Source organism: Onychomys torridus, chromosome 11 (genome assembly GCF_903995425.1).
Source record: "Onychomys torridus chromosome 11, mOncTor1.1, whole genome shotgun sequence".
Taxonomy (NCBI): Eukaryota; Metazoa; Chordata; class Mammalia; order Rodentia; family Cricetidae; genus Onychomys; species Onychomys torridus.
The window spans coordinates 31,666,635-31,730,907 of NC_050453.1; the positions used below are offsets into that span (position 1 = coordinate 31,666,635).

The 64,273-nt window shown below is 42.5% G+C and overlaps 2 protein-coding genes across 3 annotated transcripts; both read left to right on the forward strand.

Moving 5' to 3' along the window:
* The first annotated feature begins 578 nt into the window (after positions 1 to 578).
* Positions 579 to 31,278, forward strand: Fmo1 (flavin containing dimethylaniline monoxygenase 1). Of its 2 annotated transcripts, XM_036201833.1 has the most exons (9): positions 579 to 714; positions 7,809 to 7,944; positions 18,323 to 18,511; positions 19,654 to 19,816; positions 22,949 to 23,091; positions 24,653 to 24,852; positions 27,506 to 27,861; positions 28,352 to 28,424; positions 30,544 to 31,278. In XM_036201833.1, exons 2-9 carry the CDS (start codon positions 7,813 to 7,815, stop codon positions 30,884 to 30,886), a joined length of 1,599 nt encoding a protein of 532 aa, XP_036057726.1. In that variant the 5' UTR covers positions 579 to 714; positions 7,809 to 7,812; the 3' UTR covers positions 30,887 to 31,278. The 2 variants fall into 2 exon arrangements, with proteins under 2 accessions (XP_036057726.1, XP_036057727.1); XM_036201834.1 differs by lacking the exon at positions 579 to 714 and having other exon boundaries at positions 7,447 to 7,944.
* An 11,017-nt stretch (positions 31,279 to 42,295) lies between these two features.
* On the forward strand, positions 42,296 to 63,100 carry LOC118592735 (dimethylaniline monooxygenase [N-oxide-forming] 4-like). Its single transcript, XM_036201764.1, has 9 exons — positions 42,296 to 42,500; positions 46,907 to 47,098; positions 48,535 to 48,723; positions 49,808 to 49,970; positions 52,517 to 52,659; positions 54,369 to 54,556; positions 57,291 to 57,643; positions 61,693 to 61,762; positions 62,406 to 63,100. Exons 2-9 carry the CDS (start codon positions 46,967 to 46,969, stop codon positions 62,839 to 62,841), a joined length of 1,674 nt encoding a protein of 557 aa, XP_036057657.1. The 5' UTR covers positions 42,296 to 42,500; positions 46,907 to 46,966; the 3' UTR covers positions 62,842 to 63,100.
* Positions 63,101 to 64,273: the final 1,173 nt, after the last annotated feature.

The window sequence follows — 64,273 nt, forward strand, 5'->3', positions numbered from 1 at the left end:
AAACAAAAGGATGAGGTGTTTTGTTTTGTTGTTGTTGGGAGTTTTTTGCTGGGTTTTTTTTTTGGGGGGGGTTGTTTTGTTTAGTTTTGTTTTTGTTTTTTGAGACAGGGTTTCTCTGTGTATTGGAGCCTTTCCTGGATCTCACTCTGTAGCCCAGGCTGGCCTCGAACTCACAGAGATCCGCCTGGCTCTGTCTCCCGAGTGCTGGGATTAAAAGCATGCACCACCACTGCCTGGCCCTGGATGAGTTTTAAGTACATATCACCAGGCAGGCATACCACTGTTGCAATTAATCAATTTAAAATACAAACAACAACTAACCTTGGGCTCCAATTTTTTTCGTAACACTCTTTATCTCTTAGACCAGGCTCATCCTGTATGCCAGGAACTCCCAAACACTGGCTCCCATAGACCATTTTGATTTTTACCGGCTCTGGAATCCTGATTGTGTCTGTGCCATTGGAATGAGCAATCACAGCTACTTAAAGTCACCTGATAAAAATCTCCGATTCCTCCTCTGGATGCAGTAGGTGGAGCCGGGGCCTTCCTGTTTTGTTATTGCACATCAGAGAAGAACCGTCTCAGCAGAACACAGCTCCCCTGGCCAGTGACCCTGGAGGAACTGTGCCGCCATCCCTGGCTCCACAGTAAAGAATAGAGCTTGAGTCCTTGTCCCGGAGCGTAAAGTCGATCACTAAACTTCTGTGTTCACTGGTAAGTTCTCTGCAGAATGAATTATTGAGTGTTTCCCTCAGCAGCCTCTAGCGTGTCGTGAGTTAGTGGCTTAGAAGGTTTGTGTACCCAGTGTGGGTATTTTGGGCAAACTTAAACAAGAAGCGAGCCATTCTGGAAATTTGACTAACTTAGGGTTTGCATGTCATCAATTTTCTGTTGCTGTGTTTCCTGCTTTATTCTGGGCATGGGATTAAAATTTCTTCATTTTCACACTATTTCTAGATCTTTTCTGCTAATCCAAAATGTGCATGTATTAACATCAAGAGTTTGAGAGTCACTTCTATGCAGTTTAATTCCATATGTTTTACAGTTAGAAAAACTGAGTGTCAGTGTCTGATTTTTTTTCTTAGTGTCTGCTCTCTTATGAAAATCGATATAACTTGTAAGAGGCAGAATTTGCATCGTGTGGTAGTTGGGTCAGGATTAGGCATAAGGAAGTGAGTGGCTACTGGTAAGGGGATACAAATCCCAAAACATACTCTTGTTCCAACCCAGGTCTCAGCAGCTTCTGCTCTGGGTCACGCTCTCTGCTAGGCTCTGGGGACTATGTCTGCTCTAAGTTAGGCTTTGGGTGCCTTGACCCACCCCTAATCATCCATCTGAGTCTACTACAACTGACAACACTTGAAAGGACACATCCCATTTAGGGATATGCTCTTATTGGAAAGCCTGTGCCTGTCAGTATTCTGAGAAACTTGAACACACTAAAGAGGAATGCGTGAGTATCTACCTGCGTGGATAAAGATAACAACTGCTGAGCATAAGTGAGTCATGCTGGTTAGCTCATCCAGTGCTGAGATTAGTTACGGGATAATTTCCTGAAACAATCGATAAGGTTTCCGAGTCAATCTGAAAGGTACTCAAAAGGTAAGACTTTGCCTGGAGGTCCCCAGACTTCCTAGTTGAAGGTATGATTCCTGCAGAAGCAATTTCCTCACAGCGCCCCCAGGCCAAAGTCCCTCTCATTAAGTCCCTCTTATCAAGCCCAAATGACTCAGTACTTATGTTCTAACCACTGAAGTTGGTAAATAATAAAGAAATTAAAAGAAAATGGCATTTTTATTTCACTTCTTTATTAATTAAATTTACTCATTTATTTTACATCCCAACCACAGTTCCCCCTCCCTCCTCTCCTCCCATCCTCCCCCACTACATCCCCCCCAATCCACTCTTCTGTTTCTATTCAGAAAGGGGCACTCTTAATCATGCTCAGTAATGGATTTATGGGGCTGCTGGATGCTGTGTAAATTCTCAAAGCTTAGAGTCGGCTGAGACCTTACCTCCTCCTATGTAGTTCCACCTCTACTTTGCCATCTTTTATCATAGAAGCTACTGAACATCTGTTTTGCAAAACTACATGAGGTTTTATTGAATGGATCACAGCCCTGTCTCATGTTAAAACTGTGTGACATGCCCTGGACTCTGGGAGATTGCCAGAAGCTCAAGGCCACCCTGGAATGCACTGTGAGTCCCTTGCCAGTCAAAGCTATAGTCATGAAACCCTGTCTCAAAGAAAAAGAAAATACAATCTACCCACACCTGAGACAACTTAAATAAGATTCAAACACTGAGTATCACTGCACTCTCTGTGACATTCTTAAATACCTCAAGGCCCATCTGTATTTTGGAATGAGCCCCCAACACCGAATGTTATCTCAGTAATGGAGGTGCACACTCAGTCTGTCCTCATTTAATTCATTATTTGTGTTTTCCTTCCTTGAAGTAGAGGACATAGTACAAACTCCCTAGGAAAACCAGCAGCTTCTGACCTTGCTGTTAAACATTAGTGACTTTTGTGCAACCAACAGTGATTTCCCAACTCACGCAGAAATCTGATGAGGCTTGTTTTGTTATATTTGTTAAATTCCTATTCCCTCAGTAACACCAGCTTAGCAAGTTCACTATGAACCCCTAATTTATGTGACTTATTTCTTCCATAGCCAGTTAACCCTGATAATATTTTCTTCGTTATAATGCTTCTTTTAAAACTTGCAACTAATAGTTGGTTTACTGAATATCCTAAAGAATAATAATACTTTAAATGCTATTTTTGCATCAAAATGTAAAATAGCACTCAATAACTAGCAACATTAGTGTGCTAGTTCCATAATAAAATGTCTTACTGCGTTCTTAGTCACCCTACCAGTGCTGGAATTACAGGCATGTGGCAACATACATATTTGACACCAGTCACTTTCTCTCAGGGCCTGGTACACCCCAAGAGCTTCTCTAAGTTCTGCTTGTACATTGACTGAGTGATTGGTACAGTACCTGAGGCCAGGTATATCTCTAGCTTCATATTAGAGATGAGGAAATGGAAACACAGAAACATTAAATTATCTGCCTCTACTGATAAGTATCCAGCACTAATTCAAACCCAGGTCTCCAATTTGCAACCCTCCCCAAACAAAGTCACCCAGAGATTGTGCTGCTCAGATGTGGCTGAGTAAGTCTGCCTCGCGCTGGGTTACAGTGACAAACTAGTAGAGGGAGGTGTTCCACACACTGCATAATTGATTAAAACAAAACAAAACAAAACAAAAGGTGGTTTTATAAGCCGTCAATCTCTGACTCAGGATATTAACTTCCAATAAATATTTGCTCTGTTATATTTTTTTTAATCAAAGAGCATGCAAAATAATGAATTCATTCATTCTACTTAGTAAGAAATCAAGCCATTGCCAAATATTTATTCAACAACTATTATAGTGCAAGCATTATTCTGGGACCTGGGACATACCCATGAAAGAAAATACCCTACTTTGGGGAAGCATAGCCTCGTGCAGAAAGAAGAGCCACCGATGTGATCAACTAATCAATGATGAAATGTAGTGTGCTCTTGTGGGTGCATATTGTAGTTTCCCTAGGAATAAAGAGAGAGTTGAGTTTAGCATGTAGTCAGAAAGCCACACACACCTCATGGGACCATTGCCATCCCTGAGCTGCTCCCTGACTCTGGATCCCCTTGCCTCATCTCCTCTGACTGCTGAAGGCCTTCCTAGTCATCCCTCCAACCCTAAGCAACTACCATTGCCCTCTGTCACATTCCTGCCACTGCAAGGTCAGTGGAGCATCTCCTCTTTCCTGCTCTCACTACACTTTAAAGATAAAACATCTTGGTGCTTTACAAAGTATTGAAATTCTTGCTTTCCACGTTTGACTTTCCCACTAAACCAATCACTACTCTAGACAGAGCTTTGATGAAAACCTAAAATACCAGTGTTACCAATGAAGAAGCCACTCCGTGGGTGTTTGATGCCTGAATTAGTCAAAGAATGAACTCCAGAATCTAGGCTAGGATCCCTGAAGGCATCTGATCCCATCCTCTACATGAACTATTCGTCTCCTGCTTAGACTGTCTCCAAACCTTTGTCATCTAGACTTCACTTTGGTAAAGCCAGTCTCAGAGCTTGAAATACTGGTAAGTGTTTATATTGAACTAGTTATATTTTCTGTGGCATCCCTAGTCATGATTCTAATCCTTTTCTCTGTGAGGTAAGAGCAAATGTTTACATTGTTGTGTCAATAGTTGTTGTTAATAGTCACTATATGCCGGGTGGTGGTGGTGCTCACCGTTTTAATCCCAGCACTCAGGAGGCAGAGGCAGGCAGAGGCAGGCAGATCTTTGAGAGTTCAAGGCCAGCCTGGTCTACAGAGAGAGTTCCAAGACAGCCAGGGCTACACAAAGAAACCCTGTCTGGAAAAACAAAAATAAAAAAACAAGAGTCACTATGCATGTGCTCTTTTGCAAAGTGAAGCTGGGACAGTTCAGTTCCTTGTCTGAAGACTGCATTAGCTCACAGCATAGCCGGTCCTTGGCTTCTTCCCTCTAGCTCTATTAACAATAGAACAGATGTGTTCCTACTTCCTTCCATCAGCAAGGCTATACCTAAAACAACAACACACTAGGCAAGGAAATAGACCAGCTGGTCTCTGCATCTGAGTGCACTTTCTGGGTACTGAGGATGGGAGAGCCCTACTAACTGGCCTTTCTTCTTTCTCCAAGGCAGCCCACACACACTCCCCTTGCTGAACTCCTCTCTAAGTTTCAATGAAGCCATAGGGAAATTACCTCCCCTCTTTCTTAACCTGGCTCTTATAAAGGGCCCCTCGACTTCCCAGAGCGTAAAACACAGCCAGCATTGCTTCTGGCCACCCTGCTCACGCTCTTCCTAGAGTCAATATACTTCTGCACACGGCTTTCAATGTCAACGTTTGTATGCAACTCCCTCTTTTTTTCCCCCCCTAGAGTCATTGTTTTTTATAAAAGTAGTTACTTTTCATTGGATGACTATTAAGTCCCACGAAAAAAAATAAACATTATACCATGTGTCACAATGAGGAAACTGGAAGCCAGAGGTAGCAGTTTTCCCGTGTCACCAACCTGATTCCTAATAGAACAGGGACCCAAAACACCTTGACGCAGCCTCTAAGCTCCATCTCCCTCTCTAACTGTAGGGTCACAGCACCCCTCTGGCATCCAAGAAGATGGAAAACATAAAATCGCCACTCTGCAGTATCCATCGTGGTCTAAAGCTTGCCTCTTCTAGATGATTCTTCTAGCACTTGCTAGAGAAAGTAACCAGCCCTACAGTAGGAACACCTTTACAGACATGTGAAGGGGGGGGTGGCTTTTGATTCAAGAGACAATTCTGTATCCATTACACCATATCCTCAGCACTTCCCTAGAAAGAGCACACAGGAGAAAATAAAACTGCCTCAGCCTCAGTGGCTGAGCTGCTTCTCTTGGGTTTCCAGTCCTAAAACACAAATGGTGCATACCCAAGTCTGTGGACAGTTCACATGGAAAACAAAAAAATAGAAAATGTTCAGGAAAACTTCGTCACTCGGGACTTCTTTGAGCTTGAGGGGTATGATTCCAGCTCATATGACAGAATGAACTTCTGGTATGCACGAAGCCAAGGACCACAAAAACAGGATATGGTGGCATGCTCCCAGTGCCCAGGAGTGAAGGCAGGAAAATGAGGTGTTCAAAGTCACCCTTGGCTACATAATGAGTTTGAGGCAAACCTGGCTTTATGAGACCCTGTTTCAATAAACATATATATTTGAGATAAAATTACATCAGAAACATATTAAGAAATGATGTCTAATATTTGATTTAGTGTATGCTGAATGTACATGCTATTGATCAGAAATTCAGAGAAATTACAGAAAAGAAGAAGCCAACTTTGGAAACAGGTTACATTATTGAGCATTTACTATGTGCCAGGACCTATTCCAGACACTTGTTAAGTCATTTGATCCTTAGAAAACACTGCAAAGAAGCTACAAGATTTTTCTCTGTTTACATGATGCCCAGAGAAATTAAATGATTCAGATCACACAGTTTTAACTGACAGAGCTTATTGCTTACCCAATGTGCTATATTGCCAGTGTTGTTATTATTATTATTATTATTAAGAATTTTTTATTCATTTTTATACCAATCACAGACCCCCTCTCCTCCCTTCTCCCACCTCCCACTCTTCCCCCACATTCCCACCTCCTCCAAGGCAAGGCCTCCCATGGGGAGTCAGCAGAGCCTGATACACTCAGTTGAGGCAGGTCCAAGCACCTCCCACTGCACCAAGGCTGTGTAAGATGTCCCACCATAAGCAGTGGTCTCCAAAAAGCCCATTCACACCCTAGGAATGGGTCCTGACCCCACTGCCAGGGGCCCCCTTAAGCAGATCAAGCTATATAACTGTCTCACCTATGCGGAGAGCCTAGTCCAGTCTCATGGAGGCTCCACAGCTATTGGTCCACACAGTTCATGAGTTCCCACTAGTTTGGTTTGGTTGTCTCTGTAGGTTTCCCCATCATGATCTTGATGCCCCTTGCTCATAGAATCCCTCTTCTCTCTCTTCAACTGGCCTCTTGGAGCTTGGCCTGGTGCTTGGCTGTGGATCTCTGCATCTGCTTCCATCAGTTACTGGATGGAGGCTCTATGATGACAGAGCATTCACTGATCTGATAACCGGAGTAGGCTAGTTCAGGCACCCTCTCCACTATTGCTAGTAGTCTAAGGTGGGGTCATCCTTGTGGATTCCTGGGAACTCCCCTAGCACCCGGTTTCTCCCTTTTCCCATGATGCCTCCCTCTATAATGGTATCTCTTGCACTCTGTCCCTGTTCCAACTCGACCATCCTGTTCCCTTATGTTCTCATCCCCTACCCCCCACCTTCCATTGTCCCCGCTCTACCCAGTCTACCCATGGAGATCTCATCCATTTCCCCTTCCCAGGGTGATCCATGCATCCCTCTTGGAGTTCTCCTTGTTAGCTAGCCTCTCTGGAGCTGCCCTCATAGTGTTCTTACAAGTCCATGCTATTAATACACGGCCAGAAAATTCTCAAACCTGCACCAAGGCTGACTGTGCCGTGGGCTCCACAAAGGTGAATCCTACCCTACCCTTCCACTCCGGTTCCTCCCTGCAGCCACCTCCTCTCTTCCACTGGTGACTAGTGATGCATATACTCCAGCAGCACTGTTGTGGCCTTGGCAGAATGCCAGGAGAGGAGAGCCAAGCCGGGCAGTGCTGTGGCACCTGTGGTGGCCACAAGTGTCTTGGATTCTAGACCCAACCCCACCCTACCAGCTGCTGCTCAGTTTTCTGTGATATCCCCAAACCAGTCAGAGTGTCAACGTTAATGTGATTTTTAAAAAAGAGTGGGTTTTACAAGCCACCCTGTCCTGTCTGCTGCTCCAGCCTGCTCTGGGGTTGGAGCTCGGTGGATGGAGGCAAGCCAGTTCAGAATGCAAGACTCTGCCCACCAAAAGGGTCTGGTTTCAGCCACTCTGCCAGAAGCTGCAATTGCTTTCAAGACCACGAGCAAGTGAACTGAGCGCCAGCTCTGGCCAAGGGGTGGGGACATAATCCAGCACAGGAGTTAACCCAATGACCTGTACATTTTCTTTCTCACATTCACACACCACAGATAGCCTACAGAGGACTCAAACTGAGAAAAATCTCTTAATCTTCCAAATTCTTTTCCTGGTTTGTTGAGTAGCCAAGGTTTGGGTGGGGCTTTTGTGAATAAAAACGCTCTCCTTCGTTTTCCCTCCACCGAGGAACATGGTGAAGCGAGTTGCCATTGTGGGAGCTGGGGTCAGTGGCCTGGCCTCCATCAAGTGCTGCCAGGAGGAGGGGCTGGAGCCCACCTGCTTCGAGCGGAGCGATGACCTGGGAGGACTTTGGAGATTCACCGTAAGTAGGGGATTCGCGTGCTTTTATCTGCCTGTTGGAGAGCGGCTTGAAAGACTGGAAATGTCTACCGAATGGAGACCATTCAGGAGGGACCCTGCAATAGTGAATGGTAAAAAGAGATACGGGCAGAGCTCTACACTCTGGAGTCTTGAGGGAGGTGCCGCCACCTTATAACTGTCTAGGGTGAAGAGGAAGAAAGGCCCCCAGAGAAGCCCACAACGTGGAGAGGACAAAGTAATGCCTGAGTCTGAGCAGGAAAGCATAAGGCGGGAATGCGAGACCAGGATGGGGGAGGGGTGAGTTGGGGGAGGTTGGGATGGGGGGGGGGGGTTCTGCACAGAACAGAGTCTGCAGAGAAACTGAGCTGCCTCTAGTCACATAGTTTCTGGGTCCCACTTCAGCTGTGACACAGTGACACAGGGTTCAGTGAAGCAGGAGTTCCATTAACCAAGACCCCGTTGCCTGGACAAAGGTCGTCCACACCACGAACAAGCAGTAGAGAATGTGAGTCTGGGCAAAAGAGATGTTTGCTTCTGGAATCTCAGTGGGGTCAATGGTCGGGGAAGCCCACCCTTGGCTGGCCTGGAGCCCTAGGGGGTTCACAACAGTCCTGCTTTGGGCCAATGAAACCCCAAAGCCAAAGAGAAAGTGTCCTTTGGGCTCCAGCATTCAGCCAGGGAAGCAGTTGGTTTATTTAAATCTCTCTGCAGCTTCAAGGCGAAAACATTTCCCATGAAATTTAGGCAAGCTGTCAAGAGCTGGGGAAAGGAGTGAGTGTCAGATAGCCTGGCCGGGGATCCCCTGAGAAACATTCCCCATTGTAGAAGCCAGGAACTTGGAACTGAAATAAAGCAATTCTTTTCTAAATCAGAGAGCAAAAACCGCCAGAGAAGCCAGTGTTGCCTGTTTACACATAGTGGGCAGGCGTGGCTCACATAAAAACACATCTGTCTTAAGGTGTGCCTGGCTACCAGACATGATCTTTGATGTATAGAAATTTTCCAAAGGGGTCACACAAAGGAGCTCTCCCAACCTCATGATTTAAACTATATGTTCTGACAGGTTAACAAACCCTCACGTGTTAAACTCCTCTTCCAATTCATTGTAGGCATTACTGATCAAACAGTTGACATTTCCATGATGACTATCAGTATGCCAGATGAGTATCTCTTGATCAGTAAATGTTGAAAACTGCCAGGTGGTGGTGGCACACAGCTTTGATCCCAGCACTGGGGAGGCAGAGCCAGGTGGATCTTTGTGAATTGGAGGCCAGCCTGGTCTACAGAGCGAGATCCAGGAAAGGCGCAAAGCTACACAGAGAAACCCTGTCTCGAAAAAACAAAACAAAACAAAACAAAACAAAAATGTTGAGAACTGACTTGAAAAAAAATGAAACTGTTCCATTAAATTTAGAGTTATTTGGCTAAGGTAAATCTCAGTCAAAAAAAAAAAAAAAAAAAGCAAGTCCAAAGATCAAAAGCTGTACTTAGCCCTTGAGACACTAGACAAAAATGCTCAGGGAGGTCATGTAACTACTAACCCTAAAATTCATCTTCCTGAGAAACAGGAGATAGTAGTCTCAATCCAGTTGTGCCCAACTGATGTAAGCAGATCAAACATCTACTCAAAGAGCCCAGTATGGGGATGCCAAAAGGAGAAGGGTTGCCCCTGTTCTGGAGAACTGTTAGCAGAAGAAAGAAGGCAAGCACTCTTGGAAGTCATAAACAGTGCTGTAGGCGTTTAAATGAGTGCACGATCACAGCCACTGCTGGGAAACCAGAAAAGTTACAGAGAATGGACAGCCCGTGACGGTGTCTGAGGAGTCCAGTAAATGGAAGACAGCATGCTCAGAAAATAATAAGATTATTTATTGGTGCATGCAGTACACATAAGAGGAGTAATAGAAGGGAAATGAGTGGATGAATGTCTGGGCAACTTCCATGGCAATGCAGGCGAGCAGAATATAGGAAATTCTTTGCTGCTGCAACTGCTGCTGCTGTTATTGTTATATTTGAATATATGCATGACAGAAAGGCTCAAAGATGACTAGCTGAAGACTGGATGTCTCTAGATGACAGGAAGTGATTCAATATGCAAGTCCAAACTGAGACACCATCCTGACAGAAAAAGAAGGGAGTGGGATTATAGGCACAAGAAAGGGGGTTAGTCCAGGAAAGACAGAGAGGTAAGGTGTACTTTTTCCCAAAGACTGGGGGAAGGGAGAGGGAGCACTGGGGAGAGGGAGCAAAAGGAAGGGAGAGGGAGCACAGGGGAGGGAAAGGGAGCACAGGTGAGGGAGTACAGAAGAGAGAGCACAGTCAGCCACGCTGATGCAGAGAGGTGAGAAGATAAAGGTACACTAGTATCAGAGGCCTCAGTTCTTATTGGAAAATACAGCAGTTTTGTGGGGTGAAGAGGGTGTAGGGGTGGGAAAGGGAATTAGAAAATGAAGACAGTCATTTTAAAAAAGAATTACATGGGAGAGGGTTGGGGCGAGCTCAGAGGATAAAGTGCTTGCTGCACAACCATGAAAACCTGAGTTTAGGTTTCCAGCACCCATGGGGAAAGCTGGGTGTGGTGGCTCAAGCCTGCAATCCCAGGGAGGGGAGACAGAGACAGGAGCGTCTTGATGGCTTGGTGGTCAGCCAGCCTGGCCAATCAGTGAGCTCTATGTTCAGTGAGAGGCCCTGTCTCAAAAAAAAAAAAAAAAAAGATAGGGGAAGATACTGAACATCAAGCTATGTCTTCCACAGGCATAACACACACACACACACACACACACACACACACACACACACACACACACAGGAAATGTGATAAGCCACTAAAAAAAAAGAAAGAAAGAAAGAAAGAAAGACTAACAGGATTATCTAGCAGCTGCCAAGTTAAAATGGCACCCAGATACCAAGACATTTCATCTCTATGACTTCATTTATAAGATGAAACCAAGTTTGACAAATGGATTAATGCTAAATGGATTTCCAAGGGTTGGGATTAGGGAAATCTTCCCCGTCATCATCCAGCATCTCTCTGTACATACAGCAGCCTGGAGGCACCGCTGCGATTCCTTGAAAGTCCCTGCACTAGGCAACCTTGAAGGTGTCTTCCAGCTCCAATGCGCTATGAGTCCCCTGAAATATTCAGTCCCCCTCTTTCCCCAACACATACACACCACCCACTACCACCACCAACAGCAAAGATCAGCTCAAAAACATCTTGGGATTCAGAGTAGACAAGGTACCCCATTCAAAGCCAAAGAATTCAGACAGCTTCCATTTCCAAATAGGAAGAGAGCACAAATGTTATGAAGATTATGAATTCATTCATTTAATTGGCCACTCCTAGGATCATGTTTCTGGTCCTCCTACCTATCACAAAGGTTGGGGTGAAAAGGTAAGGGTATCATAGGCTGAGGCAGCAGTGGATGGAAATCACTAATTAAAAAAAAAAAAAAAAAGGGCAACACATTGGTAAAGACTACTTCTGACTGCCTGTTACTCAAGTAGACAGAGAGCATGTATAAGGAACACCTTTGTCACAATGAGCCTCCCTGGCAGCTGAGGGAGAGGAGGAGCTCACACTAGTGGTACTATTGGTTGGTGGTCTCAGTCATAAAATAATAGTTGGGGTCGGAACTCAGTTGCTAGATGACAGGACACATGAAGATCTGGGTTCAGTCCCCAGAAACCAGCAGAGTAATCCATGCCTGTGATTTCAACACTCAGGAGTTAGAGGTAGGAAGACTGGAAGGAAGGTCAAGGTCATCTTCAGCTACATAGTAAGGGGCCAGCCTGGGCTACTTGACACCCTGTCTCCCAAAACAATTAGTTGAAGGATAAGAATTTGAGGGTTTGTCTTGCCACTAATAATAAATATTGCTTTTACAGAATTTGACTGTAGGAAGGGAACTTGGCAAGTAGTCTTTGAGTAAATCCACACCAGCATTGTCTAGAGAGGATTAAGAGTACTGGCTGACGAATACCCCATGACAGATTTCAGGGCTTAACCGCCATCCAAAGGATGATACCTTCCTGTCTGTATATCAAGATCTTCACATGCTTCCTTTCATTTATTCAGCAAATATTTACTGATAGCCTACTATGAACTTTTCCTCTATTTTTATTTTCAATAAGGGCAAAGGTAAAACATAAAAATAGGTCATTCCTGTGGATCATTAATTCCTCAGCTCTTGCTTCCTTAGACTTGGTTAACTTGATTCATATGACCTTTTAAAAGGTGTGTTCATGTATTACTGTGTGTGCAAGTCTGACAGTCAGAGCATAGCTTTGTGGAATCACCTTTACATGATTCTGGGGAACAGACTCAGGTCACCAACTTGGGTGGTGCCATCTCACTGGCCCCTACAACCTTCTTTAAAAGTCTTAATTCTAAAGCTTCAAGAGTCTTGGTGGGTTTCATTTTATTCATGTATTCTAATAACATTTATTGAATCCCTGTTATCCATATTGGAGCACACTAGACAAACTTCTTCCATCACTGAGCTTAGATTCTGGGACTACAACAGATTCTCTCAAAGGTTTCTACAGCTCTCCACAGACCCAAGAGCTGGTCCCTTTCCTTCAGGAAGAGTGGCTATCACCAGGAAGCAGTGTGGGAAATGGTGATGCGTTCTCTCACTTACTGCTACCTTTAATGAAAACTGACTCTCCCTCCCCTAGTAGCTCCTCTCCTAGGGATTGGACTTCCTGTCCACCTTTCTTTTCCATGCTGGGACTTTCCTGGCTTGAGCTAGAGTAGGATCAGTACATGTTGTCACAACACCTGTGAATTCATAAATGTTTCTGCCTTTTTGTGTCCTGAAAACACTACCCCTGGCTTTTACAATATTTCTGCCCTTTCTTCTACAATGATCCCTGAGAACAGGGAGTAGGGGGTGTGATATAGATGTACTATAAAGGGACGAGCATTCTTCAGTCTCTAGGACTCGTTCTTGGCTCTATAAGGTACACGATATGGGTTTCATCTTGTGTAGTGGGATTTCAACTTAATCAGAAAGTGGTAGTTACTGCCATGATGTTTGTGCTACTATAGCAAGAGAGTGAGCTTGGCTTGCTAGTTCAGTCATTATTGTAACTCACAGTGTTCACAGTCGGGCAAGACAATGATTTCTTTCTTCTCCAATAGCATGCATAGTACCTTCTAGGTCTCTGAAAGCTAGCCTGCATGGATGAAGCTCCTAGGCCAATACCAGTTTGATTTCTCCATGTTCTGTGGCTCAACTATGAGGTGTCTCCAGCAATAGTATCTTACTATCAACTCGGGAGGGAAAAAAGAGGACTGGCAATGGCCTCTAATGTTTGTGGGTCTGTGGGTCCACAAAGGCAAAAAAACTTCAAAAGAGATAACCCACTTCTGGCACTGGGCTTTGTATTTGTAAGCCTACAGTGTCTAGTAGGGGCGTTGTCCTCTCTTTATGGGGTAACTCTTCTTATTTGTTTATACGTACATATTTTAGGAAGCTCTTTAAGGATAGCAATTCTTCCCTGTATTTCCACCTCTACCTTTCCTACACAGTCACTACCCCAATTTAGCCCAGCCTGTTCCATTATTCCCTTTAGCCCTTTATACCATTGTACTCTATTTACCCTCTCTTGAAAACCATACCACCACGGTCCCTTACTAATTTCATGATCTTTATGGATATTCCAAATGAAATACATATTTCTGAAGATTAAAAGCCAATATCCAAAAAAGAGGAGGAAAAAATGTGACATATGTCTTTCTGAGCCTGGGTTACCTCACTGAGATTAAGTGTTTCCAGCTCCATCCATTTCCCTGTGAATGCCATACTTTTGTTTCAGAGCTGAATTCTATTGGGTAAATGCATCACATTTTCATTTTCCATTCATCAGTTGATTGACATCTAGTCTGCCTCCACTTCCTGGCTGTTATGACTAGAGCATCTGAGAATGTAGACGACTGGAATCCTTTGGGTGTATGCCCAAGAGTGGTACAGCTGGATAAATCTATTTCTAGCTTCTTGAGGAACCTCTACACTGATTTCCATAGTTTCTGCACCAATTTGCATTGCCACCAACAATCAATAAGCGTTCCTCTTTTCACCACGTCCATACCAACATTTTTTATCATTTGTTTTACTTTTGTTTTTAATCTTAGCCGTTTTGACTGGGGTAAGATGAAATCTCAAAGTTGTTTTAATTTTCATTGCCCTGATGCCTAAGGATGTTGACCATTTTTAAAAATGTTCCTCAGATATTTGTATTTACCCTTTTGTGAATTCTCTGTTTAATTCCGTGCCCCATTTTTTTTCTTTTTTATTATATTTTTATTATTTAAAGCAACTTTTAGATTTCAATATATTTTGATCACATTCTTCTCCCTCCCCCGGGTCCTTCCAGATCCTCTCCCCACCCACCCACCCAATTTTAAGTTCTTTCTCAGAATGAAAAAGGAAAGACCTTTGACCCACAGCACCTTGGTTGCCAGCCGCTCTCCTGAGACATCACAGCTAATAGTTAACGTTAATGAGAAGCTCAGCAGAGCTGTTTCAAGTAGCTTGCCGCGTCCGGTCCATTTAGCCCAGGGGGTGCATACCGCTGTCCCTCCACACAGGCAGAAAAACTGGGACTGAGAGAAGCTGGGGACGTTCCAAGGAGCAGTCCGTAAAAATAAAGAGCTTCAGTGTGAACCTGGGCAGTCTGCCCCTGTGCTGTGGAGACCGGCCTTGCAGTTCTAGCCGGTTTCACAGTTCAAAGGTCAGGCAAAACCCACCAAGCACCCTGATCCCACTGTGCTGCGGAACCAGTGTGGACCAGAATCCACAAACCCTCCCTCCCGTTTATTCTCTTCTCTTGTCCCTTTCTCCAAAGTCCCTCTCTCTTTAATCCCTTTCATTCATTTTTTTTTTCACTGCATGAGGACTAAACTGCTCCCCTAGAGGACCCCGTCAATTCTCAGCAGGCATATACTCCCACACTGCCTGCGTGCCAGGGCAAATAGCTGAGGCCCCCAGGAGTGTCTGCAGCTGGCAGGGAGGGATCCTCTGGAGACAGATCCAGAGGGTCTGGGAATCACTGGAGCACACTGGGGCGTCACTGAGGCGAATGCAGGTCCAGGACCCGCAAATAGCATTGGGTGGTAACATGGACCCATGCTCACTACACATGTGCTCAGTTCTCAAGCCCTGGTATTTATGCAGGAGAAGCAATCGGTGGGAGAAAAGAGAGAAAAGAACAGAGTTCGCCGTGGGTTTGACCCTAACGGCGAAGCGTTCTCTCTGCGGCTAACATCTGTAACACATTATTTCACAACAGGCTTCGATGTTTCCTGGAAGCTCTTTTTCTAAGTTTTGCAAAATAGAGGGCTTCTCCACTCCTACCCTCTTTTTTATTTGTTTGTTCAGTTGCAATAAGAGTTCATGAAATACAGGGTAGTTTGACTTATTTAGTTCCAGCGGGCCCTCATTACTCCCTGGTGTGTGTGTGTGTGTGTGTGTGTGTGTGTGTGTGTGTGTGTGTGTGTGTGTGTGTGTGTGATTTATCTTTACTGAAAATTGTCTGTTCTAGCAAAAATATAGTTGTGAAGTTCCTGGAAGCCATAGAAACTTGAGAGAATGTGGGCCCTACACAAACTGATCTCCAAATGTTTACAATCATTTCTTTCTTCTGACAGCGCAGCTTCTTCTCTGGGTAGACTGTTCCCACTCATCAAGACGTTAGCTCTTCATAGCTACGTTCTTATTCCTGTATGTGTGTGTGTGTGTGTGTGTGTGTGTGTGTGTGTGTGTGTGTGTGTGTATAATTAGGTAAAGTATATTTTTAATAACCTTCACTTGTCTTTTAAAGTATGGCTACTCAAAAGAAGTTGTAAATATAGCTTCTATCACATTCCTATTGGGTAATGCTGTTGTAATGTCTTGTTACTCAAATATGGCCCATGGCATATTTTGACTTTTAAAGTATAAGAAAAATAAATTTTTAAGAAAATCTAAGTAAAAACTGTGCAAAATATAATCATTTCTATTGAATTGGAGATTATAAAATTAATTTCAGTAAATGCCATTAAACATAACAATTTACAGAAAAAGACATTTTTTATTTGAAAGTATACACAATAGGCAGTAGTCACTACTACACTTGTAACTTTTAGTTGAAGAAAGTATTTTGTGTAAAATAACAGTTCTCCATCTTAAATAACTATAGGCACACTTTGATTATATGATGCTGCATTAATGTCTAAGGGTGTTTTGTTTTGCTTTGTTTTTGTTTTTGTTTTGTTTTATTTGTGGTACTAAGGATGGAACCCAGGACCTTATGCATGGTAGACAAATGTTCTCATACTGATATACCCCAACCCAATATCCAAGGGTTTTGCTGTGATAATAAAGCTAGCTTCTTGCTTGTCAATGTACCTAGTTTGGATCCCATGGATGATAATATCCTGCTCATGAGGATAAAGTAAATACAGACTATTCCTAAGTATTGCTTAGAAGCGTTCTAAGAAGAGAGACAAAGGTCACAAAGATATGTTGACTGAAATGGAAGATTTTAAAGCCATATCAGTTCAAAGTATTCTGTTTAAAAACTGCTATCCAAAGTGAAGCAAAGGGTGATATATTTTAAAATATAATTACATTGCTTTCCCCTTCTCTCTCCTCTCTCCAGCCCTTCCCATGTCCTCCCTCACTCCCTCTCAAATTGATAGCCTTTTTATTTTATATAGATAGATAGATAGATAGATAGATAGATAGATATAGATATGTAAGTACAACCTGTCGAGTCTATTTAGTGTGGTTTACCACTTTGTATTGGATAACCAATTAAGGGTCTTATCCCTGGGAGAGGCTCATTCTTTCTCTCTCAGCAGTCATCAGTGGCCAGTAGTTCTTTGTCTGGGGTGTGACACCCTAAGATTTCTCCCTTCTGCATTAGCAGATCTGTTGATATTATTGTCCAGGTCTTGTTTTAGGCAGTAAAAGTGAAGCCTTCTGATGTGAGATCACATACCAGTTTGCAGTCCACTCATATAAATTGATATGGACCAGTCCCACTAATTTAAACCAGTAACGTTAACTTTTAATCATATTTAATTATATTCTCTATGGTTGCTATGCATTTTGTTCATACCTAGATTTATATGCTGGGAACAGAGTAAGCCTATCCATATGAAAGGTTTATGTTCATGTTTCCACTTATTCATATAAATAAAATAACTTACTTTTCTCTAAAAAGAAATTGTGTGTGATTACAAATCATGTTATAAAACTAAGGACTTTCCCTTTGAAATCAACAGTCCTCCATAATACCACCCACAAGACAGAGGCAACATATAGTCAAAGAATTACTAAACATAGTCCTCAGTATTACAGGGGTTGTGTGCTATATTACTGCAACTAACGACTTGAGTCCAAACTGAGGTAGGAAATTGATTAGGGCCATGCACACAGTTGTCCAGTCTTGAAACACTGACCTTCTATCTATCTTCCTAACTCAAATTCTCTCATAACCCTGTGCAATTTGTCTTACCTGCATCCCACAAGTGCCCACTCTCTCAGTCCCAATGTCATTATCTCTGTTCAGGTCCTCACTAGCGATCAAGAAGATTTGTGTCTTAGGTTCTTACCTGGATTCCTTCATCACCATCCTCACACCCTATAATCTCTGATACATCTTTAGTAGAACCGAACCTGTATTTTCAAAGTTTAATGTGAATCATTTCTAAATTGCCATGAACTTTCTATAAAAATCCAAAAGCCTTAGTTTTTTAATGCAAAGCCTTCATAATTCAAATTCTGTTCCTCTATATCATTATAAGAGTAATCCATGGCCGGGGGGGGGGGGTGTAGAGGCTCACGCCTTTGATCCCAGCACTTGGGAGGCAGAGCTAGGTGGATCTCTGTGAGTTTGAGGCCAGCCTGGTCTACAAAGCGAGTTCCAGGAAATGCGAAAAGCTACACAGAGAAACCCTGTCTCAAACCACCACCCCCCCCAAAAAAAAGAGTAATCCATGAAGCTAAGATACTTAGCAATTCTTCTTTATCCAAGCCTGTGTCCAGGCTTTTGCCTATGTGTTTCTATATTTGCCTATACTTTGCTGTGATGTTGCATGAATATGAGTTCCTCTCAGATTTATTTGGTTCCATGTCATGACTAAAATAATGGTTGTGGTCAAGCAGTTTACACTGAATCCAATGTTCATCGTTTCCCAAATGCAAATCCTATTTTAAAAGTCACAGGTAGCATATATTATCTTAAACTCAACCAGTGTTTGAGATTTCAAAAGTGTTAACATCCACTATGTGTGTGTGTGTGTGTGTGTGTGTGTGTGTGTGTGTGTGTGATATTTCTCTCCTTCCACCTTGTGCATGCATGCTCATGAGTGTGTACTATTTATACAGGAACATGTTGAAGAAGGAAGAGCCAGTCTTTACAAGTCTGTGGTTTCTAACAGTAGCAAGGAGATGTCTTGTTATGCAGATTTTCCATTCCCAGAAGACTACCCAAACTTTGTGCCAAATTCTCTGTTCCTGGAATATCTCAAACTGTATGCAAACCGGTTCAACCTGCTGAAATGCATTCAGTTCAAGGTAAGATGAGCACAATTGGCAGTCGGGAAGCTTTCTTTGACTTCTCTCCTATCACCTCTCTGTAGCACAGCCCTGAGCTCTGTAGATGAGCTACTGAACTGGTAAGAGTAATGAGGTCTTTGCACAAGACAGAATTGCTAATACAAATGTAGAAGCCCAACAGGCAGTTTGAATATTATAAAACAAACAATAACATCAGTGGGAAGGACTTAAATCCAACTTCTCTGAACATTTTAAAAAAAGAAAGACAGCAAGTCCTCTTGGTTAGTGAGCAATTTTTACTTTGAAGTTTGACCTGTATTAATTTTTTTTTATAAATATCTTGGGATTAGAAGTAGAGTACTTAGCTGGCATGCCACATAAGAAGACCTGGGTTTACCCGCCCCCTCAGCACACTATCAATAAATCAGAACTTAATACTCATTTGCATATGTGTATTTAATAAAAAAAAAAAAAATAGATTATTTGAACCTTGGAATAGTCCCAAATAATTCAGGCCATAAAGTTAGCAGTCAGTTTCTAGATGTGGGTAAATTTCAATAGCGTTTTCTCTAAGACTTTTTAATGAGCCAAGATAACTATGATCAAATTTTATTTTCAATGATATATAATCCTTTCTTTTGTTAAAGGAACTATTGTTAAAGAAAGTTCTCCATGAAAAACAAGGTTACACAATAGAAAGAATAATTTTCAAGCCTCATCAGAAGCATGGGTTGTAAGATTGGGGCTTGGAATAGAGTGCTTTCCTAGCAGGCCACGTTTGAAGACATGGGTTTGATCTCCAGAACACAATTAGTGAATCAAAACTTGATATTCACTTCCATAAATTGATATTCAATAAAATATTGATATTCAATAAAAACAAACAAAAGTAGATTATTTGAACCTTGAAATACTCCCAATGTTCTATCCTTGCCAATGAGAATTTGAGCAAATCACTCAATGTCTTTGGTTTTTACTTTTTCAAACTTAAAAGCTTTCTATCTAATACATCATGTTCAATTTGACAGCCTGGCTAGAATTCTAGGGTTCTGTTCATTAAGTATGTATCTGTCCTAGACCTTTTGAAATGTCCACTAGTGTATTAGCCAGCCCTGAAAACAAACTTGACAGCTGCTAATCATGTCTGTGATTCTTTTCAGACCAAAGTCTGCAGTGTAACAAAATGTCCAGATTTTGCTGTCTCTGGACAGTGGGAAGTGGTCACTCTCCATGAAGGGAAGCAAAGCTCAGCTATATTTGATGCTGTCATGGTCTGCACTGGCTTTCTAACTAACCCTCACTTGCCCCTGGATTCCTTTCCAGGTACAGAATTTTCTATCAGTTACCTTTAATTGTCTCAAGGGACCCATCCTGATATGTGGCTGATCCCAGGACGAATTCTTGGGGCTCTTCCATTAAATGGTTAAAATTGTGATGTAACAATGTTTTTCCAAGCAGAACTTTGCCTAGCCAGACATTTGTTTGGCTTTCAACCGAATTGTGAATGCAGATGAGAACACTGGATCACCCACTAAGCAGGTTTCTTTTTCACTGAGGTTCAGTGCTCCTCCGTAAGTGACAGGCAGTGTTTAGCCTTCTGAAACGCGGGGTGCTTACACAACTTGTTCACCTCAGCACCTGCTGCACACTGCCAAACCTGGGTTTAGAGGACACAAAGAGCAGTCTTGGAATAGCAGAGTGAGAAACGTGGTTTGTGCTTGCCTGCTCACCTCCCTCGGAGTGGGCAAAGAGAGCTTCCCGGCACTAGAGCAATCGTCAGAAGGAAAATCAATCTTAGGATACGAGTTAAGACATTGTCAGGTCTCGGTTCTTTTACCTAGATTTTGCAACCATAATTCATGTTGCTCTGTACCAAATTTCAGTTCTATATCAATTCAAGGAAACAGAAATTCAATGGCTTGAAGGTTTATTTCACCCGCAGTAATCTTTCAAAGTTAGACAAGGAAATTCTTCTCTAGATCATCTAGATATGACCTGAAGTGATCCCAGGACCCATCTTACACTATCTCACCTGCTTCCAGTGGGCCTGGATCTGCCCCAGAGCTCACTCAGCTCGGGTCAGCAGAGGAGAAGTAGAACCTGAAAACTACCGTACAACAGAATCAAAGTAGACCTCTTCCTAATGCAGGAAGCTTCCCTAAGCAATCTGAGCCTGGGCCAGTTTCAGCAGGGAAAGATGTTTTCTGTGTCCATGTGATGTCATCCAAGTGTACACACACACACACACACACACACACACACACACACACACACACACATGATAAAAGAAGCAAAGATCTCCAAGCTTCTACTTGAACACATTCAGTAACAGACTCTCATCTGCCCTCAAGGCGACATAACACTTGGCATTCTTGCCTGCAGATCAAAGCCTTGAAAATCCAGCCAGCCATCTCTCTAAAGAAGCTCCTGGTAAGATCACCGCCAAGAATGCAGGAAGCTCCATACTACAGACAAAAAAAAAAAAAAAAAAAGCATGTACTCAGTACTCACAATATATTTCACTAAATGCTAATAACACCAAAGTGAATACAACATGTAACTAGTATTAAAGACATGAGCAGAGATTGTACTGAAGTTTGATATAGGAATCACAATCTAGATCATACTCAGAGACTGGTTCTGGGTCTGCCCTGGGAGCTATATCAGAAGTCATGTCAGATCAGATTAGAGCAGACTATGAATGCATCCAAGCCACTGTGTCCGGTTTGAACTGGATGTGCTGCCAATCTGAATTCACAAACTAAGCCACATGGTTCACCAGATCACAGTCTTTGGCCTTTTCCCTCACCTTTCTAGGCCTCTGGGGTGGGGAGTCACTGACAAAGAAAGAAACTCAGATCACTTTGTCCAAATGTGTGTATCACAAATCAAGTGAAGAGGGCTGCATAAAGACCACAGTCCTTGATATCATTCTCATCAGGCACTACTTATGTGAAATCCCTGTCCCATGATGCTCAAGGAGGCTCTGAGCTCCAAGACTCTGATTCTGACGTTAAATGGAGACCTCCCAACTCTGCCATCTCCTCCCTGCTTTAGGGTGGTTGTGAACCAAAGTATTCATCACAGGTTGTGAAAGCAGTTCCAAAGGAGGGTTCTCAAGTCTTTGTTAAAAAAAAAAAAAAAAAAAAGAGTATCACAATTAGAATTAGTGTACCATTTCCCCAAAATAACTAGTTTTATTTCTTTAGTTGCATGCATTCTGGCATTTGTTAACACGGCTGTATTTGTCTCCTGTAAATTCTTACTCTGTCCTCCTGTGAGGTAAGAGGGGAAGGTATTGATCCATAGGAGACTCATGTGGTTTCAGATGTGTCCATTAGTCACCCAAACAGCCTGAGTGGGAGATATTCTAAGGTAACTTACGGGTCTGGAGACAACTCTATGGTCCATCTTGGGTTTTCCAGTTGTCCTTTCCTGAGTGGTCTCTGAACTATATGGAGTTCCTGAACTACGTTAATACTTGAACTTGGTAAAAGTCTGTGCCAAATACTAAATGATCTTAATTGTGGGTAAGTGTTGACCAGGATTTGTGCTAGAGTGTTAATGATTCAATGTGAACAACAGAGCCACCTGGTCTTAAGACAGCCACTTCCTGCAATCACATGTGCTTCTCCTCACAGCCTAGAAGTCTTATCATTGTGCTACAAAGGCCAGGGTCTCTGTTGAGCACATGTTACTTCTGATTATGCAACTCGGCCTTGAGAGGATTTTTCAAAAGCTTTCTGTTTGCATTGGATGTCTCAATGGGATTTGGCACCAACTGCCTAAGCTATCTAGTGAGCCCAGAAGATGTGGTCTTGATGTCACATACAAACAGAGAGAGAGAGAGAGAGAGAGAGAGAGAGAGAGAGAGAGAGAGAGCCCTTTTTTCTCTGAGTCAACTCTGACTCAGCGATCTCAGCCTGAACTGAGATGTCAGCAAACATCTCCATTTTATGAGAACTCTTGTGAATGGGAACCATGGTTTGTTGATCTTATTCCTCCTATATCATCTAGCACAATGTCTGGCACGTAGCCAGGGTCCCCAGAAAGTTTGATGAATAAAATCAGTGATTCACTTCTCTGCTCCTGTTTATAAAAAGCCATACAACATAAATAAATCACCTGGCAACTAGAACATCACACTCACTTTGGCATCCATCTACCTTGACGCAGTCATAACCTCACACTTTTGTGAAGTATGTCTTATGTCACAGTGTTTCAGCTTAGTATTTAATCATTCAGTAATTGAGAGCCCTGTAATTAACCCTTTACTCATAATCACATAAGTGATCAAGTAGTTGTATGTTCATATTCCAGGGTTTCTCAAAATAGAGTATCCTAGTATTAATAAAAGAAGCCTAAATCATCTTTCAAGGAGTTATCAAGAGAAAAATATGTATGCTTCATTTGCCGATTTTACAAATTCTCTATGTGCTTTTGTTTTCTCTGTAGGCATAAAAAATTTTAAAGGGCAGTACTTCCACAGCCGAGAATATAAACATCCAGACATATTTAAAGACAAACGAGTTCTTGTGGTTGGAATGGGAAATTCCGGCACAGATATTGCAGTGGAGGCCAGCCACTTAGCCAAAAAGGTACCCCTCTCGGCATTACCTTATGAAACCTTCATCTTAACATGTATGTCTCAGCCAAACTGTTGGACATTGTGATAAGTGTCATAATTTACTCGGTTAAATCTGCCGTTTACATTCTCACTGAAGGGCTGATTTGGGCCTTTCTATTGCCTTGTCTTTATTTCCTCTTTGCCCCACCAGCCCCCTCCTCCTGTGGTCATCTTTCCCTTATATTGTAAAATACATTTACATTTGCTACAAAGTGAGCTTTCCCTAGTCAGGATGTGCCAAACACTGTACTGGGCCCAAACCAACAAAATTGAGATCCACTCTCATGGAGCATGAAGCTGTAGGGAAAACAGATAAATACTTGGGGAAAAAAAGCATGAAAAAAGAATATTGAGGGCTCCTGACTTTGAGATCCACCCCCTGTTACTTTAGACAAAGGAACTGATTGAATGGTTCATTCACTAGAACATTGGTTAATTGGTTTGAAGAGACTTAGCAATTTGGTGACATTGTCCCGAAAGAAAAGAAAGAAACTTCTGAAAACAAAACTTAGAAGGGGTGGGACCACTATAATCTCCACCTGTGGGAACATTGTTTTTCTTTCTCCAATTACCTGGGAATTCCTGTAATCATAAAACATGCTTTGACATATATCTTGTCATTTACGAATTAACAAAGAAATGCCACCCACCTCAGTTTACAGCAGAATTGCTTTCTACTCTATATCATGACAAAGAGGCAGCATCAGTCAATGCAAGTAGCTCATATCAGAACCTCTGATGGGCCTGAGGCTCTTATTACGTTTCCAGGCCTGTGTCCACTGGTCCATGATGTTATAAAGTTACGCAAAAATAACAACACTGGCTGTAGCCTTCATGCATCACTTAGGTAGGAGAAAAAGCAATCTGTTCAGTCTGTTGGTATCAGCAAACAACAGATTGGGTAGCCAAATGTTTTGCTTTCTGAACAGTTATCCAGAAAATTACTTACTGTGTAGATATCAAAACACTATTGTCTTAGCTTAATCAGCTAGCTAATGAATGAAAAGGCCAAATGGCCAATATGGCTGAGAAAGAAGAAAGAGGGAAGGAAGGAAGAAAGGGAGGGAGGGAGGGAGGGAGGGAGGGAAGGAGGGAAGAAGGAAAGAAGGAAGAAAGGAAGGAAGGAAAAGGGAAGGGAAAAGAAGGGAAGAAAAGGAGGAAGAGAACAAACAAACACCCAAATTAATACTTTAATGAATTGTATGCCAGTCGACTTAGTACTTGTATTGATAGCACCTTTGTAGATAACTCCCAATTTCCACCACACCCTGTTTTCATTGCCTACACATCCAGTGAGTAAATAAAATTGCAACCAAGTGTCTGTTGCCTTCCCACATGAGACTTAAAGCTCCCCGTAAGTTGCTATTGTCTCTCAAGTCTGGTAAACAATGTGTATTCAATAATACACCCTGTGCTGTTATAATACTCTGTATATTCAAACTATTAGAAGAACAAGACTACCTTGTCAGGTGTGCATGTTCACAGTAACAGACATCAATCTTCACCCTCTCTAACTCTTTGGTTGATTCTAGGTTTTTCTCAGCACCACCGGAGGGGCATGGGTGATCAGCCGAGTCTTTGATTCAGGTTACCCGTGGGACATGGTATTCATGACACGATTTCAGAACATGTTCAGAAATTTTCTCCCAACTCCAATTGTGAGTTGGTTGATATCAAAAAAGATGAACAGCTGGTTCAACCATGTGAATTACGGTGTGGCTCCAGAAGACAGGTAAATGTATCTGAAAAAGGGTGTTAGGAAGAGGGACTGCAGCAGCATCGAAAAGGCTGAATGTTAAAAAAAGACTTCTTACGAGTGTACTCACTAAAAGGAGGAGGAGGAGTTGGAGGATAGGAACAGAGTGGGTGAGAGGGAGGGGCTGGGAAGAGAAGAGGGAGGGGGAAACTGAAGCCAGAATGTAAAACAAATAAAAAGAAAGAACTACAGTAAACACATTTTAAAAAATAAATAAATAAATAAAGACTACATATGTATCTACACATATATTTACGTATACATATGTGCGTGCAATAACAATTAGTGAAAAAAGAGGCCATGAATGTGAAGGAGAGTGGGAGGGGTGTATGTGAGGGTTTGGAATAAAGAAAGGGAAGGGAGAAATGTTGTAATAAATCATAATCTCAAAAACCAAACAACAAAAACCTTCACCGACAGATCTCTAGAATGTGCTTGTCTCATATAACAGAGACGTGAGACTATTGGGCAGTAATTCCCAATCCTCCTCTGTTCTCCTCTTGGATGAGTTTATTTTAGATTCATGGAAGTGTTAACATGTAGTGCTCACCCTTCTATGACTGGCTTATTGGAGGATTTCCTTATTTTTATAGAATAAATAATACTCCATTGTATGTATAAATCACATTTTCTTTATTTAGTACTTTGTTTCTTGGAAATTTGGGCTATTGCCAGGACATGATTAATGTGAGTAATTCTACAATAAACAAAAAAGTACCAAAAAAAAAAAAAATTTACTCATTAAAGGGCATGAACTAGCAAGTGCTCAGTATTTCTGTATTCCACCTTGCCAACAACTCTTTAAGGTAAGCATTATTATTACATTCTCTCTGTTAGTGTGAGAAAACTCTAGTCGCTTGCCCTAGCTCATTTAGTAAAAGGTTGGGCCTCAGATCCAGCAAACAGAAGATAAGGATCTGTCTTTGCCTTTTGTTTGTTTGTTTGTTTGTTTTTGTTTTTGTTTTTCGAGACAGGGTTTCTCTGTGTAGCTTTGGTGCCTTTCCTCTAACTCACTTGGTAGTCCAGGCTGGCCTCAAACTCACAGAGATCCGCCTGCCTCTGCCTTCCGAATGCTGGGATCAAAGGCGTGCGCCACCGCCGCCGCCTGGCCTTTGTGACCACTTTGATTTCAGTCTAACCTTTAATTAGAACCTGTAGCTTATCCCATTAGCAGGAACAAAGTGTCACTCTGTCACTCGTTAAGTTTAGACAATCATCTTAGAGGAACAGAGCTGGTGCATATTTGTTCAATCATTTGTATATATGAAGATTTATTAGCGTGGCTTGCAGGCTGTGATCCAGCTAGCCCAACCATGCCTCTCTGCGGGTGGAAAGGCCAGAAATACAGAAGTTATTCAGTCTGCAAGGTTGAATGTCTCAGATGGACTTCAGTAGATGTCAGAATCCCAAAGAAGTAGGCTCTAACTCCAGTGCAGGAGTAGACTTGACAGACAGAAGAAGGGCCAGCAAGCAAAGAGCCAGTCTTTATCTAAGCTACCACAAGAAGGTGTGGCTTGGATTTAAGATGGGTCTTCTGACCTCAAGCAACCCAATTAACTAAAAATCCCTCACCAGTGTCCCCAGTAACTTGGGCTTTTAGTTAATTCCAGATGTAGTCAAGTTGACAACCAAGAATAGCCATCACAACAATACAAATTCATTGCCAGGCCCACTGCAAATCCTCTCTGGTCTCCTCCAGATTTCGTTCCAGACCCATATAGACGGGTGGCCCGAGACCACGATGGTGACAGGCAGGGACTGTCGGCTCTCCTCTTACCAGTTCTCTCTATCGTCCTCACATCTTTCCTCATTTCCCTCTTCTACCTCTAGGCCTCTCTAGAGCTCTAACTCTTTCCACCAAAGCGTTTTCTGTCCTTGGGTTTAACTAGCGCTGCTGGTGGCTGGCAGGACTGAAGAAACACAGTTCCTCTCTCTTTGGTGCAGTCTTCCTCCATTTCCAAAGTTCCCACAGCCGACTTCTTCGTAGGCTTTTTCCCTCTAAGTGTCAGTACCTGTGCTTTTCAGAGGAACAGAAGAAATCCCCGAAGGACCATTTGAGTTGTCCGAACTCTGCTGAGTACACACACTATAAAAGAAACTATGCTTACGACCTCCCACTCGCTCTCTCTTTTTCCCTTTTACCATACCATCTCTTTCTGGGAATTTCCCACAATCCATAAACACGTTCAACTCCTGGCAAAGCGACTCAACAGAAATATTGTTGAGAAGGGGGTGTGCCAGAAAAAGAAGATGCTGTTTGTGTTCCTTTGGCACACGATGATGACTCCCTTACACAATTATCGTCTGGGAGGAGGGAGAACTATAGAGAGGAACAGAAGTCCTTGCCGGATGTGAGCTTCCCAGTCTCCCATGTGGTCTTTCAGCCTTCTGCTGTCTCTAGAATTATAGCAGTAGCTGAATGGGGAAAATCAGCAAGAGAGAGGCTGTAGGGGGCGCTGGCCACCTCCTCAGCGTTCAGACCCTAGCAAGTGGTCAACACACTTCTTCACCCTCCGATAAGGTTCATCCCCTTCAAAGATTGGCAGCTCTGGTCAGGCCAAGAGAAGAGTAAAGAGGGCACTGACTCCACTGTTGACCCGCAGATCTCGCTGCTCATGTTTCTGTTTAGGGTTCAGCTGAGAGAGCCTGTGCTAAATGATGAGCTCCCGGGCCGGATCATCACCGGAAAAGTGTTGGTCAAGCCAAGCATCAGGGAGGTGAAGGAAAACTCTGTCATATTTAACAACACCCCAAAGGAAGAGCCTATCGACATCATCATCTTTGCCACCGGCTACACCTTTGCTTTCCCCTTCCTCGACGAATCTGTAGTGAAAGTGGAGGATGGCCAGGCATCGCTGTACAAGTACATCTTCCCGGCCCATCTGCCAAAACCAACTCTGGCTGTGATTGGCCTCATCAAACCCCTGGGCTCCATGGTACCCACGGGAGAAACACAGGCTCGATGGGTCGTTCAGGTCCTAAAAGGTAACTGTGTGAGAAATCGCTGGGCACATTCATTAAGTTGATGTCTGCTGTGTGAACATTAATGCTGGAAATTAAAAATGGAATCCATTCAGTAAGAATTATTCTGGCATAGTGACTTATGTCATCACAACACAAATGATAAATCGGGGATTAAAAAGACATGTGCCTCCCTATTATTTTGACTGAATCAACCGGTTCAATAAAAATTAAAGGTTCAGTCAATTAAATGGCATCACTCGATCAAACCAGGTTTGAGGTTCTGTCACATTAAGTAGCTAGTAAGATGGCCAAATATTCACCTTGTCAGGCAGCAGTATTATTGCCAGGAACACACCATCAGTCAGCGCAGGTGACTGACACTTGCAGAAGGACAGGTAAGTAGCTGGGTGCCAGAAAGATGAAAGATAAGCAAAGACAAAGCAACCATTTCTCTCAGTCAAAACCTAGAGCTAAAGTTAACTGCAGTGTCCGTCCTGTGTTGATTTTATAGGTGCGACTACAGTACCACCACCAAGTGTCATGATGACGGAAGTTAATGAAAGGAAGAAAAACAAGCACAGCGGGTGAGTAGACTGGGGGGTGTCCTTTATCAATGATAGTTAGGGATGAGCTTTACACTCCAAAGAGAGGTGCCTGAGACGGAAGAAAATCTGAAGAGAGCTTGTGTACAGAGAGAGGAGGCAAAGGGCTAATTGGAAGCATCTTTAAATTCCAAGAATCATCTAGCATCACCTGGACCAGGCAAGTCACCGCACACCTCACAATCAGCAGGCATAAGTGCGTCCTTCCTGAGAGGATCTGTTTACTCAAGAGGTCTCTACTGGCTTTATGATTTTCATCCAAGCTGTCACTCTAAAGCAAGAGTCAGTTGACCTTGCCCTTTGGGACAGGCCCATTGACCAACTTTTCATTTTATTTTTAAATAGTTGTTGAAGATAAAGATTTTGCAATTTTTGTTAGATAAAATTTAAACCAGGGTGACTGTATGTGGTTTTGTGGCAATACAGCCATACTCTCTCATTGTGCATTGTCAACGGCTGCCTCTGTGTTACCATAGAGACATCCTGCAGTAGACACAGAAGCCCTCTAATGGCCCCCAAAGCTGTTAGCATTTCCAGTGGACCTTCTTTACAGGGGGTGCTGCTTATGCTCTGCTCTTCATGCCCACTCAAGGGCCAAAGGGAATGGAAGGGACATGGGCAACAAGGAAGAGACCCGTGACTATTATCTGCTATGGCTCCCAAGCAGCAAAAATACCTCTGACTTCATCTGTTTCACTGTCTGCCAAGCAAATCTTTACATGAAGATCTAAAGGGCTCTATGGAAGATTTTTTTTTAAAGAAGGAAGCATTTTCTAAAATGAGCTAGTAGGATTACTCCATTTGTAAAGTGCCTTGCAAGCATCAAAACTTGAGTTCAGTCCCCAGAATACACTGAAAAAAAACCATCTGTTCCACCAAATGCTTTCAATCCCCAGTACTGAGGAGGTAGAGTCCTAGGGCTCACTGACTGGCCAGCCTAACACACTTGGAAATTTTTCAAAAAAGGCTCTGTTTTCAAGAACTGGCCTGAAGAACAACACCCCAGATTATCTTCTTGCCTCTATACACATAGACATACATGCACACACACACCTGCATATACAAATGCAGCCACACATTATGAACATTCATACACATGTGTACACACACTAAGAAATTAGCCAGTTACGTTGGCTTATACCTATAATCTCAGTGCTTGAGAGGCTGCAGCAGGAGGATTGCTGTAAGTCTGAAGCCAGCCTGGGATACACAGTGAAACTCTGGCCAATTTGAGATTAATAATGTGTCCTTTTTTAAATTACACCATTTTAATAACTGACTCATCTCATTCGTAGATTCTCACATTTCAAATGTTGCTCTGGCTTTGTCTAAGCATTAACGTCCAAAACAATAAAAGCATTGTAGATATTTCTTCTCTAAAAGTTGGGGTGGGTGTATGTGTACATATGTGCCTGCATCTCCTGCATGCAGAGGCCTTCAGAGGCCACAAGAGAGCATCTGATCCCTGGAACTAGAGATACAGGCAGTTATGAGCTCCCATGTGAGTGCTGGGAACCAAACATAGGTCCTCTACAAGAACAGTAAGAACTCCTAACTGTTGAGCCATCTCTCCAGCCCTGACTTTTTTTTTTAATCCTCGGTCTAGAATAAGGCCTTATCACATTATAGGATGCCAGTATAATGGATAAATAATTAGAACTACTGGATAACGTAGAATCTTCCTGCCACAAAAGTCAGCCAATGAGTCAAAGGGCTAATAGTAGAGGTACGAGAATTTCACTCTGTGGAATTTTGTGGCGCATCATATTGTACAAATGAAGAAATAATTGAGCTTTAAAAAAGAATGAAGGCAAGTGTGGTGACTCGTGACTGTGCTCTCAACACTAAGGGGGTGGAGGCAGGAAGATTGCCATGAGTGAGATACCAGCCTGGGCTACAGTTTGAGACCCTGTCCCAAAGAAGCAACAAAAGAAGCAGGAAGAGACCACGTTAGATGTCCATGGGCATAGTGGAAGAAGACATCAGGCTGTTCCTGATCTTGTGGCAGTGTTTGCTTTGGACAAAGACTCCATTTACTTGTTCTGGAATTATCATCATTGTAACTACTGTTCCTTTTCTTCCCATTCTTCCTTTTGGAAAGGTTTGGCTTGTGCTACTGCAAGGCTTTGCAATCAGATTATATTACATACATAGACGACCTCCTGACCTCTATCAAGGCAAAACCGGATCTGCGGGCCATGCTCCTGACTGACCCACGACTGGCTCTGAGCATCTTCTTTGGCCCGTGCTCACCTTACCATTTCCGCCTGACTGGTCCAGGAAAATGGGAAGGAGCCAGAAATGCCATCTTGACCCAGTGGGACCGGACACTGAAAGCCACCAAAACTCGAATTGTTCGAGAATCCCCATCTTCCTTTGAAACTTTGTTTAAACTCTTTAGTGTTCTGGCTTTGCTTGTGGCTGTTTTCTTGGTTTTCCTGTAAGAAAAAAAAAATCTAACTGGCTTTTCAGATGCATGGAGTGTAATGCTCCAATTCCTCTAATGTAACAATTCTCCTTCATAGTCATAAACCATGTTCAGAGAGTGAAGCCCAACCCCTCCTCTCCCCAGATCACCCCACTGGCACCCCGGCATTTCTGGGCCTCTAAAAGCTCCATTAGGTTTAATCCCAAAAGATAATGCCCAACAATTTTTAGGGATCCGGGCCCATTTTTAGGGAGGAGCTTCCCCAGGGAACACTCTGAGTACTCTTTCCCCTAAAAACTCTTTTCCTAAATCTTAATGAAAACCCCTAGCTCACTGAATATCGGTTTGCACTAAAATGGTTCTCTGTGGAGAGGTGTACTACAAATAAAATGAAAGTAACTACTTGTGTCAAGTGGTCTTTTGTCCTTTTTTGTGGGCTAGAAGGAAACAGGCTGTGGGTGGCTATGAATAAAGTCCATAAGAAGATGGGAGGGTCAATGAGCTAGACAGTTTTCAAGGGAGTGTAGGCCTCCTGCTCCAAATGTCCTTTACCACTGCTTTAGGAGGCAATGGACTGCCTCTTCTTGAGAGTCAACCCTTTTCACCAGAATTCATTAGAGAAAGAACCCAGCTAAGACACCTCTAATAAAAAGGAAAGGAGAAACCAATGCCAACAGCATCTCAAGAGCAGCATTTGACCAGAGGAGAGCTACTTCCTCTCACAGTCACATAGGATGAAAGTGGTACCCTGCCAGGAGCCAGCTTGGGCTCCTTCACCTCATTAAAAGGTTTACATATGGAGCCTCACCTCACAAGAGAGTCTCAGAGATTGCTGGAGAAGAAGACCAAGGAACTCTGATGTCAGACAAGAGTGGGTGCTGGGGCTAAATTAAATAAAGATTATTTCACTTTAACCCACCCTGCTAGCTCCCAGGATAATTTCTAACATCCCTCCTGACCCATTTCACTAGGTAGCAGACACTCATAGTAGAAAACTGTCCCCACTGAGAACATCCTGGATGTTCTGAAGTGCCCTGCAGTAGAGCTGATATTTTAGCATCCTTCAGCAATCTAACAAGGATCAGGGAGGTGATGATTAGTGGCCAGCACAAGACAGGGCCAGCCAAAATCCCCAAATCACAGTGGCAAAATACTCTGCCTCTCCTGACTCTGTAACTCAGAAGAGCTTCTGAAGTGTTCAGTCTCTCAGGGTAATTTTATTAGTGTCTGAAATTGTTTCTAATATATGCTCTGAGCACCCCCTGTTGGACTAGTCTGAAATTGAAATATCCATTTCCTATACCAATGCTCTTGGTCTTTCCACATGCCTACCTTTGGAAAGATGGTTAGAGAAGCAAGCCCAAACCTTAGGACCATGGGCTCTATCACTTCCTAGCTGTATGATATTGACCAAGTCACTTACTTTTCCTAAGCCAGCAGGGTCTATATAGCAAGTTCGAGGCCACCCAGAGTTACATAGTTATCTACCAAAAAGAGGGGGAGGGGAATTCTGCTACAAAGGTGGATGAACCTGTAGGACATTATGCTAAGTGAAATAAACCTGTCATAAGAAGACAAATGCCAAATAAAGCATCTATAATTTTCTAATTTATAGAAGCAGGGAGTACAATGGTAGTCGCTTGGTGTGGTGGGAGAGAATAGTTGTTATACAATAGGTATGAAGTTTCAATTATGTAAGGTGAAAAAAAACTGGATAAATCTGTTGTAAACTGTCCCTACCGCTACTAACCCTATACTGTTCCCTGGATAATTAAGATAGTGTATCTCAAGTTACATGTTTGTGCCTTCCCTGCACACAGACTCAATAAATGAAAGGTGGGTGAAGAACCTGTCAGAGACAATGGATGCATATTGCCTTCATCATGGTAGTGGCTTCATGGGGGTATTCAGATTCAAACAACTGCCTACATCACATATGTACAGTCTTTTACCAGCTGCATTTATTAAAGCTACTTTTAAAGTACCAATATTCTGGTAGAGAACGGCTGGCCCAGAGTGAAGGAAGGCAACTTTACCACCTGCCAGTTTACTTAATGTAAATATGCCCACTAGCCTGCCAGTTTACTTAATGTAAATATGCCCACTAGCCTGCCAGTTTACTTAATGTAAATATTCCCACTATGACTAATGTTTTGTGATAGTGAATTCAGAGCTGGAATACATGCACACACATTATCTATACAAGCCAGTTCCAACATACCTGTAAGACATTTTGGAGGGATTTTAAAGTATATAATAAATTGTTGAATGTACATGGGCTTTCTCAAGGCAATAGCAGTGATATGGTGGGAGGCCCATTCTTGCAAGATACACACTGAAATGTCCTGGTGCTATCGTGAGGTTGGCAAATTATTTTTAAGTGGTTTACCAAATGGAAGTTTTGTGTGTGTGTGTGAGAGAGAGAGAGACAGAGACAGAGACAGAGACAGAGAGAGACAGAGAGACAGAGAATGCATCAAAAGGTTAATGAAGTTGAGCTCCGTGGCTCATGCCTGTAATATTAGCACTCTGAAGGGTGAGCAAAAAGGATACATAGAAAGTTCAAGGCCAACCTGGACCTCATAGCAAGAACCTTTATTGGAAAGAGGACTTACTTATTTTAGTATTGAGAGTTCAATTATTTAGTGTTGAGGATGAGGGATACATTTGTATTCATTGATGAAAACTATGTAACTTTTCTCAATTTTTTTTTCCAAGACAGGGTTTCTCCGTGTAGTTTTGTGCCTTTCCTGGAACTTGCTTTGGAAACCAGGCTGGCCTTGAACTCACAAAGATCCGCCTGGCTCTGCCTCCCGAGTGCTGGGATTAAAGGTGTGCACCACCAACGCCCAGCTTAACATTTCTCAATTTTTTTAAAAAAACTAATCTGTTGCTCAGAAAACATTCCATACTAAAATCTGGGCTTGCAGCTTCTACTGAAAGAGAAGCCTGGCTAAAAGTGGTGGTGCAGGGATTGGGAGTTTAGCTCAGTGGTAGAGCGCTTGCCTAGCAAGCGCAAGGCCCTGGGTTCGATCCTCAGCTCAAAAGAAAAGTAGTGGCGCACACCACTAGTCCAGGCACTCACACAATTAAAGAGGATCCCAACAATTTCAGGCTAGCCTGGGCTATACAGCAAGACCTAGGAGAGGACAGGTAGGGGGGAAGCAAGGAAGGGATGGAAGGAGAGAGGAGAGGAGAGGCAGGCTGAGACTAAAGCCTCAGCATTGGGCTTCTATTCCCACATGACAGCATTTAGCTAAACTGAGCAAACCACTGGGCTTCCCAGTTGGGTCTTGCCTATCCACCCTTGTTCATGTTGCCTTCCTGACTCCTTCAGGTATTTGCATTTCTTATTTCTGGTTCAGAAAATGGTCAATGAACTATGGTGGAGAACATCCCTTAGCAACAACAATCCTAGATGGAACACCATCACTATGGTGGCTTCCAAGCACTGAGGGAAAATAAGAGCCAACCCTGGTTCCCTGGTATTCCTACTACAGCTACTTCCTCAGTGACTCTTCCTGCACCCAGATGAATGTCTAGAGAAAAAGGATTTTTTTTTTTTTAAATCTTCTCAAACACAGTTTATCAGCTCCTTCTGCTAACCCGAGCTGAGGGACACACCCACTTGAACTGCTTGTGAATCCTGAAAAATCAACACTACACTTCTGGGAATAGGAAAGAGTGGAAGAGTGTGGTGGTGGGAATTATTTTCTCCCTTTTTGACAGCTCTTAAGATGCCCAGTAAAAGACTAGGTGGGCACCAAAGTACCCTCCACTAAGAAGTCTGCGAGTTTGGCTCCCTCTAAAGGCAACAAGGACAGTTTACCAGTGCTTTGCCTGTGCCAGCTAGCCTAGGCTACCTGGTAAATTCCAGACCTGGTCAATTTCTATCTCGGGGAAGGGGTGGGCAGGCGAGGTGGCTTGTACTAGAGGACTACAGAACGTGGGTGAGGATGATGACTGAGGAAGGCCACCCAAGGCTGTCTTCTGGCTTTCAAATGAACGTACACGTGTGAACACACATGGAGAACATAAAATGTGCTAAGTGTAGAGAGGTACATGCCTGTAATCCCAACCATTTAGGAGGCTGAAGCCAGAGGCCAGAATGAGTAACACAGTGAGACTACATCTCTAAATATTTTTTTTTAAAGGGCTAGTTATGCCTCTTAGTGGCAGAGGCCCCATCTAGCATGTCTGAGGCTCTGGGTTCAATCTCCAGGACTACAAGAATGAAAGAGCTTTTCCAGTGGTAAAGGTCTGCCTATGAGAACATGCCTCCCACAAAGGATCTCCTTCATCCTTCTCCAGAAAAGTCCCAGTTCCTACTTGGCATATATGAAATTCCCAGGATGTTTTACAATTCCCTACAATCTTTAGCCATGCATAAACAGTAGCTGTGGTAGTTTGTATAAAAATGGCAAGCAGGGCAGTGGTAGTGCACATCTTTAATCGCAGCACTCATGAGGCAGAGGCAGGTGGATTTCTGTGGGTTCTAGGCAAGCCTGGTCTACAGAGAGAGTTTCAGGGCAGCCAGCACTACACAGAGAGACCCTGTCTCAAACAACCAAAAAAAAAAAAAAATGGCCCTCATGGGCTCATATGTTTGAATGCTTAGTCATTAGGGAGCAGCACTACTTGAGAAGGATTAGGAGGTGTGGCCTTGTTGGAGAAAGTTTGTCACTGGGGGTGGGCTTCAAAAGCCAAACCCAAGCCCACTGTGACTCTCTCTTCCTGCTGCCTATGGATCAAGATAAAGAATTCTCAGCTACTTCTCCAGTACTATGTCTGCCTGTGTGCCACCATGCTCCCCAACAAAATAATGAATTAAGCCTCTGAAACTGTAAGCAAGCTCCAATTAAATGCTTTCTTTTATGAGTTGCCTTGAGGGGTTGGGGATTTAGCTCAGTGGTAGAGCGCTTGCCTAGCAAGCACAAGGCCCTGGGTTCGGTCCTCAGCTCCGGAAAAATAAAAAATAAAAAAATAATTTTTCTTTAAAGAGTTGCTTTGATCATGGTGTCTCTTCACAGCAATAGAACAGTGAACAAGACAGTAGCCTTGTGTTTTGATTATTCCACTGCCCTATGCCAGGCTACCAGAAGAAAAGTAAGACTTATAAGAGACCGGTCCTTTAGGAAGAAGCACGCTGAAAGTACCCTGGATCAAGATGAGCAGGAAACTGTCCCAACAAATGTATTTTGGATTAAAAAAAAAAAAGAAAGTATTTTTACCTAAGCCCATTTAGCCCACAACTCTTTAAACGGGGCAAAGAGAGTTTGACAGCATCGTACCCAGGGCACACTGACTTCAGAGAGCTTCCACATTACCATTTTCATGTCAGGGTCTCTCCATCCAGCTTAAAACCTTTTGCTTTGTCTCCAGATGTTACTGTTCTTGTAACCAAACTCAATGGCTCACACCTGGATGAGCTTAAAGCCCAAACAAGGGAAACCAAGAAATGAAAGAATGGGGAAAGACTTTATCAGCTGTAACACGTAAGGAGAACATGGAAATTACTTCAAAGCAATGTCTTCCTCCAACAAAGAAAATGAGGATTTTATTCAAAGAGTCTAAACAGATTTACATAGGAAAGTACACTAGTGGCCAGCCCATTCCCAGGCATGTTCAATGCAAACTGTGTGTTTCTGAGCCTATTTAGTTAAAGGCCATAGTTCAACAAGGAAAAATAATGGATGGTAACACTTGGGCCATGATTAGTACGATGATTTGACTAGTAATGCCCCCACAGACACTTGTGTTTGAATGCTTGGTCCATAGGGAGTGGCACTATTAGGAGGTGTGGCCTTGTTGGAGTGGGTGTGGCCTTGTTGGAGTAGGTGTGCCTCTGTTAGAGGAAGTGCATCACCAGGGGGCCGGCTTTGAGATCAGAAGCGGAAAACCAGGCCCAGTGGCTCAAACTTCTTGTCCTGCTGCCTGTGAATCAAGATGTGGAACACTCAGTGCCTCTCCAGCACCATGTCTGCCTGAATGTTGCCACGATGATGATGGACTGAACCTCTGAAACTACAAGCCAGCCCCAATGAAACGTTTTCCTTTATAGGAGTTGCTGTGGTCATGGTGTCTCTTCACAGCAATAGGAACCCCAACTAAGACAATTAGCTTATATTCATGAAGATATGAGGAATACTTTGGGTATGCATACTTTCTTTTCTCAGAGAGGATTTAGTAGCAGCCAGGACCTGGTACTTGGTGATGTAATAGTTTGTCCTGAAGGGTGTTGCCTCACTTAGATACTAATGGTTTTATTTACCCACTGAAGCTCAGTTATCCCTGGGTCCATACTCACTCCCTGCACTGAGAGGTCCACAGGGCACACTAGTAGATGAATTCCTTTGCTGCTAGTCTATTCCACTTGCATACATTTTACTTTACCAATCTAACCAACAACCACTTCTCTTGTGTCTTTGAAAGAGAGCAGAGCAGAGATCTGACAACTTCAGACCTTCACTTAGTGGCCTAGCAATTCAAGTGTTCTTCTTGATGAAGGACATTTGTTCCTGGTTAGGGTTTGTAATGCTATGACCAAACACAATGACTAAAAGGCAAGTTGGGGAAGAAAGGGTTTATTTGGCTTACACTTCCACATTAGTGTTCATTGTGGAAGGAAGACAGGACAGAAACTCTAACAGGGCAGGGTCCTGGAGGCAGGAGCTGATGCAGAGGCCATGGAAGGGTGCTGCTTACTGGCTAGCTTCCTCTGGCTTGCTCAGCTTGCTTTCTTCTAGAATCCAGGACCACCAGATCAGGGATGGCACCACTCACCACCAATGATCACTAAATGAGAAAATGCCTTACAGCTGGGTACCATGGAGGCCCTTCCTTAACTGAGGCTCCTCCCTCTCTGATGACTCTAGCTTGTGTCAAGTTGACACACAAAACCAGCCAGTACAGAAGCAATTGGTGCCTCCTTCTCAACTCAAGGGAATCTACAGTTGTGTTTGCCTACTCATTTTCACATCCCAATGTTAAACCTAACTCTGTGAGATACCTTTTCTAGAAAGGAGGTAGGGCAGGAGGCGATGAGTGATCCAAGGATGGTCACCAAGTAAATATTCTTGTGCGCAGCGCTTTGTTTAATACACAATCCTTTGATGTGGGTTTTTTCTCTTCTCCTGTTTTGCTGTTCTTTGGGTTTTATGAGGCAGGGTCTTGCTATGTAGCTGTGTCTGGCTTGGTACTAGTACATAATCCAAATTGATCTCAAATGCACTACAATCCTTTAATGTCAGACAACTGAGTACAGGGATAACAGTTATGAATCATCACTCTCAGCTTCGGGATTTATTTTTTCTTATACAAATACTGTATCTCACAGTGTTTTTCTAGGGTTTTTTGGGGGGGGGTGTCCAAAGATTAGTCAAAGTTCAAACCCTGTTTGCTATATTTCTGAGGACCATTCTCCTTTCACCCTAGCTTGCTCTAAAGTAAGAGACTCCCAAATAAATTCAGTTGAAATGGAAGAGCTGCAGATTTGGAAATACACAATGAGCCAGGAGACCCCACCCCCACCCCAACCTCTCAGAGGGTAAGTTTGGAACAGGAAGTTTGGAACAGGAAGCCCTGAGAAATCCCTCACTGCAACCAATGGAATCTGGGAGGTCTGAGGACTCAGAACTTCTCCTGGTTCCTTTTACTTAGCAAATCCAATTTGCTTTTGTACCCGGTACTTTCTGACCTGATTGTGAGGCAAGTTACAAAGCCACAGGGACAGAGTCCCCAAGCCCACCTAATGGCACAACAGCCAGCCTGAGCAGAGGGGAAAAGAGCCTCAGTGACAGGGTCACAGGACACCTCAAGCCTTCAGTTCAACAGCACGCCCATGCTGGCTCCTGGGCCGGAGGTACAGCTGTAGACTGACTCTGCCTCTCAGAGCAGGGCAGATATCAGAATGAGGAACACTCATGCTAGGTTCCTCTTGCTGGGCCCATGGGCACAATACACACATACTCTCCTGGCTTACCGAGGCAAATCCCACCGTTATAAGCGGTGCTTGCAATCAGAAATCACAGAGGGATGTACAGCTAGATCCCTAAAATGTATTTTACCTGCAAACTACGGATGGTGGCATGTGATTGTAATCTCAGCACTGGGGAAAGTTCACACGAAAGGATGGCAAAATTGAAAAGCTAGAAAGACAAAGAGCACATGGAGAGACCCTGTCTCAAAAAGAAGAAAGGAAAGAGCCCAGAGCCTTGAGATATTAGGCTCTTGCTCCCAAATGACAGCATTTAGCTAAACTGAGCAGACCACTGGGCTTCCCAGTAGGGTCTTATCTATCCACCTTTATTCATGTTGCCTTCCTGACTCCTCCTGTTTGCATTTCTGACTTCTGGTTCAGAAAATGGTCAGTGAACCATGGTGAAGAGCATCCTTCAACAACAAGCCTAGATGGACCGCCATCACTCTGGTGACTTGCAAGCATTGAGAGGAAGTAAGAACAAGCCCTGATTCCCTGGTACTACTACCACTACTACTTCCTCAGTTTCTCTTCCTGAGACCAGGTGAACGTCTAGAAAGGATTTTATGTCCTCAGTTTTTACAGCCCCCTCTGCTGACCCAATCTGAGGGACACACCCACTTGTGAACCCTAAAAGTCCAGACCACAAATCTGTAGGTAGGAAATACCAAGCATCAGGCAGTGGTGGTGCATGTCTTTAATCTCAGCACTCAGGACACAGAGGCAAGTGGATCCCTGTGAGTTTGAGGCCAGCCTGATCTACAGAGCAAGTTCCAAGACAGCCAAGGCTACACAGAGAAACCCTGTCTTGAAGAAAAAGAAAGAAGGGGAGAGGGAGGGAAGAAGAGAGGGAGGAAGGGGAAGAGAGAAGGGAGAGGGAGAGAACACCAAGCATGGAAGAATGTGGTGGCCTGGACTATTTTCTCCTTTTTATTTTTTCATAGCTTCTGTTTTGTTTTAAGAAGAGAGTCATTTCTGCGGTTGCTTCTATGTTCTATCTTTCTCTTTTATTTATTCGTCTTTCATATATTATATGCAGACCTCCATTTCCCCTCCCTCCTCTCATTCCAGCCTCCCCCCCATTCCCTCTTCCCCAGAAACACTCCTCTTCCTTTCTCTTCAGAAGAGGGCAAGAATCCCAGAGATGTCAACCAACTATGGCATAACAAGTTATGATAAAACTAAGCACATTCCCCTAATATTGAATGAGAACAAGGCAACTCAGTAAGGAGAAAAGGGTCCCAAAAGTAGGCAAAAGAGTCAGAGACAGCCCCTGCTCCCACTGTTAGTAGTTCCACAGGAACCTCAAGCAAGACAACCACTCTATGTTCTGTTTTTCATCCATCTATAACGAGTACAATGTATGGCTGTAAATATAAAATGAATAGTGAGGACATTTAGCCAGACTGTACAGTTTGCCTAATACCCAATCTAAGAACTTAAGCTTGTTTACTTACACCAGAGGTTTATTTGAAAACAGAGAACATGGCAAGTAGATGAAAGTTCCTTGCTTCGTAGAAGTTGTACGCACTTTCCCTCTAGGTCAGAATGAACCATCACCATTCTCTGGAAGTTTAGGAATATGGATCTGGTGTTTCCAGGCGGGAAGGGGGCATTTGAGATTGCCCAGAGTGACACTTCCTTTGGTGAAGAGCATCAAAGCAATATTAAAAATAATTCCGAAACTATTGTCCTCACCCTTGTAAAACATCTTTTCTGCAAATAAAAGGGAAAGTCACAAATGAACATGGACTCAATCTAGTGTTAAGCAATTATATAACTCTCTAAGAATCAATGAGCCTTTTGTACCAAACATGTCAACTCCATAGTAAACTTTACATCTTCTTTCAAAAAAAAAAAAAGAGAGAGAGTCATTTCTGTTGGTCTTTTCTGTGTCGAACACACAGATTGCAAGCCCAGCGCCACTTAGAGATCTTTGGCAACAGTTAACTCTACAGCTCTCACATGATTGAGCCTGTATGATAATGAGTATTCAGAGACAGGTAATGTCTGGGGGGCGCTCACCAACCTAGGACAGAACGCCTGTGTGGCCTGGACAGGTGTCTCCATGATGGGTAAGGTGACCTGCTGACATCCCATGCAACCTAAGTCAGAAGCTCATATTTTAGTAAAAGGGGGCGACCTGGAGGGCCCCTGTTTTGGGTAACTATAGCATTGCTTGCTGACCTTGACCTTGATATCCTCCCTATGCTAATTCCCTTCGAGATTCCACCCTCCTGAATGCTTAAGGGAAGCTCCTTGTCTGTGTATTCAGCATATTGGACATTAACAGCTTAGATGAAAGACGGTAAAACATCAGAATCGGGGTTGGGGACTTAGCTCAGTGGTAGAGCACTTGCCTAGCAAGCTCAAGGCCTGGGGTTCAATCCTCAGCTAAAAAAAAAAAAAAATCAGAAGTGAACTTCTGCCCACCGGGGTTCTCCCATTGTGCTGTAAGCCTGTATTTAAAACCTCCTCCCTCCTTCAATAAACGGCATTCAGCATTCAAAAAAGAAAAAAGAAAAAGAAGAAGAAGAGGGAGTCAAAATCATGATGGGGAAACCCACAGAGACAGCTGCCCATGCTAGTTGGAGCTCACTGACTCTGGACTGACAGCTCGGGAACCTTCATGGGACCGAACTAGACCCACTGAATGTGGGTGATGACAGCTATGTGGCATGATCTGTTTGGGGGGTCCCTGGCAGTAGGACCAGGACTTATCCCAGATGCATGATCTGGCTTTTTGGAGCCCATTTCCTGTGGTGGGATACCTTGCTCAGCCTTGATACAATGGGGAGGGGCTAGGCTCTCCTTCAACTTGGTAAGCCAGGCTTTGTTGACTACCATGGGAGGCCTTAATCACTCTGAGGAGTGGATGGGGGTAGAGCAGGAGGGAGGTGAGGAGGCGCGAGAAGGGGAGGAATGGGGAACTGGAGTTGGTATGTAAAATGGAAAAAATTTTAATAAATAAATAAAATTTTAAAAAAAGAAGAAGAAGAGAGTCATTCTTTGAAGGTATGGCCACTGGTAGGTTCCCCATACTCCAGTCAATGAACCCATATCATCTACATACGGGCAGTACTAAGTGTACTTACACGTTATCAAACTAAAATGAAGCCATTATGTTGGAATGTATTGGGAGGGTGAGGGAAGTTGGCGAGGAGTTGGCAGATATGATCATATTTCATTGAATAGATGTAAAAAAAAATCTCCAAGAATAAAAATATGTAATTAAGACAGAGAATGAAGTCAGGGTGTCCCTGAGAAGGATGAGAGTTTGGCGCCCTCTAAAGGCAGCGACGATAATAGCATGGCCTTTCAGTGCCTTGTGCTCTCATTCTGCGGAGGGTGTGGGAAAGGGGCGGGACTCCTTTCTTTCCTATCTGAAAGCCGCACTCTGTGTCGTCACTCAGCCCTTCCCCCGAGATTGCGGAAGTGTCAAGCTCCTATTAATTCAACTCCCTGTTGTCAACAGTATGGTAGAAGAAGCAACTGGTTTTTGTGTTAAACTGAGAAGAGTCTGATCAAAGTCTGTTCTGTTCTTGAAACAAGGCTCTGAGATAGAAACTTCTTCCTTGTGTCATCAAACAAACACCACTTTTGACTTCTCACCTTTGACTTTGAGTCCAAGAATCTGCTCTCTGCTTGCAAGGTAAGTGCCCTGGATTGTTTTGCCTTCAACAGGAAATTTTCCCAGAAACTGCTCTTGCAGAGGGTGAATGGAGAGTGTGTTTTTGCAGGAGTATGGTTTGCTTCTGAAGCCTGTAGACTAAGGTTAGGGCAGTAGAATTAAGGAGGACAGAAAACAGAGCATATCTGGAGTAGGCCATCCAACAGGAAGGTCCTGTGTCAGTCACAGCCATGGGTCCTTCGGTGATCCTACTCTGACTTGGGCTGGTCTTAGACTGATATACACTTGGAAATGAGTGACACTTGGAAACCCAAAGAGGAAAAGCACAGCAGGGCACAGTGATCTTGAGTCGGATGAGCTCATCATCAAATGGCCATCTCCAAGACATCCCAGTTGATTCTGCGATCTGCTAGACGCATGTGTCTTTCCATATCTCCAAAGTATTTGCTGGCCGCTGAGGTATGAAGTGGAGTTCTGCGGTTGTACAAAGATCTAAATTCAGACCTTCGGGTCTCTTTTCTAGCCAGAGAGCAACACAGTATTTCTCATGTTTTAGCATTTTTTATAACTGACAGAGATGGTACATGGTGCTTTTTCTTAGCCCTTCGGGTTTGAATTCAGAGCTGATTATTTGGCTCTGGATTTTGTTTGGCTGTTCGTTGGGCTTTGAGTTTTTTGCTTGGGGGTTGTGTTGCTTTTCTTTCTTTCTTTCTTTCTTTCTTTCTTTCTTTCTTTCTTTCTTTCATTTGTGGATTTGTTTTTATTTTACGAGTAATTTGGTCTCAGACACAATACTTCCAAATTGATAGAAAGAGGAAGCTACTTTAACTGTACTTTTCAAGAATTTGGGCCAAGGTCACACACCTGGTTAGAGGCAGAAACAAGTAGAACTCAGGTCTCTGCATTTCCATCTCATGACCTTCCCTTACCGATATAAAGCACACTTTCAAATTACTACCTCCATCAGAAGATCATGGTCCTTAAATACCAATATTGAAGTGTACAAAACGTGTCTCTATGGCTTATAATCAGCTCTGAAAAGACTGGTCCTGCAGTCCAGTTTTATCCCATGGTCCACTCTAGACTTGGAAAAGACACTCTGCCAGGACTTTACCAGGGCCATCTGCTGTCACAGGACCTACCACAGGTGCTGTCTGTATGTCTGCCTCTCTCCTCCTAATGTCATGTCCCAGCCTGGCTCGTGCTTTTGTTATTCCTAAGACTATTTCTCAGATGTAGTCTCTGAGTCTCTGTCATATTCCCACTCTCACTCAGTCCCTGCACCCAGAGTCCCTGGGGCCCAGCAGTGAACGGATTCCTTTGCTGCTAGTCTATTCCACTTGCCTATTCTTCACTTTACCAGTTTAACTAAAACCCCGTCCTCTCAGAGCGAGCAGAGATCTGACAGCTTCAGGCCTTCACTTAGTGGCCTAGCAATTCAAGTGTTCTTCTTGGTGAAGGCCATTCATTCCTGGTTAGTAGCAATCCAGGTGTTCTCAACTCAAAATAGAATCCACAGGTATGTTCACCACATTTGCATGTTTCCAAACTTGTTGGTAAAATTTGTCCACAGAAACTCTCTCTCCTGAGGAGAAAGGGTGGAAGGAAGAAAACAATCATGTGGAGAATGAACAGCATGTAAATATTTTGTGATGGGTCCTTTTATGTAAATAATATGATATTGTTTACACAAGTCCATTGACATAGGTATTTTTCTTATTTTACCAGCAGCACATCTGAGAGTGTTTTGGTCAGTTGTTGTTGGGAGGGGAAGCAAGTCAATAACTTGTCAATAACTGTTATAGTCAATGTTCTATTGCTGTGAAGAAACAACATGACCAAGGCAGCTCTTTTTTGTTTTGTTTTGTTTTGAAGGGGGAGGGTATCAAGACAGGGTTTCTCTGTGTAGCTCTGGCTCTCCTGGAACTCACTCTGTAGACCAGACCAGGCTGGCCTCAAACCCACAGAGATCCTCCTGCCTCTACCTCACTGAGTGCCAGGATTAAAGGCATTGACCACCACTACCTGGCCAAAGCAACTCTTGTAAGAAAAAGCATTTAATTAAGGGGTTACTTACAGTTTCAGAGCGCTAGTCCATTATTATCATGGCAGGAAACATGGTGGCATTCAGGCAGGTGCTGGAGCAGTAGATGAGAGCTACATCCTGATCCACAAGCAAAGAGAGAGAGAGAGAGAGACTCTGGGCTTGGCATGGGCTTTTGAAACCCCAAAGCCACCCTGAGTGACACACTTCCTCCAACAAGGCCACACCTCCTAGTCCTTCTAATCTTTTCAAATAGTGCCACTCCCTGGTGACTAAAGATTTAAATATATGAGTGTATGGATCCATTCTTATTCAGTAGCAAAGTTCAAATCTTATTTTGCTGCTTCTGAAGTCCATTCTCCTTTTACCCTAACTCACTCTAAACTAAGAGACTCCCAACTGAACCCAGTTGAAATGGAAGAGATACAGATTTTAGAAATACACAATGAGCCAGGTATGGAGACACCCAGTCACACAGAGGGCTGAATACCAGGATGTTTGGAACAGGAAGCCCTGGGAAATCCCTCAAACATGAGCAGAGGGGAAGAGAGAGCTTCAGTGACAGGGTGGTAGAACACCTCAGGCCCTCAGCTCAGCAGCACACCCACGCTGGCTGAAGTACCAGATGGTACCTGTCGGAAGACTCTGCCTCTCAGAGTGGTTCAGATATCAGCAGTGAGGAACACTCATGCTGGGTTTCTTTTGCTGGACCTGTGGGCATCATACACACATCCTCTCTTAGTTTCCCAAGGCAAATTCTACTGTGATGAGCGGTGCATGTATACAGAGTTGCTTTATTGCAGTATATGTATTAAGTTACTGAACATAGCCCCATTCTCCAAACATCATATTTGAAAACTGGAGAATATTACCCCAGGCTTGATATTATCAATGTGATCAAACAGATTTTATGTATTTCTTGACTGATACTATTCTTTTCTTAAATTGCCCACCCATGCCAATTTGCCCAGTTGGTATGTTGTTTTATTGTTTTTCCCTTTTATTGAAAATAGATTCTTTTCTCATACACATTTTCTTTTTATTATTAATTTATAAGTTTATTTAACATATTAAGCATAGAAGTATTTTGTGTATTTCAAAATATTTTCTTTAGGTTATTAACTTCATTTTATTTTTAGAAGTTTATTATTTTGTATATACGAGCATTTTACCTGCATTTATGTATGTGAAGCATGTACATGAGAGGTTCCCAAGAAAGTCAGAAAAGGACATTAGATCCTCTAGGACTGGAGTTACAGACAGTTGTGTGGTATCATGTGGGTGCTGGAAATTGAACCCAGGTCCCCTGGAAGAACCTATATCTTTTTTATTTATTTAATTTTTTTTCACTTTACATACCAACCACAGTTTCCCCTCCCATCCCTCCTTCTGCTCCCCCTCCCACTTGCCTCTTACCAGCCCCCATCCACTCTTCTAAAAAACATGGTAAGGCCTCCAATGGGGAGTCAACGAAGTCTGGTCCATTCAGCAGGGCCAAGCCCCTCCCCGCTGCATCAAGGCTGAGCAAGGCATCCCATCATAGGAAATGGGCTCCAAAAGGCCAACTCATGCCCCAGGGACATATCCTGGTGCCACTGCCAGGGGCCCCTCAAACAGACCAAGCTACACAACTGTCTCCCGTATGTAGAGGGCCTAGTTTGGTCCTATGCAGGCTCTGCAGCTGTCAGTCTAGAGTTTATGAGTTCCCAAAGCTTGGTTCAGTTGTCTCTGTAGATTTCCCCATCATGATCTTGACATATAATCGCCTCCTCCCTCTCTTCGACTGAACTCCTGGAGCTCAAAGGCTCTATGATGACAATTAGGGTAGTCACCAATCCGATTACAGGGGAAAGCCAGTTCAGGCACCCTCTCTATTATTGCTAGTAGTCTTAGCTGGGGTCATCCTTGTGGGTTCCTGGGAATTTCCCTGTACCAGGTTACTCCCTATCCACATGATGTCTCCCTCTATCAAGATATCTTTCTCTCCCACTTTGTCCCTCAACCATCCTATTCCCTAGTGAAAGGTCCCATTAATACTGAGGGGTTGTAGGAGTCCCACGAGGTAAAATATACTAGCTACACTTGGTAATAAAAACAACTGGATTTAATTGAGCACTTACTAGTAACACGTGTACTTCTGAACTCTTCCAACAAATACTGGTCATTTAACCTTCACAAAAACTCTAGTGATCATCATCACCCCCATTTTTCTGATGGGAAAAGCAAGGCATGTAGAAGAGTGACAGCTAGTCCAATGTCACACAACTAAATAGAGGTACTACTTAAATCAAAACAGTCCAATTCCAGAGCCTGCAGTTTTTAATCAAACTATGATTCAACTTCCACCCAAAGAGTAAATAGGAGCTTTTCTGATACTACATAGGTTGTCTTCTGACTCTACCATACAAAGCTTTCCTTCCTTGACCTTCACACAGAGCATACCATGGCCAAGAAAGTTGCAGTGATTGGAGCTGGTGTGAGTGGCCTGTCATCTATCAAGTGCTGCTTGGATGAGGGCTTGGAACCCACCTGCTTTGAGAGAAGTAGTGACTTCGGGGGACTATGGAAGTTTGCCGTGCGTAGTTCACATATTCCTGTCTCAGCAACCATAATCCAGTCATGGGCTGCTTCTGCTCACTTGGTGATCCAAACAGGAGTTCACTGCATCAAGATAAATATGTGTGTGGTGCCACAATAAATGCTGTGTGGAATGTAGTCTGAGATGTAAGGAGCCGTAGAAATGGGCAAGGCATAGGCAAGGACATGGAAAAGAGAATGGAAAAAGGAGTGGAATCTGATAATATAAGATCCACATAGTTTGGAAGTTTGTGATGATTTCTGGACTTGCAAATTCTAAAGGTAGCAGAGTGCCACATCCTGCGAGCAGGACAGTCTTGGTAAATAAAGAGGATAACGCATTTGTGAGGATGAAGTTGGAGTAAAAGTAGTGGTGATCCAACCCCCAGACCATGTTCAGATCTTATGGAAGACTCATTCATTCAACATGTACCTATCATGTCCCTCTGCCAGGATACAATGGCACACACAAAACAGGCAAGGACCCCACCACCCTTCACATAGTCGAGAAAAGGACAGAAACAGTAAATAGGTCATTGTAATGCAGCATGAGAAGCTCTAAGGTTCAGATCACCAGTGCTGTGGGGCCCCAACAGTAACCTGCTGCAAACTCTTAAGTCCTGGAAGGCCTCTAGGACAAAGTGACAGGGAAAGAAGAAACTTGAGAGAGAGATGGAGACATATGAAGTTTATTAGTGCCTAGAATATAGATGCTTTTGCTATTTTGTTTTTGAGTGATAGAGATCAAGACCAGAGAGTGGGTTAAGGAATACAGGAGGAAACTGATGTTACCTGCCCATGATGAATCTTTCCTGGCAGTTGATATAGAAGGGAGGGAGAAAAGGCTAATGAGGGAGGCTGGGTTTTGTTCCTAATATTAGAGTCCTTGATATTTTTAGTGCTAATGGAAAGAATACAATCAGTAAATATGCACAGAGTGTAATTAGGAAAACTATCAAGCAGTTCCCTAGATAAAGGCAAGGAGAGAAATGTCCAGAGTGAGTGGAGGAAGTCACTATGACAGGTGAAGAAGAAACAGCCAGCCAAGACTGACCATGAGCTTTACATTTGTGATATCATGGAAGGACAATTTTGTACTGTCATCAGCTTATTTGTGATGGGGCAAAGATACTGTGCTTAATTATTCCAGTCCCAATAAGGATGTCTTATCACAACAGCATGGGTGCCCAATGCTGGGTCTAGAACTATTTAAAATTATAAATAGGGGGTTGGGGATTTAGCTCAGTGGTAGAGCACTTGCCTAGCAAGCATAAGGTCCTGGGTTTGATCCTCATCTCCAAAAAAAAAATTATAAATAGAATTATAATTTCTCTGAACCCCCTTCAGTTGGACACCCATGAACCACCAAGGCAACGGGGGTTCTCTTCTGCTTTGTTCCTTCTTTCCTCCAGACTAATTATACCTCCACTACAGGAAAATTCCAAGGATGGGATGACCAGGGTCTACAAGTCACTAGTGACAAATGTCTGCAAGGAAATGTCCTGTTACAGTGACTTCCCATACCAAGAAGATTACCCCAATTTTATGGACCATGAGAAATTCTGGAACTATCTTAGAGAATTTGCTGAGCACTTTGGCCTCCTGAAATGTATTCAGTTTAAGGTAAGATAATTTGGGTTATGGAAAGTTCATGAATGGAAGCTAGCCCAGTCAGCAACTGAATGGAAATGAGATGATTAAAGTAAACTTTTCTTTGACTTTTATCTTGATTTAAATAAGATAGGTAATTTCCTCACTGTTCCTTACTAAATTATTAAAATACTGAATTTCCTAATTCCTCCTCTAAATGTCAAAGTCTGCTATGAAGACATACCATGACCACAGCAACTCTAATAAAGGAAAACATTTCAATGGGTCTCTCTGGCTTATACTTTTAGGGGTTTAGTCTATTATAATCATGGTAGATCATAACAGGACATGGCAGTGTGCAGGCAGACATAGCGCTGGACATGGGGCTGAAAGTTCTACATCTTGATCCACAGACAGCAGAAGGAGACTGTGTGCCATTCTGAGCATAGCTTGAACATCTGAGACTTCAAAGCCTGCCTCCATGGTGACACACTTCCCCCAACAAGGCCACACCCACTCCAACAAGGCCACACCCACTCCAACAAGGCCACACCCACTCCAACAAGGCCACACCCACTCCAACAAGGCCACACCCACTCCAACAATGCCACACCTCCTAATAGTGGCACTCTCTATGGGCCAAGCATTCAAACATGAGACTATGGGGCCATTCCTATTTAAACCACCACAGTCTCATTTAGGATGAAACTTAATTTTTTTTTCATAAGAATAAAATAAGAATAAATAAATAAATAATTCTATTTATGAAACCCATTGGGAAGAAAGGACTACAACTCTCAACATACAAAGTATGGTAGAGGAGAGTTTGCACTCCTGGCTTTTCCCAGTGCATCAGGAATTTTAATTCATTTCCTTCTGACCAAGAAAAAAGTCCTGCTTTATCCTTTCAATGAAGGGATTCAGTTGTCCTATGTCCTGGTCCACATAGGAGCACCTATGAGAACATTCATGTTACTTAATTTCTCTAAGAATGAGATAACTGATACAAATAAACAAACCTTATTTAGATCATCAGTTGGTCTACTTGAAATAGCAGGCGCTTATTATACCAGTCACTGTGTGAGAGTCAAAAGAAGCGTTTGTCTTTTGCTTATAGACTACTGTGTGCAGTGTAACAAAACGCCCAGACTTCTCTGAAACTGGCCAGTGGGATGTTGTCATAGAGACAGAGGGCAGACAGGCCAGAGCTGTATTTGATGCTGTCATGGTTTGTACCGGGCATTTCCTGAGCCCCCGTTTACCTCTGGAGTCCTTCCCTGGTGAGTCACTTCTACCTGAGATCATCAATACTCTTTCAGTTCTTCTAGAAGAAAAATGACTTGCTCATAATTGAAAATACTTCTGCAGACTTATAGACAATGTTTTTGTATTTGCTTGGAAATTATATGCACAAAATTACTTTGAATAGTAAAAAGTACTGTTTTGTGTACAGTTTTACTATTTATATACTAATATAAATGCTGTGGTTGGAGCTTTATCATACATGTCCACTTTAATATAGCATTCAAATAAGACTTAAAGTATCATATCTGTCATTTTTAAGAAGGCTTTAATGGCGGGTTGGGGGTGAGTTATAGGTCATTTGAATCAGAGCTGGTCTATTTAAAAACTTGAAGTAAGCCGGGCGGTGGTGGCGCACGCCATTAATCCCAGCACTCGGGAGGCAGAGGCAAGCAGATCTCTGTGAGTTCGAGGCCAGCCTGGTCTCCAAAGCCAGTTCCAGGAAAGGCGCAAAGCTACACAGAGAAACCTTGTCTCAAAAAAAACAAAAAAACAAAAAAACAAAAAACAAAAAACAAACAAACAAAAAAAAAAAACCTTGAAGGAAGAGAATAAAAAAGCTTGACAGATAGTTTTTAAAGAAAATGAACCAGAAATTATATATTTAAATTAATACATTCACTCTTTAAAATTGCCTATTAAGGTTGGGGATTTAGCTCAGTGGTAGAGCGCTTGCCTAGCAAGCACAGGCCCTGGGTTCGATCCTCAGTTTAAAAAAAAAAAAAATTGCCTATTACACCTCTCAGATCAGGGTGCTTTGAAATCCCCTTTGAAAACAGTTCAACACATTCTTTTTGACATACTCATGATTGGCAAACCTTCATCTTTGAGGTCATAATCAGTTATTTAGGAAGCTGGCATTCACTCAAATTCAGGTGTAACAAATAAAGTCAGGGAAGTGAGGATTACTAAAATGTAATAAATCTGCTCCTGTTCTGCCAGTTCAGAGTGACCTTGAAAGCAATTAGTAAGTAAAGTTTTGAATGTTTTCCTTTATTTTTTATACGTTCTTGTGATCATAGTATTTGTTGTGCATCATATACACAGTGTTTGTGCAAGTGCCTGTGTGCAGATGCACAAAGGTGAGAGGAGGCTGTTGGGTATCCTGCTTTATCACTTTCCACCTTATTCCTTTGAGACAGGGTCTCTCACTGGCCCTCCTGCTAGGCTGATAGCCAGCAAGCCCCAGAAAACATCCTGTCTTCACCTCCAACAGCACCTTGGTTCCAGGCATAAGTGAGACCATAGCCAGCTTTTTACAGCAGGCTGGGATCCAAACTCGGATCCTTATGCTTGCATAAGAAGCACCCTTGCCCACTGAGCCATCTCTCAGAAATCTTATGAAAATCAATCACAAAGAAATAGAATATCCTATTCAAAAATATGTTTACTTATAGGAATCAAGTGATAATTCAACCCATAATTTCTCAAGAAGCAGTATTCAAGGGGCTGGAGAGATGGCTCAGAGGTTAAGAGCACTGACTGCTCTTCCACAGGTCTTGAGTTCAATTCCCAGCAACCACATGGTGGCTCACAACCATCCATAATGAGATCTGGCGCTCTCTTCTGTATACATAATAAATAAATAAATATTTTTTAAAAATTTTTTAAAAAGAAGCAGTATTCAAAATGGTATCTGGGTTTGAACTCCAGAACTGAACTCAGATGGATCATCAGGTTTGATGACATATCCCTTAACCCATGCTGTAGCAATGTTTTTATACATGTCCTGTTTTGATTAAATTTATTCCAGGCTATTTTGTTGTAGCTACTATATGTGGAATAATTTTATTAGTTTCTATATCAGAAATTTTTCCATTAATATACAGCAATAATATTGATTTTTGTGTGTTGGTTTAATATCCTACAATGTTGCTTAATGGTCTTTTGTGAGGTTTTGTGGGGGAAAATCTATGGTGTTTTCTGTATAGAAAATCATACATATGTGCAAACAATGAAAACTTCCTTCTTTCCAAACTGAATGCTCTTGTTCCTTCCCTTGCTTTGCTGCTCTAGCTAGGAATCCCAGTAGTCCACTGAAAAGTAGTCATCACAGGCACCTGTGCTCCGACCCAGAGGGTACAGGGATGCTTTCCATTTTTTCCCATTTGATATGATGTTATCCGTAGGCTTACTTTACATGAACTATATTATGTTCGTGTATATTTACAGTGTGCATACCACAGTGTCCATACAGAAGTCAGAGGACAAATTGAAAAAGTCAGTTCTCTCATTCCACCACTGGTTTCTGGGAATCAAACCCAGGTTGTCAGGCTTCTCAGCAAGCACCTTAACCCATCTTAAGCCATCTCTCCAGCACTGATAAGTATTTTTAACAATGCAGGTTGTAAGAGGCCTGTACTTGGGCTCACTGAATTCCTGGAAGACTTGTTCTTCACACTTCTCCTTCCTGAAGTAGCGATACAAGCAACATGCTTCTGGGTTTCTGGGACTTCCCTATCATTGTGTACTGCAGAATTGTAGCTTAAACATTTCAGGTCATTTCATCCTTCCCTTCCCTCAGGAATCCGTAAGTTTAAAGGGCAGATCCTACACAGCCAGGAGTACAGGATTCCAGATTCCTTTCAGGGCAAGCGCATCTTGGTGGTTGGTCTTGGGAACACTGGAGGAGACATCGCAGTGGAGCTCAGTAGAACAGCAGCTCAGGTACACTATTTCTAAATCAGTGTCTCCACGCTTATCAGCACGGGTAGTGCCTACAGAGAAGTTATCAAGACTGTAAACACCTTCCCAGTTGGTAAATTGTGTTGGCATGAGGTAAGTGAGGAAAAGCCCCAAAGCTACTCTTGCTCTGCTCTTTCAGGAGACGTGCTTTACACAACTTGTCCAAAAGTCTCCAGGAAAACTGTGTGAATGCCTAACCACAGGCATTGTTCAAAAAATGCTCTCTAGGGAATAAGACCCAATTAGGCAAACTATTCCACAGAAGGCAAATCTCTCAGTCACATCCTTTCTCCCTCTTTCCCTCTCTTTCTCCCTCCCTCTCTGCATCCTTGTCCTCATCTCTCCATTCTGCACACCTACTCTCTGTCCATCTCCCCACAACTGTTTCTCACTTTTCTATATTGAAATAGGATCTCATTATGTGGCCTCACCAAGTCTCTTGCTTCAGACTCCCAAACTCTGGGATTACAGGCAACACCTAGCCATCTTTATTTTACATAAACCCTCTGTAATTCTGTCTAAACCCCATGTTAGAACCTAATGGTAAGGTGGTTTGCCAAATGTTTCTGAATTAGGGTTTATATTGCTGTGAAGAGGCACCATGACCACAGCAACTCTTATAAAGGAAAACATTTAATTGGGGTGGCTTACAGTTTCACAGGTCTAGTCCATTATCATCTGGGAACATGGTGGCATGCAGGCAGACATGATGCTGGAGAAGGATCTAAGAGTTCTACATCTTGATCTGCTGGAGTCTGTGTCTACACTGGGTGTAGCTTGAGCATAGGAGACCTCAAAACCCACCTCTATAGTTGCACACTTTCTCCAACAAAGCCACACCTCCAAATAGTGCCACTCCCTATGGCTTATGGGAGTCAATGAAATTCAAATTACCACAGACTCCAATGCTTCTACTAGAAATCAGATCTGTTCTTTGTTTTAATATAGAAGAAATCTTCAATTTTTAAGTATGCATGATGATTTTAGAAATTCTAAACAACTCACAAGTTAGAGATCTATTTCATGTACATATATTATAGGAAAACTATTAGATCTCAAAAGAATAGATTTCTATTTAATTTGGTTTCAATTGCTTTTCTAAACCTTTTGGTTCTCTATTATTCATGTGTTTTTAAAAAACATTGCCAGACCAGAGCCTAGAGAGCTAGCTCAGTCACACAACTAAATACTTGCCACAAAAGCATGAGGATCAATGTTCCATCCTCAGGGCCCACATAAAAAGCCAGCTTGTGTGTACTGCTGGGAAAGCAGATTCCTGGGGCTCACTGGACAGCCAGCCTAGCCTAACATTTGAGCCCCAGGAACAAATGAGAGATCCTGACTCAAAGAAACATGTAGATAGCTCCTGAGAAATGACACCAGAGGTTGACCTCTGGCCTCTGCACATATGTGCACCCATGTATGCCACAAACACATGTAGAATCACCAGAATACAAACATATTGTACTCACAAATATTATAATCCTATTTTCATAATTCTATAATGATATATTGAAGATTCGTAACATATATAAATCAAGTGATGTGTTTTTAGGATAATTACAGCAACAAGAACATATGATCACATATAGATCTATGCTAGAAAACCAGAATATAATTTGAAACACATCAATGAAAAAAAAGACTTCAAAGTGTTGGGCATGTGTTTACCCATCTTGTTTTTCTTTCAGGTGTTTCTCAGCACTAGAACTGGTGCCTGGGTTATAAGCCGCTCTTCAGGGGGTGGCTACCCTTTCAATATGGTGAAAACAAGAAGATGGTGTAACATGATTGCACAAGTTCTGCCTTCGTGTTTTATAAACTTTGATAAAGAGCTGCAACTTAATCATGAGAATTATGGATTAAGAATTGCAAAAGGGTACTTAGGTTTTTATTTCATGGGAAATCTTTGGTTCATTTTCACTGTTTTTGCTAATATATATAAATTTCATGGACCAGTGAAGTATCATACATGCATGTGGCATCTACTATTCAAAGCCAACCTTTTTTTCTCCATCCTTCCTTTCCCTGACATCTTTCCCATCTCTAATAGTCACTATTCTGATCTTAGCTTCCACATATGGAAATGAAAGTGAAATACTTACCTTTTTATTTTATGCATTTTATGTAACATATTCTTTGAGTTTCTCAATTTTTCTGTAGCTGGAAGATTCCGTTCTTCTTTAGGCTGAAAATACTCCTCTGTGTGTGTGTGTGTGTGACAGAGAGAGAGAGAGAGAGAGAGAGAGAGAGAGAGAGAGAGAGGCTTTTACTCATGTATTTGTTGATGAGCATTGAGGCTTAGCTATTGTGAATAATGCCACAGTTAAAATGGGCATACAGATATCTCTTTGGAAGGCTGATTTTAGTACTTTTGGATATATACCCAGAAGTGAGATAGACAGATCGTGTGATAGATCTAGTCTTAATTTTTGTAGTATGGTTAGTTTTTGTTATTGTTTTTGAACCTCTCTATGCTATTATCCATATTGGCTGGAGAATAATTTACATTCCCACCAAGAGTACAAGTATTCTTCTTTTCCATATTTTCACCCTCATTTTTTTAGAAAAACAATAGCCATTCTAACTGGAGTGAGACAGCATCTTATTGTCAGTTTAATTTGGGTTTCTGATGGGAAATTTTAAATCAGAACTTGACATGTTCAATAACTGTGGCACTGTCTTAGTTTTTCCTGTTATAAACTTATTTCCCTAAGAAATGTTGGGGAATATTATTTTAAGATGTGTTTATGTTGCATTTGTTTAACTCTGTGAAGTTGTGATACTTGGCCTGTCTAAAACACCTGATGGTCTAATAAAGAACTGAACAGCCAATAGCAAGACAGGAGAAAGGATAGGCAGGGATGGCAGGCAGAGAGAATATATAGGAGAAATCTGGAATGAAAAAAGACATAGCCAGAGAAACAGGAGGACTCTAGGGGTCAGCCACCCAGATACACAGCAAGCCATGGAGTAAGAAACAAAGAAAGGTATACAGGAATAGAAAAGGAAAAACCCAGAGGCAAAAGATAGATGGGGATAATTTAAGTTAAGAAAATCTGGCTAGATGCCAGGCAGTGGTGGCGCATGCCTATAATCCCAGCACTTGGGAGGCAGAGGCAGGGGGATCTCTGTGAGTTTGAGGCCAGCCTAGTCTACAAAGCTAGTCCAGGACAGACTCCAAAAAGCTACAGAGAAACCCTGTCTTGAAAAACCAAAAAAAGAAAAAAGAAAAAGGGAAAAAAAGCTGGCTAGAAACAAGCCAAGCTAAGGCTGGGAATTCACAAGTAGTAATAAGCCTCTGTGTGTGACTTATTTGGGAGCTGAGTAGCGGGCCTCCCAAAAGAACAAAAGAGTAAAAACAAACAGCAACAAAGACATTGTCTATAAAGTTCCACAGTAGTTCTTGAAAAAGGCATATTCTCTGTCTAGTAAAAACAGTAGAAAATTCACAATGCTAGAATAAAGTTAAGAGTGAAAACTTTTATTTCCAATTTAAAATGATATTTAATTTGGCTTTGAGGCATCTTGAAACTGCAACTATCCAGAAATACAATGCATGTAGCATCAGTGAACACAGATGGTTGACTCTCACTACATATGATAATAAATGTCTAGACTGACCATGATTAGAAGTGTGAATTCCTAACAGGAGTTCCTGAAATAATGTATCTTAATATACTACTCTATAGAATTATATTGGGAAGAAAAAAAACTTTGAACTTCATGTAATGTCATTTAAATGTGATTATAATATATGTCTAACTCAAATATTCTTTAGCAACATCTATTTTAAAGTACAGGAAAAACAAGTGGCAGATGATAATGTGAGCTTTCAATTTTATAAATACCATGTCTGATGTGATTGTATAATGATGAAAATAACCATCTGTGTAAATAGATTAATAGTTTTTATTTCTAGAGAAATAGTTTCTTACTGATTTCCTCTTGACCTAATATAACTTCTGGAGATCTGAGTGATACAGAATCCTAATTCCATCATCAAATCATTATTTGTATACTCTACCTTTATACTTTAATCATTTCTGTGCTATGGGTGTAGCTCAGGGGTAAACCGCTTGCCTGGCATGTGTTCAATCTCCAAAGTGGAAAGGAGGAAATAAAGGAAGAAAAAGAAACAAAAACACACTGCTCTAGAAGTGAATTCCAATGGAAAGAGTTATAAACAAAGTGCTGGTGAGATTGCTTGGGGGTAAAGTCATCTGCCACCAAGCCTGAGAACCTGAGTCCAGTCCCCAAAACATGCAGAAGAAAGAACCAGCCCCTGCAAACTTCTGTCTCTCCCTCTTTCTCTCTATCTGTATGTGTGTGTGTGTGTGTGTGTGTGTGTGTGTGTGTGTGTGTGTGTTATTTTTTTAAAGGGAATTGTGAATCAAGTTAGGAAAGAGTCATTTTCCACATAACTTCTACAAAGAGCAAAGAGACAGTATGTTCTATAAACAGTGATTGTTTATCAGATTGCCAACTTCAAATTAGATACTGGTCAACTCACTTCCTTGACTTGGCAGATAATCTAATTCAACTGACTGAAGAAATCATTTGCTAAAGTCCCTTGTAGGTAACTATGGTGAATATTTTTTCCTCTGCCAAAGGAAAAAACCAAACTTTATCGTGAATGATGAGCTACCGACTTGCATCCTCTGTGGGAAAGTCACTATGAAAACCAGCATAAAAGATTTTACAGAATCCTCTATCATCTTTGAAGATGGGACAATAGAAGCCAACATTGATGTAGTGATCTTCACTACAGGATATGAATTTTCTTTTCCTTTCTTTGAAGAACCTCTCAAAAGCCTTTGTACAAAGAAGATCATGCTATACAAGCGTGTCTTTCCCCCAAATTTGGAGAGACCAACATTAGCCATCATTGGCCTGATCAGCCTCACAGGATCTATCTTAGCAGGCACAGAGCTCCAAGCACGATGGGCTACAAGAGTATTCAAAGGTATGTTTGCTCTCTTTAAACACAAATGCTATCAATTGAATCTTAAAATTAGTGCCCTGCCTTTCACCTAGTCAAACAGACATGAGCTAAATATAAAACTAGAAGCCAACTTAATGAGCAATTAATCATATTTGTGTGACAGTATAAGAGATGTGCTTAGGTCATTCCAGCTGACTGAGGGCAAGCTGTGCTGATTCTGTGGATGGGATGAAGTGGGTAGCTGAATTGATCGAATTGTTTAGATTAACTGAAATTTAGGGGTTAGGGATTTAGCTCAGTGGTAGAGTGCTTACCTAGCAAGCTCAAGGCCCTGGGTTCGATCCTCAGCTCCAGCAAAAAAAAAAAAAAAAGAAAGAAATAGATTAACTGAAATTTAAAGATCCCATTCCACTCTAGTTCATTCCTACCATTTGTCACTAAAAGCCAAATTTTATATTGCTTCCAAAGAATGATATTGAGATAATGCATCCTGTGAATAAAATCAAGATCTTAAGAGAATGGCTTTTAGGTATGGCAGAGCACTGCTCTACACTGCAGCCTATAGTCTGAGCTGCTTCCTAATCACAGAGACCTCCAATCAGGTAAGGAAAGATCCTTAGCTTCACCACAGAAAAGAATTTCAGGATGAGCCAGTATGAAGCAGGCCTGGAGTTTATTAAACAAGGCTCTTAGGAGCAAAGTAAGACACATCTTGGCTTTTAAGACAAGTGTCTTTACAGTAGCCGTATATCTTTTGGATTCTTTTTTTTTTTTCCTGGTTTTTCAAGACAGGGTTTCTCTGTGTAGCTTTGTGCCTTTCCTGGACCTCCCTATGTAGACCAGGCTGGCCTCGAACTCACAGAGATCTGCCAACCTTTGCCTCCTGAGTGCTGGGATTAAACACCAGGCCGGTTGGATTCTTAAATTTCATCCTGCAAGGCTGAGCCTGAATGAACTCAGAGGGTAGGTGGGACCTATGCCCTGGATAGAATTACAGCTGATAAGGAAGAGCTCCAGGTCTGAAGACTCACAGGCCATGTTTCAATTGTCTTCTCTTTGATCTTCCCAGAAAACATCTAGGAAAGAAGCAAAGCCATTCTTCAAAGTAACACAGGTTTAGGCAGGCCTTAAAGCATGGCTTGTTTCTATTTTAACATTCTTTTCTATGTTAAAGGAATCTTGTGTCTACATGGGCAGCTTTCACAGAAATTATTAATTGTGCTGGAATTCTTGATTCTCATTTGGAGAGAGGCTTCAACCAGATTCCACATCCCCATAATTTTCCCTGTTTTTCTATCCTGTCTCATAACTGTTCACACATGCTTATAAAAAATATTTAACCTAGGGTATTACTCGCTATCAGTTACCACTCTGAGCAGCTAAAGGTACCGGAGGTGCAGCTTGTGCGGTCAAGTCTCAGCACTGAAATTCATTAGCTGTGTAAAGACCTCTTAAGATCTCAGATCCTTCATCTACATAGTATTTTTTCAAGGTTATTGTAATGGGTATTTTCTACAAAGCAGTTAGCAGAGTACTTGAGCTACCTTGAAAACCCACTAAGGGATAACTGCTGCTCTTACGGTTGGCATCCTACCTCACAGTTAGGTTAGCAAGCGTTTTAAAGAACTACATCTGTGTTATTTTTATATAAAAACAGCATTTGAATTTAAGGATACCTGGGCCAAGCAGGTATCCTTAATAAATAAATTAAAAAAGTAATCATCAGTAATCACTGAAGTTGAAACAGCACACCAACCTTACTTGGAAACCTGTGCTTGGGGCTGAAGAGATAGCTCAGAGGCTACAAGAACTGTATGTTCCTGCAAACCCAATACCTATATGGCAGCTTATGACCAGTTTCAAGGGATTCAGCACATGCATGTAGGCAAGACACTCATACACCTAAAATAGTAAATATTTATTTTTAAAGCAGCCTGTGCTCTCGTAAGTTCATAATATTCCATTTATACTTATTTATTTGGTTATTTATGTGGGTTTGTCTAATATGTGCTTTTAGGGCTGGAATTTGAACACAAGGCTTGCATGTGCCAGGCAAACACTCTATCCCTGAGCTACATTGTCAGTTTTTTTTTTTTTTTTGGACACAGACTTTTACTAGAATTTTCAAGCGGGCCTTGAACTTGTGATCCTCCTGCCTCAGACTCTTGAGCAACTCAAATTACAGGCCTGCACCACAAGGCCTGACTGCAAACATGCTACTTGAATGAAAGGAGGGGGCAAGACAAGTTTAGAAGATCCTTATATTGCAAGAAAGTAATCTGAACCCTTCATTAAATTATCAAAAATTTGTATTTCTTTAAAGCCAATTAAAGTGCTTTTGCAGCACTATCCAATTACATTAAAACCACAGAAGACCCTTCAATACCTGGTGTTGTTTATGTATAATGAGCTGTGAAATACTTATTAAAATGATACAGTTGACAAGACACAGCTTGATTGGCTCATACCATGTCTGTAATTGTGTGGTTCACTGGAGAGCTTCCAAGAGGCACCTTAGCAAACAGTCTTGCTAGTTTTTGACAAGATAACAAAACCCTGGCAGAAAACACGGCACAGAGCTGCATCAGACCTTACTCTGAGGATAATGCACCACACTCTAGGGTTGCCACTTGGTACCAGGCAGGGCAGAACTGGCCAGAACAGGATGTGGGACAGAGTGAATTATCAAGGTCACCAGTAGTCTAAGTCAAGTAGGAAGCTAGGAGGTTGTAGAGGTGGGGGGAGGGGAGAGAGTGACAGGTTCACATAAAGTAGGTAAGGGTAATAAAGTTCCAGAAAACCAAAGGAACAGAATGAGATTTTAGACACTGGGAGCTGGGCCACTAGAGAAAGGTCAGAGTCCCTGCAATGGGCTAAAATTAAAATGAGCAGGGGCAGAGTTCAAGTTCTGTGACTGTCCTACAAAGGTTTGTCACCACTCTAGAAGCAGTGGGACCTGAGAGATTAGAGCCAATAAATAAGGTGGACTAAATTCTCATGCCAGCTTTATTCAAAACCTCAGACAGTTTATACTCTGACGGTTAAGAAAGGTCACATAGGCCTGCGGTGGTAGTGCATGTCTTTTATCCCAGCACTCAGGAGGCAGAGGCAGGCAGATCTCTGAGTTTGAGGCCAGCCTGGGCTACAGAGCGAGTTCCAGGATAGCCAAGGCTACTCAGAGAAACCCTGTCTCAAAAACCAGAGAGAGAGAGAGAGAGAGAGAGAGAGAGAGAGAGAGAGAGAGAGCACATGAGTAAAGTTCTCATGAGTTCAGCTCTATGCAATCACAAGAATAAGCTGCATGTGGCAAAAGAAAAATGTTTTTCCTATAGAGGCATATCAAGGATCATTTAGTTGAATAACAGCAGCAATCAATAATGAGTAATCTGAAGTCAACTCACTGCTATCCACTACACCTGCAAGGAGCATGAAAACACATTCCACGAACAATTCCATGATTTGAAGAAACTCAGATCACAAGACTCTCATTTTCTTGGGGTGTTCTCACAAGCACTCAGTTTTTCCTTACACTACTCCATTCCTGGACCATGTTCCACCAGAGGTGGTCCTCACAACACACCAGAGAGAGCTGAGACCAACCACACAGGACGCTTCCCGATAACTAGTTTTGTTATTGTCATACCCCCTACAACACACCTGACCTTGCACGGTTCCAAGAGTAGTGGCTGTAAATGTTCCCCTTTGAACACACACACACACACACACCACACACACACACACACACACACACGAATCATACAGGAGTGTTACACGGTATTATATAGCTTGTGTTGAGAGAGGGAAGGAAGACCATGACAGTGGATATGAGAGAACTCCAGCAACTGCTGGAGCAGATGTGATGTCTGGTGTGGCAGGCACAGCTGAGCATCTGAGAACCTGGCAATGATGTTCCCTAGTTAATGGTATTTTACCTCCAGGAAATCCCCTGTGTGCTGCATTTCCACACTAAATTCTGAGGCGGGAGCAGAGGGAGGCCAAAAATAAAAGATGCGGAACTTAAGAAGAAGAAAAGCTAATGTCTTTACTGTTGCTTCTGATCTTCCTCCCAGGACTCTGTAGCATACCTCCATCCCAGAATCTGATGGCCGAAGGCACCAAAAAGGAGCAGCTCATTAAAAGGTATGAAGTTTAGCTTGCTATATGGGAAACATCAGTAAATGCTATTCACTACTTCACACATTTGACCCTGTTTCCCTGCCTCACTTTCTCACCTTGCAGGCTGAGTTTCATCTGAATTTGCTCAGTCTCCTCTTTCTCATGAGCCCCAAAATTAGATCTCACTCCCAGATGGCCTCATCCTGGCCTGTACTTTTAAATAGCATCTTATAATTGTTATGTCTGTATATGAACTTTTTTTTTTATGTTACCTAGCCTGGGCTTCAACTCCTGAACTCAAGTAATCCTCCTGCCTCAGACTCCCCAGTAGCTGGAATTATTCCTTTCCCTATCCACATAGGAAATGCTTTCTGATCCTGTTTATTCGTTAACAGCATCTTATTTGGACAGACTTGGCTTAAGCATCATGTCTTTCTTATGTTCTAAATGCTTTCCTTTCTTCTTCCTATAACAAATTTGCCCTCACAGACATACTTGCTAAATAAACTCCCCTCGGTCTTACTTTCCATCATAGAAAAGCATTCCCAAAATAAAGATTGACCCTACTATAGCAGTAACAAAGCGGTAGGGCGAGAAGTAAATCTTATAACTCAGGAAATGCAGAACAGGGGGTGGTTAATGAATATTATCTTTTTTTTGCCCATAGGGGTGTGATTAAAGATACCAGTGAAGACAAACTCAACTTCATTTCCTACATGGATGAGATTGCTCAGTGTATAGGCTCAAAACCCAATATCCCACTTCTGTTCATCAAGGATCCAAGACTAGCTTGGGAAGTTTTTTTTGGACCATGTTCCCCTTACCAATACCGCCTGATGGGCCCTGGAAAATGGGATGGAGCCAGAAATGCCATCCTGACCCAGTGGGACAGGACCATAAAACCAATGAAAACTCGAATTGTTCCTAAGTCCCCTGAGCCGACCTCCCTGTCACGTTACTTAAAAGTTTGGTGGGCACCTCTTCTTCTTGCCTCTCTTATACTTACCTATAAACCATCACTTATTCTTAAACTGGTGCAAGATAAACTTCAAGAAAGGGTCTTCCCTAACTGTGGCCTGTGGTACATCCCCCAGAGTCCATGAGTTGGTCTCCAGTGTGACAATGGAGGGAGCACCCAGGGCACCCCTGGTGCTGCTCTCAAATACTGCATCAGTCTCCGTAGGGCAGGTTGTCATCAAGCAAGGCTCCCTCTTGTTTCCTCACTTGTTTTGTGCATGTATTTGCTCTTCAGCCTTTCTGCCATGTAACGACACAGTACACATCTCTCATCAGAAGCTGCCGCTATGTCCCCGAACCCTCCAACTCCCAGAGCCATGAACAAAATAAACTCCTTTTATTTTATTCGGTTCATGTATTCTGTTGTGGTGATGGGAAATGGTCTGAGATGCCTAGCTACTGGTTGCTGAGGATTAATATGATTCGTTGTGAAGGCTGCATCAAGTCATAATAGTTCCACCTCAAGTGTCTTACGTATGCCTCGCTCTCTTTCCCATCATAGCTTCCAAGTTCAGGTCCAGCCATCTCTTGCCAAAATCTCAGGCTTTTCTACTCTTGTCTCAGTACCTTCATTCTCATATTGCTTTCTAATGCAGAGTCTACCCCCTCTACCTAAAGTTGTTCTAAACAAACGTATGATTACTATTTCTAACAAGGTCCTGGTAGAAACAACGTGGAAATCAAAATGGCTTTTTTGTGAGTTTTATTTTTATTATTGTGTGTACGTGTGTGTGCATAATGTGGAAGGGGCATATGTGTACCATGGCACATGAGTTGAGGTCAGTGGACAGCTTTGCCACAGTGGTTTATCTCCTATTTCTGTATGGGTTCAAGAGACGGACTGTAGTATGCCAGGCTTTCAAGGTAAGTGCTTTTACCTGCTGAGCCATCTCACCAGCCTGTGAAGTTTTAATATAGAGATCATGTTAAAAGACGTGGGCAGTGGAGGGAAATTATAATGAAACACCTACTCGCCTCCCAAGACTGATAACAATGATCTTACTATCCTGGGACTTAAAGAGGTGAAGGAAGAAAGCAATTATTAAAATGAAAATATCTACATAGAAAGAGCCACCTACCACTCGCAGTACCCTTCAGCCAGGCAATAAAGACAGGACACGATGACTCCCAAAAGCCAAAACCTGAGGGGAAAAAAGTCTCTTCCTTTGCTGATCAGTCCCTTGGCAATGTTCCCCAGTGGCTGATTCCAACCAAAACCCAGAGGCAAGTCCTCCCACTAATATTGCTCAACAGTCTCCTATGGTTATCTTGCGTGTGTGGACTTTTCTGAAACTCTGAGACACAGGGTATCCCCCAGTGCAGTGACCATACCTAACATACTATTCTGTTATTTTTCTTTCTTACTGTGGTACTCTAGTTTCATTTCTGTTCCTGTGATAAAAGACCCCGTCAGAAAGCAATTTAGGGAAGGGTTTACTCACAATTCCACATTACAGTTTATAGCAGAAAAGTCTAGGCATCAGGAACTTAAAATGTCTGGTCACATCGCACCCACAA

What these genes read in the sequence shown, in the direction of transcription:
- Fmo1 (XM_036201833.1), top strand. Translation starts at nt 7,813, where the DNA reads ATGGTGAAGCGAGTTGCCATTGTGGGAGCTGGGGTCAGTGGCCTGGCC. An exon ending in TGAAATGCATTCAGTTCAAG is followed by an intron (nt 18,512 to 19,653) that starts GTAAGATGAGCA and finishes GATTCTTTTCAG; the next exon opens with ACCAAAGTCTGCAGTGTAAC. An exon ending in AAGAAAAACAAGCACAGCGG is followed by an intron (nt 28,425 to 30,543) that starts GTGAGTAGACTG and finishes CCTTTTGGAAAG; the next exon opens with GTTTGGCTTGTGCTACTGCA.
- LOC118592735 (XM_036201764.1), top strand. Translation starts at nt 46,967, where the DNA reads ATGGCCAAGAAAGTTGCAGTGATTGGAGCTGGTGTGAGTGGCCTGTCA. An exon ending in TGAAATGTATTCAGTTTAAG is followed by an intron (nt 48,724 to 49,807) that starts GTAAGATAATTT and finishes TTTTGCTTATAG; the next exon opens with ACTACTGTGTGCAGTGTAAC. An exon ending in ACCTCTGGAGTCCTTCCCTG is followed by an intron (nt 49,971 to 52,516) that starts GTGAGTCACTTC and finishes CCCTTCCCTCAG; the next exon opens with GAATCCGTAAGTTTAAAGGG.